Here is a 70,372-nt window from a genome sequence, read left to right on the forward strand (position 1 = left end):
GGGTACGGGTGAGGGTACTGCGTAGGGTATTGGTTAGGGTTAGGGTACGGCTTAGGTTACGGGTTAGGGTACGGGTTAGTGTACGGCGTAGGGTATGGGTTAGGGTTAGGGTTAGGGTTAGGGTTAGGGTTAGGGTACGGCTTAGGGTACGGGTGAGGGTACGGGTGAGGGTACGGCGTAGGGTATAGGTTAGGGTTAGGGTTAGGGTTAGGGTACGGCTTAGGATACGGGTTAGGGTACGGGTGAGGGTACGGCGTAGTGTGTGGCTGAGGGTTAGGGTTAGGGTTAAGGTACGGCTTAGGGTACGGGTTAGGGTACGGGTGAAGGTACGGCGTAGGGTATGGGTTAGGGTTAGGGTTAGGGTTAGGGTTAGTTTTAGGGTTAGGGATTGGTTTAGGGTACGGGTTAGGATTAGCGTACGTGTTAGGGTTAGGGTTTGGGTTAGGGTTAGGGTACGCGTTAGGGTTAGGGTATGGGTTAGGGTTAGGGTACACGTTAGGATTAGGGTATTTATTAAACCTATCCCACTCTCTAGATACCACTTAGCACGTAAAGGAATATTATTTGGGGTCCAGCCATGGAGAAGATTTTAGTCACTAGAATAAGATAAAGAATAAACACATTATAAAAAAATCACATTAGAATTTTCTTTTTAACCTGTTCCTTAAAACACTAGTGCTTAGGAAATCTAATGGAGGCAAAAGCAGTCAAGGGTAGTTTAGGGTTAGGGTTAGGGTTAGGGTTAGTGTTAGGGTTAGGGTACGGCTTAGGGTATGGGATAGGGTACGGGTGAGGGTACGGTGAAGGGTAGGGGTTAGGGTTAGGGTTAGGGTTAGGGTACGGCTTAGGATACGGGTTAGGGTACGGGTGAGGGTACGGTGTAGCGTGTGTGTTAGGGTTAGGGTTAGGGTTAGGGTACGGCTTAGGGTACGGGTTAGGGTACCGGTGAGGGTACGGCGTAGGGTATGGGTTAGGGTTAGGGTTACGGTTAGGGTTAGTTTTAGGGTTAGGGGTTGGTTTAGGGTACGGGTTAGGATTAGCGTATGTGTTAGGGTTAGGGTTTGGGTTAGGGTTAGGGTACGCGTTAGGGTTAGGGTATGGGTTAGGGTTAGGGTACACGTTAGGATTAGGGTATTTATTAAACCTATCCCACTCTCTAGATACCACTTAGCACGTAAAGGAATATTATTTGGGGTCCAGCCATGGAGAAGATTTTAGTCACTAGGATAAGATAAAGAATAAACACATTATAAAAAAATCACATTAGGATTTTCTTTTTAACCTGTTCCTTAAAACACTAGTGCTTAGGAAATCTAATGGAGGCAAAAGCAGTCAAGGGTAGTTTAGGGTTAGGGTTAGGGTTAGGGTTAGTGTTAGGGTTAGGGTACGGCTTAGGGTATGGGATAGGGTACAGGTGAGGGTACGGCGTAGGGTAGGGGTTAGGGTTAGGGTTAGGGTACGGCTTAGGGTACGGGTGAGGGTACGGGTGAGGGTACTGCGTAGGGTATTGGTTAGGGTTAGGGTAAGGCTTAGGATACGGGTTAGGGTACGGGTTAGGGTACGGCGTAGGGTATGGGTTAGGGTTAGGGTTAGGGTTAGGGTTCGGGTACGGCTTAGGGTACGGGTTAGGGTACGGGTGAGGGTACGGCGTAGGGTATAGGTTAGGGTTAGGGTTAGGGTTAGGGTACGGCTTAGGATACGGGTTAGGGTACGGGTGAGGGTACGGCGTAGCGTATGGGTTAGGGTTAGGGTTAGGGTTAGGGTACGGCTTAGGGTACGGGTTAGGGTACGGGTGAGGGTACGGCGTAGGGTATGGGTTAGGGTTAGGGTTAGGGTTAGTTTTAGGGTTAGGGATTGGTATAGGGTACGGGTTAGGATTAGCGTACGTGTTAGGGTTAGGGTTTGGGTTAGGGTTAGGGTACGCGTTAGGGTTAGGGTATGGGTTAGGGTTAGGGTACACGTTAGGATTAGGGTATTTATTAAACCTATCCCACTCTCTAGATACCACTTAGCACGTAAAGGAATATTATTTGGGGTCCAGCCATGGAGAAGATTTTAGTCACTAGGATAAGATAAAGAATAAACACATTATAAAAAAATCACATTAGGATTTTCTTTTTAACCTGTTCCTTAAAACACTAGTGCTTAGGAAATCTAATGGAGGCAAAAGCAGTCAAGGGTAGTTTAGTGTTAGGGTTAGGGTTAGGGTTAGTGTTAGGGTTAGGGTACGGCTTAGGGTATGGGATAGGGTACGGGTGAGGGTACGGCGTAGGGTAGGGGTTAGGGTTAGGGTTAGGGTTAGGGTTAGGGTTAGGGTTAGGGTACGGCTTAGGGTACGGGTGAGGGTACGGGTGAGGGTACTGCGTAGGGTATTGGTTAGGGTTAGGGTACGGCTTAGGATACGGGTTAGGGTACGGCGTAGGGTATGGGTTAGGGTTAGGGTTAGGGTTAGGGTACGGCTTAGGATACGGGTTAGGGTACGGGTGAGGGTACGGCGTAGCGTATGGGTTAGGGTTAGGGTTAGGGTTAGGGTACGGCTTAGGGTACGGGTTAGGGTACGGGTGAGGGTACGGCGTAGGGTATGGGTTAGGGTTAGGGTTAGGGTTAGGGTTAGTTTTAGGGTTAGGGATTGGTTTAGGGTACGGGTTAGGATTAGCGTACGTGTTAGGGTTAGGGTTTGGGTTAGGGTTAGGGTATGCGTTAGGGTTAGGGTATGGGTTAGGGTAGGGTACACGTTAGGATTAGGGTATTTATTAAACCTATCCCACTCTCTAGATACCACTTAGCACGTAAAGGAATATTATTTGGGGTCCAGCCATGGAGAAGATTTTAGTCACTAGGATAAGATAAAGAATAAACACATTATAAAAAAATCACATTAGGATTTTCTTTTTAACCTGTTCCTTAAAACACTAGTGCTTAGGAAATCTAATGGAGGCAAAAGCAGTCAAGGGTAGTTTAGGGTTAGGGTTAGGGTTAGGGTTAGGGTTAGGGTTAGGGTACGGCTTAGGATACGGGTTAGGGTACGGGTGAGGGTACGGCGTAGCGTATGGGTTAGGGTTAGGGTTAGGGTTAGGGTACGTCTTAGGGTTAGGGTTAGGGTACGGGTGAAGGTACGGCGTAGGGTATGGGTTAGGGTTAGGGTTAGTTTTAGGGTTAGGGATTGGTTTAGGGTACGGGTTAGGATTAGCGTACATGTTAGGGTTAGGGTTAGGGTTAGGGTTAGGGTACGGATTAGGGTACGGGTTAGGGTACGGGTGAGGGTACGGCGTAGGGTATGGGTTAGGGTTAGGGTTAGGGTTAGGGTTAGTTTTAGGGTTAGGGATTGGTTTAGGGTACGGGTTAGGATTAGCGTACGTGTTAGGGTTAGGGTTTGGGTTAGGGTTAGGGTACGCGTTAGGGTTAGGGTATGGGTTAGGGTTAGGGTACACGTTAGGATTAGGGTATTTATTAAACCTATCCCACTCTCTAGATACCACTTAGCACGTAAAGGAATATTATTTGGGGTCCAGCCATGGAGAAGATTTTAGTCACTAGGATAAGATAAAGAATAAACACATTATAAAAAAATCACATTAGGATTTTCTTTTTAACCTGTTCCTTAAAACACTAGTGCTTAGGAAATCTAATGGAGGCAAAAGCAGTCAAGGGTAGTTTAGGGTTAGGGTTAGGGTTAGGGTTAGTGTTAGGGTTAGGGTACGGCTTAGGGTATGGGATAGGGTACAGGTGAGGGTACGGCTTAGGGTAGGGGTTAGGGTTAGGGTTAGGGTACGGCTTAGGGTACGGGTGAGGGTACGGGTGAGGGTACTGCGTAGGGTATTGGTTAGGGTTAGGGTACGGCTTAGGATACGGGTTAGGGTACGGGTTACGGTACGGCGTAGGGTATGGGTTAGGGTTAGGGTTAGTGTTAGGGTTAGGGTTAGGGTACGGCTTAGGGTACGGGTGAGGGTACGGGTGAGGGTACGGCGTAGGGTATAGGTTAGGGTTACGGTTAGGGTTAGGGTACGTCTTAGGATATGGGTTAGGTTACGGGTGAGGGTACGGCGTAACGTATGGGTTAGGGTTAGGGTTAGGGTTAGGGTACGGATTAGGGTACGGGTTAGGGTACGGGTGAGGGTACGGCGTAGGGTATGTGTTAGGGTTAGGGTTAGGGTTAGTTTTAGGGTTAGGGATTGGTTTAGTGTACGGGTTAGGATTAGCGTACGTGTTACGGTTAGGGTTTGGGTTAGGGTTAGGGTACGCGTTAGGGTTAGGGTATGGGTTAGGGTTAGGGTACACGTTAGGATTAGGGTATTTATTAAACCTATCCCACTCTCTAGATACCACTTAGCACGTAAAGGAATATTATTTGGGGTCCAGCCATGGAGAAGAGTTTAGTCACTAGGATAAGATAAAGAATAAACACATTATAAAAAAATCACATTAGGATTTTCTTTTTAACCTGTTCCTTAAAACACTAGTGCTTAGGAAATCTAATGGAGGCAAAAGCAGTCAAGGGTAGTTTAGGGTTAGGGTTAGGGTTAGGGTTAGTGTTAGGGTTAGGGTACGGCTTAGGGTATGGGATAGGGTACGGGTGAGGGTACGGCGTAGGGTAGGTGTTAGGGTTAGGGTTAGGGTTAGGGTTAGGGTACGGCTTAGGGTACGGGTGAGGGTACGGGTGAGGGTACTGCGTAGGGTATTGGTTAGGGTTAGGGTACGGCTTAGGATACGGGTTAGGGTACGGGTTAGGGTACGGCGTAGGGTATGGGTTAGGGTTAGGGTTAGGGTTAGGGTTAGGGTTAGGGTACGGCTTAGGGTACGGGTGAGGGTACGGGTGAGGTTACGGCTTAGGGTATAGGTTAGTGTTAGGGTACGGCTTAAGATACGGGTTAGGGTACGGGTGAGGGTACGGCGTAGCCTATGGGTTAGGGTTAGGGTTAGGGTTAGGGTACGGCTTAGGGTACGGGTTAGGGTACGGGTGAGGGTACGGCGTAGGGTATGGGTTAGGGTTAGGGTTAGGGTTAGGGTTAGTTTTAGGGTTAGGGATTGGTTTAGTGTACGGGTTAGGATTAGCGTACGTGTTAGGGTTAGGGTTTGGGTTAGGGTTAGGGTACGAGTTAGGGTTAGGGTATGGGTTAGGGTTAGGGTACACGTTAGGATTAGGGTATTTATTAAACCTATCCCACTCTCTTGATACCACTTAGCACGTAAAGGAATATTATTTGGGGTCCAGCCATGGAGATTTTAGTCACTAGGATAAGATAAAGAATAAACACATTATAAAAAAATCACATTAGGATTTTCTTTTTAACCTGTTCCTTAAAACACTAGTGCTTAGGAAATCTAATGGAGGCAAAAGCAGTCAAGGGTAGTTTAGGGTTAGGGTTAGGGTTAGGGTTAGTGTTAGGGTTAGGGTACGGCTTAGGGTATGGGATAGGGTACGGGTGAGGGTACGGCGTAGGGTAGGTGTTAGGGTTAGGGTTAGGGTACGGCTTAGGGTATGGGTGAGGGTACGGGTGAGTGTACTGCGTAGGGTATTGGTTAGGGTTAGGGTACGGCTTAGGATATGGGTTAGGGTACGGGTTAGGGTACGGCGTAGGGTATGGGTTAGGGTTAGGGTTAGGGTTAGGGTTAGGGTACGGCTTAGGGTACGGGTTAGGGTACGGGTGAGGGTACGGCGTAGGGTATAGGTTAGGGTTAGGGTTAGGGTTAGGGTACGGCTTAGGATACGGGTTAGGGTACGGGTGAGGGTACGGCGTAGCGTATGTGTTAGGGTTAGGGTTAGGGTTAGGGTTAGGGTTAGGGTACGGCTTAGGGTTAGGGTTAGGGTTAGGGTTAGGGTACGGCTTAGGATACGGGTTAGGGTACGGGTGAGGGTACGGCGTAGGGTATGGGTTAGGGTTAGGGTTAGGGTTAGGGTTAGTTTTAGGGTTAGGGATTGGTTTAGGGTACGGGTTAGTATTAGCGTACATGTTAGGGTTAGGGTTTGGGTTAGGGTTAGGGTACGCGTTAGGGTTAGGGTATGGGTTAGGGTTAGGGTACACGTTAGGATTAAGGTATTTATTAAACCTATCCCACTCTCTAGATACCACTTAGCACGTAACGGAATATTATTTGGGGTCCAGCCATGGAGAAGAGTTTAGTCACTAGGATAAGATAAAGAATAAACACATTATAAAAAAATCACATTAGGATTTTCTTTTTAACCTGTTCCTTAAAACACTAGTGCTTAGGAAATCTAACAGAGGCAAAAGCAGTCAAGGGTAGTTTAGGGTTAGGGTTAGGGTTAGGGTTAGTGTTAGGGTTACGGTACGGCTTAGGGTATGGTATAGGGTACGGGTGAGGGTACGGCGTAGGGTAGGGGTTAGGATTAGGGTTAGGGTTAGGGTTAGGGTTAGGGTTAGGGTACGGCTTAGGGTACGGGTGAGGGTACGGGTGAGGGTACTGCGTAGGGTATTGGTTAGGGTTAGGGTACGGCTTAGGATACGGGTTAGGGTACGGGTTAGGGTACGGCGTAGGGTATGGGTTAGGGTTAGGGTTAGGGTTAGGGTTAGGGTTAGGGTACGGCTTAGGGTACGGGTTAGGGTACGGGTGAGGGTACGGCGTAGGGTATAGGTTAGGGTTAGGGTTAGGGTTAGGGTACGGCTTAGGATACGGGTTAGGGTACGGGTGAGGGTACTGCGTAGCATATGGGTTAGGGTTAGGGTTAGGGTTAGGGTACGGATTAGGGTACGGGTTAGGGTACGGGTGAGGGTACGGCGTAGGGTACGGGTTAGGGTTAGGGTTAGGGTTAGGGTTAGTTTTAGGGTTAGGGATTGGTTTAGGGTACGGGTTAGGATTAGCGTACGTGTTAGGGTTAGGGTTTGGGTTAGGGTTAGGGTACGCGTTAGGGTTAGGGTATTGGTTAGGGTTAGGGTACACGTTAGGATTAGGGTATTTATTAAACCTATCCCACTCTCTAGATACCACTTAGCACGTAAAGGAATATTATTTGGGGTCCAGCCATGGAGAAGATTTTAGTCACTAGGATAAGATAAAGAATAAACACATTATAAAAAAATCACATTAGGAATTTCTTTTTAACCTGTTCCTTAAAACACTAGTGCTTAGGAAATCTAATGGAGGCAAAAGCAGTCAAGGGTAGTTTAGGGTTAGGGTTAGGGTTAGGGTTAGTGTTAGGGTTAGGGTACGGCTTAGGGTATGGGATAGGGTACGGGTGAGGGTACGGCGTAGGGTAGGTGTTAGGGTTAGGGTTAGGGTTAGGGTTAGGGTACGGCTTAGGGTACGGGTGAGGGTACGGGTGAGTGTACTGCGTAGGGTATTGCTTAGGGTTACGGTACGGCTTAGGATACGGGTTAGGGTACGGGTTAGGGTACGGCGTAGGGTATGGGTTAGGGTTAGGGTTAGGGTTAGGGTTAGGGTACGGCTTAGGGTACGGGTTAGGGTACGGGTGAGGGTACGGCGTAGGGTATAGGTTAGGGTTAGGGTTAGGGTTAGGGTACGGCTTAGGATACGGGTTAGGGTACGGGTGAGGGTACGGCGTAGCGTATGGGTTAGGGTTAGGGTTAGGGTTAGGGTACGGCTTAGGGTACGGGTTAGGGTATGGGTGAGGGTACGGCGTAGGGTATGGGTTAGGGTTAGGGTTAGGGTTAGGGTTAGTTTTAGGGTTAGGGATTGGTTTAGAGTATGGGTTAGGATTAGCGTACGTGTTAGGGTTAGGGTTTGGGTTAGGGTTAGGGTACGCGTTAGGGTTAGGGTATGGGTTAGGGTTAGGGTACACGTTAGGATTAGGGTATTTATTAAACCTATCTCACTCTCTAGATACCACTTAGCACGTAAAGGAATATTATTTGGGGTCCAGCCATGGAGAAGATTTTAGTCACTAGGATAAGATAAAGAATAAACACATTATAAAAAAATCACATTAGGATTTTCTTTTTAACCTGTTCCTTAAAACACTAGTGCTTAGGAAATCTAATGGAGGCAAAAGCAGTCAAGGGTAGTTTAGGGTTAGGGTTAGGGTTAGGGTTAGTGTTAGGGTTAGGGTACGGCTTAGGGTATGGGATAGGGTACGGGTGAGGGTATGGCGTAGGGTAGGGTTTAGGGTTAGGGTTAGGGTTAGGGTTAGGGTACGGCTTAGGGTACGGGTGAGGGTACGGGTAAGGGTACTGCGTAGGGTATTGGTTAGGGTTAGGGTACGGCTTAGGATACGGGTTAGGGTACGGGTTAGGGTACGGCGTAGGGTATGGGTTAGGGTTAGGGTTAGGGTTAGGGTTAGGGTTAGGGTACGGCTTAGGGTACGGTTTAGGGTACGGGTGAGGGTACGGCGTAGGGTATGGGTTAGGGTTAGTGTTAGGGTTAGGGTACGTCTTAGGATACGTGTTAGGGTACGGGTGAGGGTACAGCGTAGCGTATGGGTTAGGGTTAGTGTTAGGGTTAGGGTACGTCTTAGGGTACGGGTTAGGGTACGGGTGAGGGTACGGCGTAGGGTATGGGTTAGGGTTAGGGTTAGGGTTAGGGTTAGGGTTAGGGTTAGGGTACGGCTTAGGGTACGGGTGAGGGTACGGGTGAGTGTACTGCGTAGGGTATTGGTTAGGGTTAGGGTACGGCTTAGGATACGGGTTAGGGTACGGGTTAGGGTACGGCGTAGGGTATGGGTTAGGCTTAGGGTATGGGTTAGGGTTAGGGTACACGTTAGGATTAGGGTATTTATTAAACCTATCCCACTCTCTAGATACCACTTAGCACGTAAAGGAATATTATTTGGGGTCCAGCCATGGAGAAGATTTTAGTCACTAGGATAAGATAAAGAATAAACACATTATAAAAAAATCACATTAGGATTTTCTTTTTAACCTGTTCCTTAAAACACTAGTGCTTAGGAAATCTAATGGAGGCAAAAGCAGTCAAGGGTAGTTTAGGGTTAGGGTTAGGGTTAGGGTTAGTGTTAGGGTTAGGGTACGGCTTAGGGCATGGGATAGGGTACGGGTGACGGTACGGCGTAGGGTAGGGGTTAGGGTTAGGGTTAGGGTTAGGGTTAGGGTTAGGGTTAGGGTACGGCTTAGGGTACGGGTGAGGGTACGGGTGAGGGTACTGCGTAGGGTATTGGTTAGGGTTAGGGTACGGCTTAGGATACGGGTTAGGGTACGGGTTAGGGTACGGCGTAGGGTATGGGTTAGGGTTAGGGTTAGGGTTAGGGTACGGCTTAGGGTACGGGTTAGGGTACGGGTGAGGGTACGGCGTAGGGTATAGGTTAGGGTTAGGGTTAGGGTTAGGGTACGGCTTAGGATACGGGTTAGGGTACGGGTGAGGGTACGGCGTAGCGTATGGGTTAGGGTTAGGGTTAGGGTTAGGGTACGGCTTAGGGTACGGGTTAGGGTACGGGTGAGGGTACGGCGTAGGGTATGGGTTAGGGTTAGGGTTAGGGTTAGGGTTAGTTTTAGGGTTAGGGATTGGTTTAGGGTACGGGTTAGGATTAGCGTACGTGTTAGGGTTAGGGTTTGGGTTAGGGTTAGGGTACGCGTTAGGGTTAGGGTATGGGTTAGGGTTAGGGTACACGTTAGGATTAGGGTATTTATTAAACCTATCCCACTCTCTAGATACCACTTAGCACGTAAAGGAATATTATTTGGGGTCCAGCCATGGAGAAGATTTTAGTCACTAGGATAAGATAAAGAATAAACACATTATAAAAAAATCACATTAGGATTTTCTTTTTAACCTGTTCCTTAAAACACTAGTGCTTAGGAAATCTAATGGAGGCAAAAGCAGTCAAGGGTAGTTTAGGGTTAGGGTTAGGGTTAGGGTTAGTGTTAGGGTTAGGGTACGGCTTAGGGTATGGGATAGGGTACGGGTGAGGGTACGGCGTAGGGTAGGGGTTAGGGTTAGGGTTAGGGTTAGGGTTAGGGTTAGGGTTAGGGTACGGCTTAGGGTACGGGTGAGGGTACGGGTGAGGGTACTGCGTAGGGTATTGGTTAGGGTTAGGGTACGGCTTAGCATACGGGTTAGGGTACGGGTTAGGGTACGGCGTAGGGTATGGGTTAGGGTTAGGGTTAGGGTTAGGGTTAGGGTTAGGGTACGGCTTAGGGTACGGGTTAGGGTACGGGTGAGGGTACGGCGTAGGGTATGGGTTAGGGTTAGGGTTAGGGTTAGGGTACGTCTTAGGATACGGGTTAGGGTACGGGTGAGGGTACGGCGTAGCGTATGTGTTAGGGTTAGGGTTAGGGTTAGGGTACGTCTTAGGGTACGGGTTAGGGTACGGGTGAGGGTACGGCGTAGGGTATGGGTTAGGGTTAGGGTTAGGGTTAGGGTTAGTTTTAGGGTTAGGGATTGGTTTAGGGTACGGGTTAGGATTAGCGTACATGTTAGGGTTAGGGTTTGGGTTAGGGTTAGGGTACGCGTTAGGGTTAGGGTATGGGTTAGGGTTAGGGTACACGTTAGGATTAGGGTATTTATTAAACCTATCCCACTCTCTAGATACCACTTAGCACGTAAAGGAATATTATTTGGGGTCCAGCCATGGAGAAGACTTTAGTCACTAGGATAAGATAAAGAATAAACACATTATAAAAAAATCACATTAGGATTTTCTTTTTAACCTTTTCCTTAAAACACTAGTGCTTAGGAAATCTAATGGAGGCAAAAGCAGTCAAGGGTAGTTTAGGGTTAGGGTTAGGGTTAGGGTTAGTGTTAGGGATAGGGTACGGCTTAGGGTATGGGATAGGGTACGGGTGAGGGTACGGCGTAGGGTAGGGGTTAGGGTTAGGGTTAGGGTTAGGGTTAGGGTTAGGGTTAGGGTACGGCTTAGGGTACGGGTGAGGGTACGGGTGAGTGTACTGCGTAGGGTTTTGGTTAGGGTTAGGGTACGGCTTAGGATACGGGTTAGGGTACGGTTTAGGGTACGGGTTAGGGTACGGCGTAGGGTATGGGTTAGGGTTAGGGTTAGGGTTAGGGTTAGGGTACGGCTTAGGGTACGGGTTAGGGTACGGGTGAGGGTACGGCGTAGGTTATAGGTTAGGGTTAGGGTTAGGGTTAGGGTACGGCTTAGGATACGGGTTAGGGTACGGGTGAGGGTACGGCGTAGCGTATGGGTTAGGGTTAGGGTTAGGGTTAGGGTACGGCTTAGGGTACGGGTTAGGGTACGGGTGAGGGTACGGCGTAGGGTATGGGTTAGGGATAGGGTTAGGGTTAGGTTTAGTTTTAGGGTTAGGATTGGTTTAGGGTACGGGTTAGGATTAGCGTACGTGTTAGGGTTAGGGTTTGGGTTAGGGTTAGGGTACGCGTTAGGGTTAGGGTATGGGTTAGGGTTAGGGTACACGTTAGGATTAGGGTATTTATTAAACCTATCCCACTCTCTAGATACCACTTAGCACGTAAAGGAATATTATTTGGGGTCCAGCCATGGAGAAGATTTTAGTCACTAGGATAAGATAAAGAATAAACACATTATAAAAAAATCACATTAGGATTTTCTTTTTAACCTGTTCCTTAAAACACTAGTGCTTAGGAAATCTAATGGAGGCAAAAGCAGTCAAGGGTAGTTTAGGGTTAGGGTTAGGGTTAGGGTTAGTGTTAGGGTTAGGGTACGGCTTAGGGTATGGGATAGGGTACGGGTGAGGGTACGGCGTAGGGTAGGGGTTAGGGTTAGGGTTAGGGTTAGGGTTAGGGTTAGGGTTAGGGTACGGCTTAGGGTACGGGTGAGGGTACGGGTGAGGGTACTGCGTAGGGTATTGGTTAGGGTTAGGGTACGGCTTAGGATACGGGTTAGGGTACGGGTTAGTGTACGGCGTAGGGTATGGGTTAGGGTTAGGGTTAGGGTTAGGGTTAGTGTTAGGGTTAGGGTACGGCTTAGGGTATGGGATAGGGTACGGGTGAGGGTACGGCGAAGGGTAGGGGTTAGGGTTAGGGTTAGGGTTAGGGTACGGCTTAGGATACGGGTTAGGGTACGGGTGAGGGTACGGTGTAGCGTGTGGGTTAGGGTTAGGTTTAGGGTTAGGGTACGGCTTAGGGTACGGGTTAGGGTACGGGTGAGGGTACGGCGTAGGGTATGGGTTAGGGTTAGTTTTAGGGTTAGGGGTTGGTTTAGGGTACGGGTTAGGATTAGCGTACGTGTTAGGGTTAGGGTTTGGGTTAGGGTTAGGGTACGCGTTAGGGTTAGGGTATGGGTTAGGGTTAGGGTACACGTTAGGATTAGGGTATTTATTAAACCTATCCCACTCTCTAGATACCACTTAGCACGTAAAGGAATATTATTTGGGGTCCAGCCATGGAGAAGATTTTAGTCACTAGGATAAGATAAAGAATAAACACATTATAAAAAAATCACATTAGGATTTTCTTTTTAACCTGTTCCTTAAAACACTAGTGCTTAGGAAATCTAATGGAGGCAAAAGCAGTCAAGGGTAGTTTAGGGTTAGGGTTAGGGTTAGGGTTAGTGTTAGGGTTAGGGTACGGCTTAGGGTATGGGATAGGGTACAGGTGAGGGTACGGCGTAGGGTAGGGGTTAGGGTTAGGGTTAGGGTACGGCTTAGGGTACGGGTGAGGGTACGGGTGAGGGTACTGCGTAGGGTATTGGTTAGGGTTAGGGTACGGCTTAGGATACGGGTTAGGGTACGGGTTAGGGTACGGCGTAGGGTATGGGTTAGGGTTAGGGTTAGGGTTAGGGTTAGGGTTAGGGTACGGCTTAGGGTACGGGTGAGGGTACGGGTGAGGGTACGGCGTAGGGTATAGGTTAGGGTTACGGTTAGGGTTAGGGTACGTCTTAGGATATGGGTTAGGGTACGGGTGAGGGTACGGCGTAACGTATGGGTTAGGGTTAGGGTTAGGGTTAGGGTACGGATTAGGGTACGGGTTAGGGTACGGGTGAGGGTACGGCGTAGGGTATGGGTTAGGGTTAGGGTTAGGGTTAGGGTTAGTTTTAGGGTTAGGGATTGGTTTAGGGTACGGGTTAGGATTAGCGTACGTGTTAGGGTTAGGGTTTGGGTTAGGGTTAGGGTACGCGTTAGGGTTAGGGTATGGGTTAGGGTTAGGGTACACGTTAGGATTAGGGTATTTATTAAACCTATCCCACTCTCTAGATACCACTTAGCACGTAAAGGAATATTATTTGGGGTCCAGCCATGGAGAAGATTTTAGTCACTAGGATAAGATAAAGAATAAACACATTATAAAAAAATCACATTAGGATTTTCTTTTTAACCTGTTCCTTACAACACTAGTGCTTAGGAAATCTAATGGAGGCAAAAGCAGTCAAGGGTAGTTTAGGGTTAGGGTTAGGGTTAGGGTTAGTGTTAGGGTTAGGGTACGGCTTAGGGTATGGGATAGGGTACGGGTGAGGGTACGGCGTAGGGTAGGGGTTAGGGTTAGGGTTAGGGTTAGGGTACGGGTGAGGGTACGGGTGAGGGTAATGCGTAGGGTATTGGTTAGGGTTAGGGTACGGCTTAGGATACGGGTTAGGGTACGGGTTAGGGTACGGCGTAGGGTATGGGTTAGGGTTAGGGTTAGGGTTAGGGTTAGGGTTAGGGTACGGCTTAGGGTACGGGTGAGGGTACGGGTGAGTGTACTGCGTAGGGTATTGCTTAGGGTTACGGTACGGCTTAGGATACGGGTTAGGGTACGGGTTAGGGTACGGCGTAGGGTATGGGTTAGGGTTAGGGTTAGGGTTAGGGTTAGGGTACGGCTTAGGGTACGGGTTAGGGTACGGGTGAGGGTACGGCGTAGGGTATAGGTTAGGGTTAGGGTTAGGGTTAGGGTACGGCTTAGGATACGGGTTAGGGTACGGGTGAGGGTACGGCGTAGCGTATGGGTTAGGGTTAGGGTTAGGGTTAGGGTACGGCTTAGGGTACGGGTTAGGGTATGGGTGAGGGTACGGCGTAGGGTATGGGTTAGGGTTAGGGTTAGGGTTAGGGTTAGTTTTAGGGTTAGGGATTGGTTTAGAGTATGGGTTAGGATTAGCGTACGTGTTAGGGTTAGGGTTTGGGTTAGGGTTAGGGTACGCGTTAGGGTTAGGGTATGGGTTAGGGTTAGGGTACACGTTAGGATTAGGGTATTTATTAAACCTATCCCACTCTCTAGATACCACTTAGCACGTAAAGGAATATTATTTGGGGTCCAGCCATGGAGAAGATTTTAGTCACTAGGATAAGATAAAGAATAAACACATTATAAAAAAATCACATTAGGATTTTCTTTTTAACCTGTTCCTTAAAACACTAGTGCTTAGGAAATCTAATGGAGGCAAAAGCAGTCAAGGGTAGTTTAGGGTTAGGGTTAGGGTTAGGGTTAGTGTTAGGGTTAGGGTACGGCTTAGGGTATGGGATAGGGTACGGGTGAGGGTATGGCGTAGGGTAGGGTTTAGGGTTAGGGTTAGGGTTAGGGTTAGGGTACGGCTTAGGGTACGGGTGAGGGTACGGGTAAGGGTAATGCGTAGGGTATTGGTTAGGGTTAGGGTACGGCTTAGGATACGGGTTAGGGTACGGGTTAGGGTACGGCGTAGGGTATGGGTTAGGGTTAGGGTTAGGGTTAGGGTTAGGGTTAGGGTACGGCTTAGGGTACGGTTTAGGGTACGGGTGAGGGTACGGCGTAGGGTATGGGTTAGGGTTAGTGTTAGGGTTAGGGTACGTCTTAGGATACGTGTTAGGGTACGGGTGAGGGTACAGCGTAGCGTATGGGTTAGGGTTAGTGTTAGGGTTAGGGTACGTCTTAGGGTACGGGTTAGGGTACGGGTGAGGGTACGGCGTAGGGTATGGGTTAGGGTTAGGGTTAGGGTTAGGGTTAGGGTTAGGGTTAGGGTACGGCTTAGGGTACGGGTGAGGGTACGGGTGAGTGTACTGCGTAGGGTATTGGTTAGGGTTAGGGTACGGCTTTGGATACGGGTTAGGGTACGGGTTAGGGTACGGCGTAGGGTATGGGTTAGGCTTAGGGTATGGGTTAGGGTTAGGGTACACGTTAGGATTAGGGTATTTATTAAACCTATCCCACTCTCTAGATACCACTTAGCACGTAAAGGAATATTATTTGGGGTCCAGCCATGGAGAAGATTTTAGTCACTAGGATAAGATAAAGAATAAACACATTATAAAAAAATCACATTAGGATTTTCTTTTTAACCTGTTCCTTAAAACACTAGTGCTTAGGAAATCTAATGGAGGCAAAAGCAGTCAAGGGTAGTTTAGGGTTAGGGTTAGGGTTAGGGTTAGTGTTAGGGTTAGGGTACGGCTTAGGGCATGGGATAGGGTACGGGTGACGGTACGGCGTAGGGTAGGGGTTAGGGTTAGGGTTAGGGTTAGGGTTAGGGTTAGGGTTAGGGTACGGCTTAGGGTACGGGTGAGGGTACGGGTGAGGGTACTGCGTAGGGTATTGGTTAGGGTTAGGGTACGGCTTAGGATACGGGTTAGGGTACGGGTTAGGGTACGGCGTAGGGTATGGGTTAGGGTTAGGGTTAGGGTTAGGGTTAGGGTACGGCTTAGGGTACGGGTTAGGGTACGGGTGAGGGTACGGCGTAGGGTATAGGTTAGGGTTAGGGTTAGGGTTAGGGTACGGCTTAGGATACGGGTTAGGGTACGGGTGAGGGTACGGCGTAGCGTATGGGTTAGGGTTAGGGTTAGGGTTAGGGTACGGCTTAGGGTACGGGTTAGGGTACGGGTGAGGGTACGGCGTAGGGTATGGGTTAGGGTTAGGGTTAGGGTTAGGGTTAGTTTTAGGGTTAGGGATTGGTTTAGGGTACGGGTTAGGATTAGCGTACGTGTTAGGGTTAGGGTTTGGGTTAGGGTTAGGGTACGCGTTAGGGTTAGGGTATGGGTTAGGGTTAGGGTACACGTTAGGATTAGGGTATTTATTAAACCTATCCCACTCTCTAGATACCACTTAGCACGTAAAGGAATATTATTTGGGGTCCAGCCATGGAGAAGATTTTAGTCACTAGGATAAGATAAAGAATAAACACATTATAAAAAAATCACATTAGGATTTTCTTTTTAACCTGTTCCTTAAAACACTAGTGCTTAGGAAATCTAATGGAGGCAAAAGCAGTCAAGGGTAGTTTAGGGTTAGGGTTAGGGTTAGGGTTAGTGTTAGGGTTAGGGTACGGCTTAGGGTATGGGATAGGGTACGGGTGAGGGTACGGCGTAGGGTAGGGGTTAGGGTTAGGGTTAGGGTTAGGGTTAGGGTTAGGGTTAGGGTACGGCTTAGGGTACGGGTGAGGGTACGGGTGAGGGTACTGCGTAGGGTATTGGTTAGGGTTAGGGTACGGCTTAGCATACGGGTTAGGGTACGGGTTAGGGTACGGCGTAGGGTATGGGTTAGGGTTAGGGTTAGGGTTAGGGTTAGGGTTAGGGTACGGCTTAGGGTACGGGTTAGGGTACGGGTGAGGGTACGGCGTAGGGTATGGGTTAGGGTTAGGGTTAGGGTTAGGGTACGTCTTAGGATACGGGTTAGGGTACGGGTGAGGGTACGGCGTAGCGTATGTGTTAGGGTTAGGGTTAGGGTTAGGGTACGTCTTAGGGTACGGGTTAGGGTACGGGTGAGGGTACGGCGTAGGGTATGGGTTAGGGTTAGGGTTAGGGTTAGGGTTAGTTTTAGGGTTAGGGATTGGTTTAGGGTACGGGTTAGGATTAGCGTACATGTTAGGGTTAGGGTTTGGGTTAGGGTTAGGGTACGCGTTAGGGTTAGGGTATGGGTTAGGGTTAGGGTACACGTTAGGATTAGGGTATTTATTAAACCTATCCCACTCTCTAGATACCACTTAGCACGTAAAGGAATATTATTTGGGGTCCAGCCATGGAGAAGACTTTAGTCACTAGGATAAGATAAAGAATAAACACATTATAAAAAAATCACATTAGGATTTTCTTTTTAACCTTTTCCTTAAAACACTAGTGCTTAGGAAATCTAATGGAGGCAAAAGCAGTCAAGGGTAGTTTAGGGTTAGGGTTAGGGTTAGGGTTAGTGTTAGGGATAGGGTACGGCTTAGGGTATGGGATAGGGTACGGGTGAGGGTACGGCGTAGGGTAGGGGTTAGGGTTAGGGTTAGGGTTAGGGTTAGGGTTAGGGTTAGGGTACGGCTTAGGGTACGGGTGAGGGTACGGGTGAGTGTACTGCGTAGGGTTTTGGTTAGGGTTAGGGTACGGCTTAGGATACGGGTTAGGGTACGGGTTAGGGTACGGGTTAGGGTACGGCGTAGGGTATGGGTTAGGGTTAGGGTTAGGGTTAACGTTAGGGTTAGTGTACGGCTTAGGGTACGGGTGAGGGTACGGGTGAGGGTACTGCGTAGGGTATTGGTTAGGGTTAGGGTACGGCTTAGGATACGGGTTAGGGTACGGGTTAGTGTACGGCGTAGGGTATGGGTTAGGGTTAGGGTTAGGGTTAGGGTTAACGTTAGGGTTAGTGTACGGCTTAGGGTACGGGTGAGGGTACGGGTGAGGGTACGGCGTAGCGTATAGGTTAGGGTTAGGGTTAGGGTTAGGGTTAGTGTTAGGGTTAGGGTACGGCTTAGGGTATGGGATAGGGTACGGGTGAGGGTACGGCGAAGGGTAGGGGTTAGGGTTAGGGTTAGGGTTAGGGTACGGCTTAGGATACGGGTTAGGGTACGGGTGAGGGTACGGTGTAGCGTGTGGGTTAGGGTTAGGTTTAGGGTTAGGGTACGGCTTAGGGTACGGGTTAGGGTACGGGTGAGGGTACGGCGTAGGGTATGGGTTAGGGTTAGTTTTAGGGTTAGGGGTTGGTTTAGGGTACGGGTTAGGATTAGCGTACGTGTTAGGGTTAGGGTTTGGGTTAGGGTTAGGGTACGCGTTAGGGTTAGGGTATGGGTTAGGGTTAGGGTACACGTTAGGATTAGGGTATTTATTAAACCTATCCCACTCTCTAGATACCACTTAGCACGTAAAGGAATATTATTTGGGGTCCAGCCATGGAGAAGATTTTAGTCACTAGGATAAGATAAAGAATAAACACATTATAAAAAAATCACATTAGGATTTTCTTTTTAACCTGTTCCTTAAAACACTAGTGCTTAGGAAATCTAATGGAGGCAAAAGCAGTCAAGGGTAGTTTAGGGTTAGGGTTAGGGTTAGGGTTAGTGTTAGGGTTAGGGTACGGCTTAGGGTATGGGATAGGGTACAGGTGAGGGTACGGCGTAGGGTAGGGGTTAGGGTTAGGGTTAGGGTACGGCTTAGGGTACGGGTGAGGGTACGGGTGAGGGTACTGCGTAGGGTATTGGTTAGGGTTAGGGTACGGCTTAGGATACGGGTTAGGGTACGGGTTAGGGTACGGCGTAGGGTATGGGTTAGGGTTAGGGTTAGGGTTAGGGTTAGGGTTAGGGTACGGCTTAGGGTACGGGTGAGGGTACGGGTGAGGGTACGGCGTAGGGTATAGGTTAGGGTTACGGTTAGGGTTAGGGTACGTCTTAGGATATGGGTTAGGGTACGGGTGAGGGTACGGCGTAACGTATGGGTTAGGGTTAGGGTTAGGGTTAGGGTACGGATTAGGGTACGGGTTAGGGTACGGGTGAGGGTACGGCGTAGGGTATGGGTTAGGGTTAGGGTTAGGGTTAGTTTTAGGGTTAGGGATTGGTTTAGTGTACGGGTTAGGATTAGCGTACGTGTTAGGGTTAGGGTTTGGGTTAGGGTTAGGGTACGCGTTAGGGTTAGGGTATGGGTTAGGGTTAGGGTACACGTTAGGATTAGGGTATTTATTAAACCTATCCCACTCTCCAGATACCACTTAGCACGTAAAGGAATATTATTTGGGGTCCAGCCATGGAGAAGAGTTTAGTCACTAGGATAAGATAAAGAATAAACACATTATAAAAAAATCACATTAGGATTTTCTTTTTAACCTGTTCCTTAAAACACTAGTGCTTAGGAAATCTAATGGAGGCAAAAGCAGTCAAGGGTAGTTTAGGGTTAGGGTTAGGGTTAGGGTTAGTGTTAGGGTTAGGGTACGGCTTAGGGTATGGGATAGGGTACGGGTGAAGGTACGGCGTAGGGTAGGTGTTCGGGTTAGGGTTAGGGTTAGGGTTAGGGTACGGCTTAGGGTACGGGTGAGGGTATGGGTGAGGGTACTGCGTAGGGTATTGGTTAGGGTTAGGGTACGGCTTAGGATACGGGTTAGGGTACGGCGTAGGGTATGGGTTAGGGTTAGGGTTAGGGTTAGGGTTAGGGTACGGCTTAGGGTACGGGTTAGGGTACGGGTGAGGGTACGGCGTAGGGTATGGGTTAGGGTTAGGGTTAGGGTTAGGGTTAGTTTTAGGGTTAGGGTACGGCTTAGGGTATGGGATAGGGTACGGGTGAGGGTACGGCGTAGGGTAGGGGTTAGGGTTAGGGTTAGGGTTAGGGTACGGGTGAGGGTACGGGTGAGGGTAATGCGTAGGGTATTGGTTAGGGTTAGGGTACGGCTTAGGATACGGGTTAGGGTACGGGTTAGGGTACGGCGTAGGGTATGGGTTAGGGTTAGGGTTAGGGTTAGGGTTAGGGTACGGCTTAGGGTACGGGTTAGGGTACGGGTGAGGGTACGGCGTAGGGTATAGGTTAGGGTTAGGGTTAGGGTTAGGGTACGGCTTAGGATACGGGTTAGGGTACGGGTGAGGGTACGGCGTAGCGTATGGGTTAGGGTTAGGGTTAGGGTTAGGGTACGGCTTAGGGTACGGGTTAGGGTACGGGTGAGGGTACGGCGTAGGGTATGGGTTAGGGTTAGGGTTAGGGTTAGGGTTAGGGTTAGTTTTAGGGTTAGGGATTGGTTTAGGGTATGGGTTAGGATTAGCGTACGTGTTAGGGTTAGGGTTTGGGTTAGGGTTAGGGTACGCGTTAGGGTTAGGGTATGGGTTAGGGTTAGGGTACACGTTAGGATTAGGGTATTTATTAAACCTATCCCACTCTCTAGATACCACTTAGCACGTAAAGGAATATTATTTGGGGTCCAGCCATGGAGAAGATTTTAGTCACTAGGATAAGATAAAGAATAAACACATTATAAAAAAATCACATTAGGATTTTCTTTTTAACCTGTTCCTTAAAACACTAGTGCTTAGGAAATCTAATGGAGGCAAAAGCAGTCAAGGGTAGTTTAGGGTTAGGGTTAGGGTTAGGGTTAGTGTTAGGGTTAGGGTACGGCTTAGGGTATGGGATAGGGTACGGGTGAGGGTACGGCGTAGGGTAGGGGTTAGGGTTAGGGTTAGGGTTAGGGTACGGCTTAGGGTACGGGTGAGGGTAATGCGTAGGGTATTGGTTAGGGTTAGGGTACGGCTTAGGATACGGGTTAGGGTACGGGTTAGGGTACGGCGTAGGGTATGGGTTAGGGTTAGGGTTAGGGTTAGGGTTAGGGTACGGCTTAGGGTACGGGTTAGGGTACGGGTGAGGGTACGGCGTAGGGTATAGGTTAGGGTTAGGGTTAGGGTTAGGGTACGGCTTAGGATACGGGTTAGGGTACGGGTGAGGGTACGGCGTAGCGTATGGGTTAGGGTTAGGGTTAGGGTTAGGGTACGGCTTAGGGTACGGGTTAGGGTACGGGTGAGGGTACGGCGTAGGGTATGGGTTAGGGTTAGGGTTAGGGTTAGGGTTAGTTTTAGGGTTAGGGATTGGTTTAGGGTATGGGTTAGGATTAGCGTACGTGTTAGGGTTAGGGTTTGGGTTAGGGTTAGGGTACGCGTTAGGGTTAGGTTATGGGTTAGGGTTAGGGTACACGTTAGGATTAGGGTATTTATTAAACCTATCCCACTCTCTAGATACCACTTAGCACGTAAAGGAATATTATTTGGGGTCCAGCCATGGAGAAGATTTTAGTCACTAGGATAAGATAAAGAATAAACACATTATAAAAAAATCACATTAGGATTTTCTTTTTAACCTGTTCCTTAAAACACTAGTGCTTAGGAAATCTAATGGAGGCAAAAGCAGTCAAGGGTAGTTTAGGGTTAGGGTTAGGGTTAGGGTTAGTGTTAGGGTTAGGGTACGGCTTAGGGTATGGGATAGGGTACGGGTGAGGGAACGGCGTAGGGTAGGGGTTAGGGTTAGGGTTAGGGTTAGGGTTAGGGTTAGGGTACGGCTTAGGGTACGGGTGAGGGTACGGGTGAGGGTACTGCGTAGGGTACTGGTTAGGGTTAGGGTACGGCTTAGGATACGGGTTAGGGTACGGGTTAGGGTACGGCGTAGGGTATGGGTTAGGGTTAGGGTTAGGGTTAGGGTTAGGGTTAGGGTACGGCTTAGGGTACGGGTTAGGGTACGGGTGAGGGTACGGCGTAGGGTATAGGTTAGGGTTAGGGTTAGGGTTAGGGTACGGCTTAGGATACGGGTTAGGGTACGGGTGAGGGTACTGCGTAGCATATGGGTTAGGGTTAGGGTTAGGGTTAGGGTACGGATTAGGGTACGGGTTAGGGTACGGGTGAGGGTACGGCGTAGGGTATGGGTTAGGGTTAGGTTTAGGGTTAGGGTTAGTTTTAGGGTTAGGGATTGGTTTAGGGTACGGGTTAGGATTAGCGTACGTGTTAGGGTTAGGGTTTGGGTTAGGGTTAGGGTACGCGTTAGGGTTAGGGTATGGGTTAGGGTTAGGGTACACGTTAGGATTAGGGTATTTATTAAACCTATCCCACTCTCTAGATACCACTTAGCACGTAAAGGAATATTATTTGGGGTCCAGCCATGGAGAAGATTTTAGTCACTAGGATAAGATAAAGAATAAACACATTATAAAAAAATCACATTAGGATTTTCTTTTTAACCTGTTCCTTACAACACTAGTGCTTAGGAAATCTAATGGAGGCAAAAGCAGTCAAGGGTAGTTTAGGGTTAGGGTTAGGGTTAGGGTTAGTGTTAGGGTTAGGGTACGGCTTAGGGTATGGGATAGGGTACGGGTGAGGGTACGGCGTAGGGTAGGGGTTAGGGTTAGGGTTAGGGTTAGGGTACGGGTGAGGGTACGGGTGAGGGTAATGCGTAGGGTATTGGTTAGGGTTAGGGTACGGCTTAGGATACGGGTTAGGGTACGGGTTAGGGTACGGCGTAGGGTATGGGTTAGGGTTAGGGTTAGGGTTAGGGTTAGGGTTAGGGTACGGCTTAGGGTACGGGTGAGGGTACGGGTGAGTGTACTGCGTAGGGTATTGCTTAGGGTTACGGTACGGCTTAGGATACGGGTTAGGGTACGGGTTAGGGTACGGCGTAGGGTATGGGTTAGGGTTAGGGTTAGGGTTAGGGTTAGGGTACGGCTTAGGGTACGGGTTAGGGTACGGGTGAGGGTACGGCGTAGGGTATAGGTTAGGGTTAGGGTTAGGGTTAGGGTACGGCTTAGGATACGGGTTAGGGTACGGGTGAGGGTACGGCGTAGCGTATGGGTTAGGGTTAGGGTTAGGGTTAGGGTACGGCTTAGGGTACGGGTTAGGGTATGGGTGAGGGTACGGCGTAGGGTATGGGTTAGGGTTAGGGTTAGGGTTAGGGTTAGTTTTAGGGTTAGGGATTGGTTTAGAGTATGGGTTAGGATTAGCGTACGTGTTAGGGTTAGGGTTTGGGTTAGGGTTAGGGTACGCGTTAGGGTTAGGGTATGGGTTAGGGTTAGGGTACACGTTAGGATTAGGGTATTTATTAAACCTATCCCACTCTCTAGATACCACTTAGCACGTAAAGGAATATTATTTGGGGTCCAGCCATGGAGAAGATTTTAGTCACTAGGATAAGATAAAGAATAAACACATTATAAAAAAATCACATTAGGATTTTCTTTTTAACCTGTTCCTTAAAACACTAGTGCTTAGGAAATCTAATGGAGGCAAAAGCAGTCAAGGGTAGTTTAGGGTTAGGGTTAGGGTTAGGGTTAGTGTTAGGGTTAGGGTACGGCTTAGGGTATGGGATAGGGTACGGGTGAGGGTATGGCGTAGGGTAGGGTTTAGGGTTAGGGTTAGGGTTAGGGTTAGGGTACGGCTTAGGGTACGGGTGAGGGTACGGGTAAGGGTACTGCGTAGGGTATTGGTTAGGGTTAGGGTACGGCTTAGGATACGGGTTAGGGTACGGGTTAGGGTACGGCGTAGGGTATGGGTTAGGGTTAGGGTTAGGGTTAGGGTTAGGGTTAGGGTACGGCTTAGGGTACGGTTTAGGGTACGGGTGAGGGTACGGCGTAGGGTATGGGTTAGGGTTAGTGTTAGGGTTAGGGTACGTCTTAGGATACGTGTTAGGGTACGGGTGAGGGTACAGCGTAGCGTATGGGTTAGGGTTAGTGTTAGGGTTAGGGTACGTCTTAGGGTACGGGTTAGGGTACGGGTGAGGGTACGGCGTAGGGTATGGGTTAGGGTTAGGGTTAGGGTTAGGGTTAGGGTTAGGGTTAGGGTACGGCTTAGGGTACGGGTGAGGGTACGGGTGAGTGTACTGCGTAGGGTATTGGTTAGGGTTAGGGTACGGCTTAGGATACGGGTTAGGGTACGGGTTAGGGTACGGCGTAGGGTATGGGTTAGGCTTAGGGTATGGGTTAGGGTTAGGGTACACGTTAGGATTAGGGTATTTATTAAACCTATCCCACTCTCTAGATACCACTTAGCACGTAAAGGAATATTATTTGGGGTCCAGCCATGGAGAAGATTTTAGTCACTAGGATAAGATAAAGAATAAACACATTATAAAAAAATCACATTAGGATTTTCTTTTTAACCTGTTCCTTAAAACACTAGTGCTTAGGAAATCTAATGGAGGCAAAAGCAGTCAAGGGTAGTTTAGGGTTAGGGTTAGGGTTAGGGTTAGTGTTAGGGTTAGGGTACGGCTTAGGGCATGGGATAGGGTACGGGTGAGGGTACGGCGTAGGGTAGGGGTTAGGGTTAGGGTTAGGGTTAGGGTTAGGGTTAGGGTTAGGGTACGGCTTAGGGTACGGGTGAGGGTACGGGTGAGGGTACTGCGTAGGGTATTGGTTAGGGTTAGGGTACGGCTTAGGATACGGGTTAGGGTACGGGTTAGGGTACGGCGTAGGGTATGGGTTAGGGTTAGGGTTAGGGTTAGGGTTAGGGTACGGCTTAGGGTACGGGTTAGGGTACGGGTGAGGGTACGGCGTAGGGTATAGGTTAGGGTTAGGGTTAGGGTTAGGGTACGGCTTAGGATACGGGTTAGGGTACGGGTGAGGGTACGGCGTAGCGTATGGGTTAGGGTTAGGGTTAGGGTTAGGGTACGGCTTAGGGTACGGGTTAGGGTACGGGTGAGGGTACGGCGTAGGGTATGGGTTAGGGTTAGGGTTAGGGTTAGGGTTAGTTTTAGGGTTAGGGATTGGTTTAGGGTACGGGTTAGGATTAGCGTACGTGTTAGGGTTAGGGTTTGGGTTAGGGTTAGGGTACGCGTTAGGGTTAGGGTATGGGTTAGGGTTAGGGTACACGTTAGGATTAGGGTATTTATTAAACCTATCCCACTCTCTAGATACCACTTAGCACGTAAAGGAATATTATTTGGGGTCCAGCCATGGAGAAGATTTTAGTCACTAGGATAAGATAAAGAATAAACACATTATAAAAAAATCACATTAGGATTTTCTTTTTAACCTGTTCCTTAAAACACTAGTGCTTAGGAAATCTAATGGAGGCAAAAGCAGTCAAGGGTAGTTTAGGGTTAGGGTTAGGGTTAGGGTTAGTGTTAGGGTTAGGGTACGGCTTAGGGTATGGGATAGGGTACGGGTGAGGGTACGGCGTAGGGTAGGGGTTAGGGTTAGGGTTAGGGTTAGGGTTAGGGTTAGGGTTAGGGTACGGCTTAGGGTACGGGTGAGGGTACGGGTGAGGGTACTGCGTAGGGTATTGGTTAGGGTTAGGGTACGGCTTAGCATACGGGTTAGGGTACGGGTTAGGGTACGGCGTAGGGTATGGGTTAGGGTTAGGGTTAGGGTTAGGGTTAGGGTTAGGGTACGGCTTAGGGTACGGGTTAGGGTACGGGTGAGGGTACGGCGTAGGGTATGGGTTAGGGTTAGGGTTAGGGTTAGGGTACGTCTTAGGATACGGGTTAGGGTACGGGTGAGGGTACGGCGTAGCGTATGTGTTAGGGTTAGGGTTAGGGTTAGGGTACGTCTTAGGGTACGGGTTAGGGTACGGGTGAGGGTACGGCGTAGGGTATGGGTTAGGGTTAGGGTTAGGGTTAGGGTTAGTTTTAGGGTTAGGGATTGGTTTAGGGTACGGGTTAGGATTAGCGTACATGTTAGGGTTAGGGTTTGGGTTAGGGTTAGGGTACGCGTTAGGGTTAGGGTATGGGTTAGGGTTAGGGTACACGTTAGGATTAGGGTATTTATTAAACCTATCCCACTCTCTAGATACCACTTAGCACGTAAAGGAATATTATTTGGGGTCCAGCCATGGAGAAGACTTTAGTCACTAGGATAAGATAAAGAATAAACACATTATAAAAAAATCACATTAGGATTTTCTTTTTAACCTTTTCCTTAAAACACTAGTGCTTAGGAAATCTAATGGAGGCAAAAGCAGTCAAGGGTAGTTTAGGGTTAGGGTTAGGGTTAGGGTTAGTGTTAGGGATAGGGTACGGCTTAGGGTATGGGATAGGGTACGGGTGAGGGTACGGCGTAGGGTAGGGGTTAGGGTTAGGGTTAGGGTTAGGGTTAGGGTTAGGGTTAGGGTACGGCTTAGGGTACGGGTGAGGGTACGGGTGAGTGTACTGCGTAGGGTTTTGGTTAGGGTTAGGGTACGGCTTAGGATACGGGTTAGGGTACGGGTTAGGGTACGGGTTAGGGTACGGCGTAGGGTATGGGTTAGGGTTAGGGTTAGGGTTAACGTTAGGGTTAGTGTACGGCTTAGGGTACGGGTGAGGGTACGGGTGAGGGTACTGCGTAGGGTATTGGTTAGGGTTAGGGTACGGCTTAGGATACGGGTTAGGGTACGGGTTAGTGTACGGCGTAGGGTATGGGTTAGGGTTAGGGTTAGGGTTAGGGTTAACGTTAGGGTTAGTGTACGGCTTAGGGTACGGGTGAGGGTACGGGTGAGGGTACGGCGTAGCGTATAGGTTAGGGTTAGGGTTAGGGTTAGGGTTAGTGTTAGGGTTAGGGTACGGCTTAGGGTATGGGATAGGGTACGGGTGAGGGTACGGCGAAGGGTAGGGGTTAGGGTTAGGGTTAGGGTTAGGGTACGGCTTAGGATACGGGTTAGGGTACGGGTGAGGGTACGGTGTAGCGTGTGGGTTAGGGTTAGGTTTAGGGTTAGGGTACGGCTTAGGGTACGGGTTAGGGTACGGGTGAGGGTACGGCGTAGGGTATGGGTTAGGGTTAGTTTTAGGGTTAGGGGTTGGTTTAGGGTACGGGTTAGGATTAGCGTACGTGTTAGGGTTAGGGTTTGGGTTAGGGTTAGGGTACGCGTTAGGGTTAGGGTATGGGTTAGGGTTAGGGTACACGTTAGGATTAGGGTATTTATTAAACCTATCCCACTCTCTAGATACCACTTAGCACGTAAAGGAATATTATTTGGGGTCCAGCCATGGAGAAGATTTTAGTCACTAGGATAAGATAAAGAATAAACACATTATAAAAAAATCACATTAGGATTTTCTTTTTAACCTGTTCCTTAAAACACTAGTGCTTAGGAAATCTAATGGAGGCAAAAGCAGTCAAGGGTAGTTTAGGGTTAGGGTTAGGGTTAGGGTTAGTGTTAGGGTTAGGGTACGGCTTAGGGTATGGGATAGGGTACAGGTGAGGGTACGGCGTAGGGTAGGGGTTAGGGTTAGGGTTAGGGTACGGCTTAGGGTACGGGTGAGGGTACGGGTGAGGGTACTGCGTAGGGTATTGGTTAGGGTTAGGGTACGGCTTAGGATACGGGTTAGGGTACGGGTTAGGGTACGGCGTAGGGTATGGGTTAGGGTTAGGGTTAGGGTTAGGGTTAGGGTTAGGGTACGGCTTAGGGTACGGGTGAGGGTACGGGTGAGGGTACGGCGTAGGGTATAGGTTAGGGTTACGGTTAGGGTTAGGGTACGTCTTAGGATATGGGTTAGGGTACGGGTGAGGGTACGGCGTAACGTATGGGTTAGGGTTAGGGTTAGGGTTAGGGTACGGATTAGGGTACGGGTTAGGGTACGGGTGAGGGTACGGCGTAGGGTATGGGTTAGGGTTAGGGTTAGGGTTAGTTTTAGGGTTAGGGATTGGTTTAGTGTACGGGTTAGGATTAGCGTACGTGTTAGGGTTAGGGTTTGGGTTAGGGTTAGGGTACGCGTTAGGGTTAGGGTATGGGTTAGGGTTAGGGTACACGTTAGGATTAGGGTATTTATTAAACCTATCCCACTCTCCAGATACCACTTAGCACGTAAAGGAATATTATTTGGGGTCCAGCCATGGAGAAGAGTTTAGTCACTAGGATAAGATAAAGAATAAACACATTATAAAAAAATCACATTAGGATTTTCTTTTTAACCTGTTCCTTAAAACACTAGTGCTTAGGAAATCTAATGGAGGCAAAAGCAGTCAAGGGTAGTTTAGGGTTAGGGTTAGGGTTAGGGTTAGTGTTAGGGTTAGGGTACGGCTTAGGGTATGGGATAGGGTACGGGTGAAGGTACGGCGTAGGGTAGGTGTTCGGGTTAGGGTTAGGGTTAGGGTTAGGGTACGGCTTAGGGTACGGGTGAGGGTATGGGTGAGGGTACTGCGTAGGGTATTGGTTAGGGTTAGGGTACGGCTTAGGATACGGGTTAGGGTACGGCGTAGGGTATGGGTTAGGGTTAGGGTTAGGGTTAGGGTTAGGGTACGGCTTAGGGTACGGGTTAGGGTACGGGTGAGGGTACGGCGTAGGGTATGGGTTAGGGTTAGGGTTAGGGTTAGGGTTAGTTTTAGGGTTAGGGTACGGCTTAGGGTATGGGATAGGGTACGGGTGAGGGTACGGCGTAGGGTAGGGGTTAGGGTTAGGGTTAGGGTTAGGGTACGGGTGAGGGTACGGGTGAGGGTAATGCGTAGGGTATTGGTTAGGGTTAGGGTACGGCTTAGGATACGGGTTAGGGTACGGGTTAGGGTACGGCGTAGGGTATGGGTTAGGGTTAGGGTTAGGGTTAGGGTTAGGGTACGGCTTAGGGTACGGGTTAGGGTACGGGTGAGGGTACGGCGTAGGGTATAGGTTAGGGTTAGGGTTAGGGTTAGGGTACGGCTTAGGATACGGGTTAGGGTACGGGTGAGGGTACGGCGTAGCGTATGGGTTAGGGTTAGGGTTAGGGTTAGGGTACGGCTTAGGGTACGGGTTAGGGTACGGGTGAGGGTACGGCGTAGGGTATGGGTTAGGGTTAGGGTTAGGGTTAGGGTTAGGGTTAGTTTTAGGGTTAGGGATTGGTTTAGGGTATGGGTTAGGATTAGCGTACGTGTTAGGGTTAGGGTTTGGGTTAGGGTTAGGGTACGCGTTAGGGTTAGGGTATGGGTTAGGGTTAGGGTACACGTTAGGATTAGGGTATTTATTAAACCTATCCCACTCTCTAGATACCACTTAGCACGTAAAGGAATATTATTTGGGGTCCAGCCATGGAGAAGATTTTAGTCACTAGGATAAGATAAAGAATAAACACATTATAAAAAAATCACATTAGGATTTTCTTTTTAACCTGTTCCTTAAAACACTAGTGCTTAGGAAATCTAATGGAGGCAAAAGCAGTCAAGGGTAGTTTAGGGTTAGGGTTAGGGTTAGGGTTAGTGTTAGGGTTAGGGTACGGCTTAGGGTATGGGATAGGGTACGGGTGAGGGTACGGCGTAGGGTAGGGGTTAGGGTTAGGGTTAGGGTTAGGGTACGGCTTAGGGTACGGGTGAGGGTAATGCGTAGGGTATTGGTTAGGGTTAGGGTACGGCTTAGGATACGGGTTAGGGTACGGGTTAGGGTACGGCGTAGGGTATGGGTTAGGGTTAGGGTTAGGGTTAGGGTTAGGGTACGGCTTAGGGTACGGGTTAGGGTACGGGTGAGGGTACGGCGTAGGGTATAGGTTAGGGTTAGGGTTAGGGTTAGGGTACGGCTTAGGATACGGGTTAGGGTACGGGTGAGGGTACGGCGTAGCGTATGGGTTAGGGTTAGGGTTAGGGTTAGGGTACGGCTTAGGGTACGGGTTAGGGTACGGGTGAGGGTACGGCGTAGGGTATGGGTTAGGGTTAGGGTTAGGGTTAGGGTTAGTTTTAGGGTTAGGGATTGGTTTAGGGTAAGGGTTAGGATTAGCGTACGTGTTAGGGTTAGGGTTTGGGTTAGGGTTAGGGTACGCGTTAGGGTTAGGTTATGGGTTAGGGTTAGGGTACACGTTAGGATTAGGGTATTTATTAAACCTATCCCACTCTCTAGATACCACTTAGCACGTAAAGGAATATTATTTGGGGTCCAGCCATGGAGAAGATTTTAGTCACTAGGATAAGATAAAGAATAAACACATTATAAAAAAATCACATTAGGATTTTCTTTTTAACCTGTTCCTTAAAACACTAGTGCTTAGGAAATCTAATGGAGGCAAAAGCAGTCAAGGGTAGTTTAGGGTTAGGGTTAGGGTTAGGGTTAGTGTTAGGGTTAGGGTACGGCTTAGGGTATGGGATAGGGTACGGGTGAGGGAACGGCGTAGGGTAGGGGTTAGGGTTAGGGTTAGGGTTAGGGTTAGGGTTAGGGTACGGCTTAGGGTACGGGTGAGGGTACGGGTGAGGGTACTGCGTAGGGTACTGGTTAGGGTTAGGGTACGGCTTAGGATACGGGTTAGGGTACGGGTTAGGGTACGGCGTAGGGTATGGGTTAGGGTTAGGGTTAGGGTTAGGGTTAGGGTTAGGGTACGGCTTAGGGTACGGGTTAGGGTACGGGTGAGGGTACGGCGTAGGGTATAGGTTAGGGTTAGGGTTAGGGTTAGGGTACGGCTTAGGATACGGGTTAGGGTACGGGTGAGGGTACTGCGTAGCATATGGGTTAGGGTTAGGGTTAGGGTTAGGGTACGGATTAGGGTACGGGTTAGGGTACGGGTGAGGGTACGGCGTAGGGTATGGGTTAGGGTTAGGTTTAGGGTTAGGGTTAGTTTTAGGGTTAGGGATTGGTTTAGGGTACGGGTTAGGATTAGCGTACGTGTTAGGGTTAGGGTTTGGGTTAGGGTTAGGGTACGCGTTAGGGTTAGGGTATGGGTTAGGGTTAGGGTACACGTTAGGATTAGGGTATTTATTAAACCTATCCCACTCTCTAGATACCACTTAGCACGTAAAGGAATATTATTTGGGGTCCAGCCATGGAGAAGATTTTAGTCACTAGGATAAGATAAAGAATAAACACATTATAAAAAAATCACATTAGGATTTTCTTTTTAACCTGTTCCTTAAAACACTAGTGCTTAGGAAATCTAATGGAGGCAAAAGCAGTCAAGGGTAGTTTAGGGTTAGGGTTAGGGTTAGGGTTAGTGTTAGGGTTAGGGTACGGCTTAGGGTATGGGATAGGGTACGGGTGAGGGTACGGCGTAGGGTAGGTGTTAGGGTTAGGGTTAGGGTTAGGGTTAGGGTTAGGGTTAGGGTACGGCTTAGGGTACGGGTGAGGGTACGGGTGAGTGTACTGCGTAGGGTATTGGTTAGGGTTAGGGTACGGCTTAGGATACGGGTTAGGGTACGGGTTAGGGTACGGCGTACGGTATGGGTTAGGGTTAGGGTTAGGGTTAGGGTTAGGGTACGGCTTAGGGTACGGGTTAGGGTATGGGTGAGGGTACGGCGTAGGGTATAGGTTAGGGTTAGGGTTAGGGTTAGGGTACGGCTTAGGATACGGGTTAGGGTACGGGTGAGGGTACGGCGTAGCGTATGGGTTAGGGTTAGGGTTAGGGTTAGGGTACGGCTTAGGGTACGGGTTAGGGTACGGGTGAGGGTACGGCGTAGGGTATGGGTTAGGGTTAGGGTTAGGGTTAGGGTTAGTTTTAGGGTTAGGGATTGGTTTAGGGTATGGGATAGGATTAGCGTACGTGTTAGGGTTAGGGTTTGGGTTAGGGTTAGGGTACGCGTTAGGGTTAGGTTATGGGTTAGGGTTAGGGTACACGTTAGGATTAGGGTATTTATTAAACCTATCCCACTCTCTAGATACCACTTAGCATGTAAAGGAATATTATTTGGGGTCCAGCCATGGAGAAGATTTTAGTCACTAGGATAAGATAAAGAATAAACACATTATAAAAAAATCACATTAGGATTTTCTTTTTCACCTGTTCCTTAAAACACTAGTGCTTAGGAAATCTAATGGAGGCAAAAGCAGTCAAGGGTAGTTTAGGGTTAGGGTTAGGGTTAGGGTTAGTGTTAGGGTTAGGGTACGGCTTAGGGTATGGGATAGGGTACGGGTGAGGGTACGGCGTAGGGTAGGGGTTAGGGTTAGGGTTAGGGTTAGGGTTAGGGTACGGCTTAGGGTACGGGTGAGGGTACGGGTGAGGGTACTGCGTAGGGTATTGGTTAGGGTTAGGGTACGGCTTAGGATACGGGTTAGGGTACGGGTTAGTGTACGGCGTAGGGTATGGGTTAGGGTTAGGGTTAGGGTTAGGGTTAACGTTAGGGTTAGTGTACGGCTTAGGGTACGGGTGAGGGTACGGGTGAGGGTACGGCGTAGCGTATAGGTTAGGGTTAGGGTTAGGGTTAGGGTTAGTGTTAGGGTTAGGGTACGGCTTAGGGTATGGGATAGGGTACGGGTGAGGGTACGGCGAAGGGTAGGGGTTAGGGTTAGGGTTAGGGTTAGGGTACGGCTTAGGATACGGGTTAGGGTACGGGTGAGGGTACGGTGTAGCGTGTGGGTTAGGGTTAGGTTTAGGGTTAGGGTACGGCTTAGGGTACGGGTTAGGGTACGGGTGAGGGTACGGCGTAGGGTATGGGTTAGGGTTAGTTTTAGGGTTAGGGGTTGGTTTAGGGTACGGGTTAGGATTAGCGTACGTGTTAGGGTTAGGGTTTGGGTTAGGGTTAGGGTACGCGTTAGGGTTAGGGTATGGGTTAGGGTTAGGGTACACGTTAGGATTAGGGTATTTATTAAACCTATCCCACTCTCTAGATACCACTTAGCACGTAAAGGAATATTATTTGGGGTCCAGCCATGGAGAAGATTTTAGTCACTAGGATAAGATAAAGAATAAACACATTATAAAAAAATCACATTAGGATTTTCTTTTTAACCTGTTCCTTAAAACACTAGTGCTTAGGAAATCTAATGGAGGCAAAAGCAGTCAAGGGTAGTTTAGGGTTAGGGTTAGGGTTAGGGTTAGTGTTAGGGTTAGGGTACGGCTTAGGGTATGGGATAGGGTACAGGTGAGGGTACGGCGTAGGGTAGGGGTTAGGGTTAGGGTTAGGGTACGGCTTAGGGTACGGGTGAGGGTACGGGTGAGGGTACTGCGTAGGGTATTGGTTAGGGTTAGGGTACGGCTTAGGATACGGGTTAGGGTACGGGTTAGGGTACGGCGTAGGGTATGGGTTAGGGTTAGGGTTAGGGTTAGGGTTAGGGTTAGGGTACGGCTTAGGGTACGGGTGAGGGTACGGGTGAGGGTACGGCGTAGGGTATAGGTTAGGGTTACGGTTAGGGTTAGGGTACGTCTTAGGATATGGGTTAGGGTACGGGTGAGGGTACGGCGTAACGTATGGGTTAGGGTTATGGTTAGGGTTAGGGTACGGATTAGGGTACGGGTTAGGGTACGGGTGAGGGTACGGCGTAGGGTATGGGTTAGGGTTAGGGTTAGGGTTAGTTTTAGGGTTAGGGATTGGTTTAGTGTACGGGTTAGGATTAGCGTACGTGTTAGGGTTAGGGTTTGGGTTAGGGTTAGGGTACGCGTTAGGGTTAGGGTATGGGTTAGGGTTAGGGTACACGTTAGGATTAGGGTATTTATTAAACCTATCCCACTCTCCAGATACCACTTAGCACGTAAAGGAATATTATTTGGGGTCCAGCCATGGAGAAGAGTTTAGTCACTAGGATACGATAAAGAATAAACACATTATAAAAAAATCACATTAGGATTTTCTTTTTAACCTGTTCCTTAAAACACTAGTGCTTAGGAAATCTAATGGAGGCAAAAGCAGTCAAGGGTAGTTTAGGGTTAGGGTTAGGGTTAGGGTTAGTGTTAGGGTTAGGGTACGGCTTAGGGTATGGGATAGGGTACGGGTGAAGGTACGGCGTAGGGTAGGTGTTCGGGTTAGGGTTAGGGTTAGGGTTAGGGTACGGCTTAGGGTACGGGTGAGGGTATGGGTGAGGGTACTGCGTAGGGTATTGGTTAGGGTTAGGGTACGGCTTAGGATACGGGTTAGGGTACGGCGTAGGGTATGGGTTAGGGTTAGGGTTAGGGTTAGGGTTAGGGTACGGCTTAGGGTACGGGTTAGGGTACGGGTGAGGGTACGGCGTAGGGTATGGGTTAGGGTTAGGGTTAGGGTTAGGGTTAGTTTTAGGGTTAGGGATTGGTTTAGGGTACGGGTTAGGATTAGCGTACGTGTTAGGGTTAGGGTTTGGGTTAGGGTTAGGGTACGCGTTAGGGTTAGGGTATGGGTTAGGGTTAGGGTACACGTTAGGATTAGGGTATTTATTAAACCTATCCCACTCTCTAGATACCACTTAGCACGTAAAGGAATATTATTTGGGGTCCAGCCATGGAGAAGATTTTAGTCACTAGGATAAGATAAAGAATAAACACATTATAAAAAAATCACATTAGGATTTTCTTTTTAACCTGTTCCTTACAACACTAGTGCTTAGGAAATCTAATGGAGGCAAAAGCAGTCAAGGGTAGTTTAGGGTTAGGGTTAGGGTTAGGGTTAGTGTTAGGGTTAGGGTACGGCTTAGGGTATGGGATAGGGTACGGGTGAGGGTACGGCGTAGGGTAGGGGTTAGGGTTAGGGTTAGGGTTAGGGTACGGCTTAGGGTACGGGTGAGGGTAATGCGTAGGGTATTGGTTAGGGTTAGGGTACGGCTTAGGATACGGGTTAGGGTACGGGTTAGGGTACGGCGTAGGGTATGGGTTAGGGTTAGGGTTAGGGTTAGGGTTAGGGTACGGCTTAGGGTACGGGTTAGGGTACGGGTGAGGGTACGGCGTAGGGTATAGGTTAGGGTTAGGGTTAGGGTTAGGGTACGGCTTAGGATACGGGTTAGGGTACGGGTGAGGGTACGGCGTAGCGTATGGGTTAGGGTTAGGGTTAGGGTTAGGGTACGGCTTAGGGTACGGGTTAGGGTACGGGTGAGGGTACGGCGTAGGGTATGGGTTAGGGTTAGGGTTAGGGTTAGGGTTAGTTTTAGGGTTAGGGATTGGTTTAGGGTATGGGTTAGGATTAGCGTACGTGTTAGGGTTAGGGTTTGGGTTAGGGTTAGGGTACGCGTTAGGGTTAGGGTATGGGTTAGGGTTAGGGTACACGTTAGGATTAGGGTATTTATTAAACCTATCCCACTCTCTAGATACCACTTAGCACGTAAAGGAATATTATTTGGGGTCCAGCCATGGAGAAGATTTTAGTCACTAGGATAAGATAAAGAATAAACACATTATAAAAAAATCACATTAGGATTTTCTTTTTAACCTGTTCCTTAAAACACTAGTGCTTAGGAAATCTAATGGAGGCAAAAGCAGTCAAGGGTAGTTTAGGGTTAGGGTTAGGGTTAGGGTTAGTGTTAGGGTTAGGGTACGGCTTAGGGTATGGGATAGGGTACGGGTGAGGGTACGGCGTAGGGTAGGGGTTAGGGTTAGGGTTAGGGTTAGGGTACGGCTTAGGGTACGGGTGAGGGTAATGCGTAGGGTATTGGTTAGGGTTAGGGTACGGCTTAGGATACGGGTTAGGGTACGGGTTAGGGTACGGCGTAGGGTATGGGTTAGGGTTAGGGTTAGGGTTAGGGTTAGGGTACGGCTTAGGGTACGGGTTAGGGTACGGGTGAGGGTACGGCGTAGGGTATAGGTTAGGGTTAGGGTTAGGGTTAGGGTACGGCTTAGGATACGGGTTAGGGTACGGGTGAGGGTACGGCGTAGCGTATGGGTTAGGGTTAGGGTTAGGGTTAGGGTACGGCTTAGGGTACGGGTTAGGGTACGGGTGAGGGTACGGCGTAGGGTATGGGTTAGGGTTAGGGTTAGGGTTAGGGTTAGTTTTAGGGTTAGGGATTGGTTTAGGGTATGGGTTAGGATTAGCGTACGTGTTAGGGTTAGGGTTTGGGTTAGGGTTAGGGTACGCGTTAGGGTTAGGTTATGGGTTAGGGTTAGGGTACACGTTAGGATTAGGGTATTTATTAAACCTATCCCACTCTCTAGATACCACTTAGCACGTAAAGGAATATTATTTGGGGTCCAGCCATGGAGAAGATTTTAGTCACTAGGATAAGATAAAGAATAAACACATTATAAAAAAATCACATTAGGATTTTCTTTTTAACCTGTTCCTTAAAACACTAGTGCTTAGGAAATCTAATGGAGGCAAAAGCAGTCAAGGGTAGTTTAGGGTTAGGGTTAGGGTTAGGGTTAGTGTTAGGGTTAGGGTACGGCTTAGGGTATGGGATAGGGTACGGGTGAGGGAACGGCGTAGGGTAGGGGTTAGGGTTAGGGTTAGGGTTAGGGTTAGGGTTAGGGTACGGCTTAGGGTACGGGTGAGGGTACGGGTGAGGGTACTGCGTAGGGTACTGGTTAGGGTTAGGGTACGGCTTAGGATACGGGTTAGGGTACGGGTTAGGGTACGGCGTAGGGTATGGGTTAGGGTTAGGGTTAGGGTTAGGGTTAGGGTTAGGGTACGGCTTAGGGTACGGGTTAGGGTACGGGTGAGGGTACGGCGTAGGGTATAGGTTAGGGTTAGGGTTAGGGTTAGGGTACGGCTTAGGATACGGGTTAGGGTACGGGTGAGGGTACTGCGTAGCATATGGGTTAGGGTTAGGGTTAGGGTTAGGGTACGGATTAGGGTACGGGTTAGGGTACGGGTGAGGGTACGGCGTAGGGTATGGGTTAGGGTTAGGGTTAGGGTTAGGGTTAGTTTTAGGGTTAGGGATTGGTTTAGGGTACGGGTTAGGATTAGCGTACGTGTTAGGGTTAGGGTTTGGGTTAGGGTTAGGGTACGCGTTAGGGTTAGGGTATGGGTTAGGGTTAGGGTACACGTTAGGATTAGGGTATTTATTAAACCTATCCCACTCTCTAGATACCACTTAGCACGTAAAGGAATATTATTTGGGGTCCAGCCATGGAGAAGATTTTAGTCACTAGGATAAGATAAAGAATAAACACATTATAAAAAAATCACATTAGGATTTTCTTTTTAACCTGTTCCTTAAAACACTAGTGCTTAGGAAATCTAATGGAGGCAAAAGCAGTCAAGGGTAGTTTAGGGTTAGGGTTAGGGTTAGGGTTAGTGTTAGGGTTAGGGTACGGCTTAGGGTATGGGATAGGGTACGGGTGAGGGTACGGCGTAGGGTAGGTGTTAGGGTTAGGGTTAGGGTTAGGGTTAGGGTTAGGGTTAGGGTACGGCTTAGGGTACGGGTGAGGGTACGGGTGAGTGTACTGCGTAGGGTATTGGTTAGGGTTAGGGTACGGCTTAGGATACGGGTTAGGGTACGGGTTAGGGTACGGCGTACGGTATGGGTTAGGGTTAGGGTTAGGGTTAGGGTTAGGGTACGGCTTAGGGTACGGGTTAGGGTATGGGTGAGGGTACGGCGTAGGGTATAGGTTAGGGTTAGGGTGAGGGTTAGGGTACGGCTTAGGATACGGGTTAGGGTACGGGTGAGGGTACGGCGTAGCGTATGGGTTAGGGTTAGGGTTAGGGTTAGGGTACGGCTTAGGGTACGGGTTAGGGTACGGGTGAGGGTACGGCGTAGGGTATGGGTTAGGGTTAGGGTTAGGGTTAGGGTTAGTTTTAGGGTTAGGGATTGGTTTAGGGTATGGGATAGGATTAGCGTACGTGTTAGGGTTAGGGTTTGGGTTAGGGTTAGGGTACGCGTTAGGGTTAGGTTATGGGTTAGGGTTAGGGTACACGTTAGGATTAGGGTATTTATTAAACCTATCCCACTCTCTAGATACCACTTAGCATGTAAAGGAATATTATTTGGGGTCCAGCCATGGAGAAGATTTTAGTCACTAGGATAAGATAAAGAATAAACACATTATAAAAAAATCACATTAGGATTTTCTTTTTCACCTGTTCCTTAAAACACTAGTGCTTAGGAAATCTAATGGAGGCAAAAGCAGTCAAGGGTAGTTTAGGGTTAGGGTTAGGGTTAGGGTTAGTGTTAGGGTTAGGGTACGGCTTAGGGTATGGGATAGGGTACGGGTGAGGGAACGGCGTAGGGTAGGGGTTAGGGTTAGGGTTAGGGTTAGGGTTAGGGTTAGGGTACGGCTTAGGGTACGGGTGAGGGTACGGGTGAGGGTACTGCGTAGGGTACTGGTTAGGGTTAGGGTACGGCTTAGGATACGGGTTAGGGTACGGGTTAGGGTACGGCGTAGGGTATGGGTTAGGGTTAGGGTTAGGGTTAGGGTTAGGGTTAGGGTACGGCTTAGGGTACGGGTTAGGGTACGGGTGAGGGTACGGCGTAGGGTATAGGTTAGGGTTAGGGTTAGGGTTAGGGTACGGCTTAGGATACGGGTTAGGGTACGGGTGAGGGTACTGCGTAGCATATGGGTTAGGGTTAGGGTTAGGGTTAGGGTACGGATTAGGGTACGGGTTAGGGTACGGGTGAGGGTACGGCGTAGGGTATGGGTTAGGGTTAGGGTTAGGGTTAGGGTTAGTTTTAGGGTTAGGGATTGGTTTAGGGTACGGGTTAGGATTAGCGTACGTGTTAGGGTTAGGGTTTGGGTTAGGGTTAGGGTACGCGTTAGGGTTAGGGTATGGGTTAGGGTTAGGGTACACGTTAGGATTAGGGTATTTATTAAACCTATCCCACTCTCTAGATACCACTTAGCACGTAAAGGAATATTATTTGGGGTCCAGCCATGGAGAAGATTTTAGTCACTAGGATAAGATAAAGAATAAACACATTATAAAAAAATCACATTAGGATTTTCTTTTTAACCTGTTCCTTAAAACACTAGTGCTTAGGAAATCTAATGGAGGCAAAAGCAGTCAAGGGTAGTTTAGGGTTAGGGTTAGGGTTAGGGTTAGTGTTAGGGTTAGGGTACGGCTTAGGGTATGGGATAGGGTACGGGTGAGGGTACGGCGTAGGGTAGGTGTTAGGGTTAGGGTTAGGGTTAGGGTTAGGGTTAGGGTTAGGGTACGGCTTAGGGTACGGGTGAGGGTACGGGTGAGTGTACTGCGTAGGGTATTGGTTAGGGTTAGGGTACGGCTTAGGATACGGGTTAGGGTACGGGTTAGGGTACGGCGTACGGTATGGGTTAGGGTTAGGGTTAGGGTTAGGGTTAGGGTACGGCTTAGGGTACGGGTTAGGGTATGGGTGAGGGTACGGCGTAGGGTATAGGTTAGGGTTAGGGTTAGGGTTAGGGTTAGGGTACGGCTTAGGATACGGGTTAGGGTACGGGTGAGGGTACGGCGTAGCGTATGGGTTAGGGTTAGGGTTAGGGTTAGGGTACGGCTTAGGGTACGGGTTAGGGTACGGGTGAGGGTACGGCGTAGGGTATGGGTTAGGGTTAGGGTTAGGGTTAGGGTTAGTTTTAGGGTTAGGGATTGGTTTAGGGTATGGGATAGGATTAGCGTACGTGTTAGGGTTAGGGTTTGGGTTAGGGTTAGGGTACGCGTTAGGGTTAGGTTATGGGTTAGGGTTAGGGTACACGTTAGGATTAGGGTATTTATTAAACCTATCCCACTCTCTAGATACCACTTAGCATGTAAAGGAATATTATTTGGGGTCCAGCCATGGAGAAGATTTTAGTCACTAGGATAAGATAAAGAATAAACACATTATAAAAAAATCACATTAGGATTTTCTTTTTCACCTGTTCCTTAAAACACTAGTGCTTAGGAAATCTAATGGAGGCAAAAGCAGTCAAGGGTAGTTTAGGGTTAGGGTTAGGGTTAGGGTTAGTGTTAGGGTTAGGGTACGGCTTAGGGTATGGGATAGGGTACGGGTGAGGGTACGGCGTAGGGTAGGGGTTAGGGTTAGGGTTAGGGTTAGGGTTAGGGTTAGGGTTAGGGTTAGGGTACGGCTTAGGGTACGGGTGAGGGTACGGGTGAGTGTACTGCGTAGGGTATTGCTTAGGGTTAGGGTACGGCTTAGGATACGGGTTAGGGTACGGGTTAGGGTACGGCGTAGGGTATGGGTTAGGGTTAGGGTTAGGGTTAGGGTTAGGGTACGGCTTAGGGTACGGGTTAGGGTACGGGTGAGGGTACGGCGTAGGGTATAGGTTAGGCTTAGGGTTAGGGTTAGGGTACGGCTTAGGATACGGGTTAGGGTACGGGTGAGGGTACGGCGTAGCGTATGGGTTAGGGTTAGGGTTAGGGTTAGGGTACGGCTTAGGGTACGGGTTAGGGTACGGGTGAGGGTACGGCGTAGGGTATGGGTTAGGGTTAGGGTTAGGGTTAGGGTTAGTTTTAGGGTTAGGGATTGGTTTAGGGTATGGGTTAGGATTAGCTTACGTGTTAGGGTTAGGGTTTGGGTTAGGGTTAGGGTACGCGTTAGGGTTAGGTTATGGGTTAGGGTTAGGGTACACGTTAGGATTAGGGTATTTATTAAACCTATCCCACTCTCTAGATACCACTTAGCACGTAAAGGAATATTATTTGGGGTCCAGCCATGGAGAAGATTTTAGTCACTAGGAAAAGATAAAGAATAAACACATTATAAAAAAATCACATTAGGAATTTCTTTTTAACCTGTTCCATAAAACACTAGTGCTTAGGAAATCTAATGGAGGCAAAAGCAGTCAAGGGTAGTTTAGGGTTAGGGTTAGGGTTAGGGTTAGTGTTAGGGTTAGGGTACGGCTTAGGGTATGGGATAGGGTACGGGTGAGGGTACGGCGTAGGGTAGGTGTTAGGGTTAGGGTTAGGGTTAGGGTTAGGGTTAGGGTTAGGGTACGGCTTAGGGTACGGGTGAGGGTACGGGTGAGTGTACTGCGTAGGGTATTGCTTAGGGTTAGGGTACGGCTTAGGATACGGGTTAGGGTACGGGTTAGGGTACGGCGTAGGGTATGGGTTAGGGTTAGGGTTAGGGTTAGGGTTAGGGTACGACTTAGGGTACGGGTTAGGGTACGGGTGAGGGTACGGCGTAGGGTATAGGTTAGGGTTAGGGTTAGGGTTAGGGTACGGCTTAGGATACGGGTTAGGGTACGGGTGAGGGTACGGCGTAGCGTATGGGTTAGGGTTAGGGTTAGGGTTAGGGTACGGCTTAGGGTACGGGTTAGGGTACGGGTGAGGGTACGGCGTAGGGTATGGGTTAGGGTTAGGGTTAGTTTTAGGGTTAGGAATTGGTTTAGAGTATGGGTTAGGATTAGCGTACGTGTTAGGGTTAGGGTTTGGGTTAGGGTTAGGGTACGCGTTAGGGTTAGGTTATCGGTTAGGGTTAGGGTACACTTTAGGATTAGGGTATTTATTAAACCTATCCCACTCTCTAGATACCACTTAGCACGTAAAGGAATATTATTTGGGGTCCAGCCATGGAGAAGATTTTAGTCACTAGGATAAGATAAAGAATAAACACATTATAAAAAAATCACATTAGGATTTTCTTTTTAACCTGTTCCTTAAAACACTAGTGCTTAGGAAATCTAATGGAGGCAAAAGCAGTCAAGGGTAGTTTAGGGTTAGGGTTAGGGTTAGGGTTAGTGTTAGGGTTAGGGTACGGCTTAGGGTATGGGATAGGGTACGGGTGAGGGTACGGCGTAGGGTAGGGGTTAGGGTTAGGGTTAGGGTTAGGGTTAGGGTACGGCTTAGGGTACGGGTGAGGGTACGGGTGAGGGTACTACGTAGGGTATTGGTTAGGGTTAGGGCACGGCTTAGGATACGGGTTAGGGTACGGGTTAGGGTACGGCGTAGGGTATGGATTAGGGCTAGGGTTAGGGTTAGGGTTAGGGTTAGGGTACGGCTTAGGGTACGGGTTAGGGTACGGGTGAGGGTACGGCGTAGGGTATGGGTTAGGGTTAGGGTTAGGGTTAGGGTACGTCTTAGGATACGTGTTAGGGTACGGGTGAGGGTACAGCGTAGCGTATGGGTTAGGGTTAGGGTTAGGGTTAGGGTACGTCTTAGGGTACGGGTTAGGGTACGGGTGAGGGTACGGCGTAGGGTAGGGGTTAGGGTTAGGGTTAGGGTTAGGGTTAGGGTTAGGGTTAGGGTTAGGGTACGGCTTAGGGTACGGGTGAGTGGACGGGTGAGTGTACTGCGTAGGGTATTGCTTAGGGTTAGGGTACGGCTTAGGATACGGGTTAGGGTACGGGTTAGGGTACGGCGTAGGTTATGGGTTAGGGTTAGGGTTAGGGTTAGGGTTAGGGTACGGCTTAGGGTACGGGTTAGGGTACGGGTGAGGGTACGGCGTAGGGTATAGGTTAGGCTTAGGGTTAGGGTTAGGGTACGGCTTAGGATACGGGTTAGGGTACGGGTGAGGGTACGGCGTAGCGTATGGGTTAGGGTTAGGGTTAGGGTTAGGGTACGGCTTAGGGTACGGGTTAGGGTACGGGTGAGGGTACGGCGTAGGGTATGGGTTAGGGTTAGGGTTAGGATTAGGGTTAGTTTTAGGGTTAGGGATTGGTTTAGGGTATGGGTTAGGATTAGCTTACGTGTTAGGGTTAGGGTTTGGGTTAGGGTTAGGGTACGCGTTAGGGTTAGGTTATGGGTTAGGGTTAGGGTACACGTTAGGATTAGGGTATTTATTAAACCTATCCCACTCTCTAGATACCACTTAGCACGTAAAGGAATATTATTTGGGGTCCAGCCATGGAGAAGATTTTAGTCACTAGGAAAAGATAAAGAATAAACACATTATAAAAAAATCACATTAGGAATTTCTTTTTAACCTGTTCCTTAAAACACTAGTGCTTAGGAAATCTAATGGAGGCAAAAGCAGTCAAGGGTAGTTTAGGGTTAGGGCTAGGGTTAGGGTTAGTGTTAGGGTTAGGGTACGGCTTAGGGTATGGGATAGGGTACGGGTGAGGGTACGGCGTAGGGTAGGTGTTAGGGTTAGGGTTAGGGTTAGGGTTAGGGTTAGGGTTAGGGTACGGCTTAGGGTACGGGTGAGGGTACGGGTGAGTGTACTGCGCAGGGTATTGCTTAGGGTTAGGGTACGGCTTAGGATACGGGTTAGGGTACGGGTTAGGGTACGGCGTAGGGTATGGGTTAGGGTTAGGGTTAGGGTTAGGGTACGGCTTAGGGTACGGGTTAGGGTACGGGTGAGGGTACGGCGTAGGGTATAGGTTAGGGTTAGGGTTAGGGTTAGGGTACGGCTTAGGATATGGGTTAGGGTACGGGTGAGGGTACGGCGTAGCGTATGGGTTAGGGTTAGGGTTAGGGTTAGGGTACGGCTTAGGGTACGGCTTAGGGTACGGGTGAGGGTACGGCGTAGGGTATGGGTTAGGGTTAGGGTTAGGGTTAGGGTTAGTTTTAGGGTTAGGAATTGGTTTAGAGTATGGGTTAGGATTAGCGTACGTGTTAGGGTTAGGGTTTGGGTTAGGGTTAGGGTACGCGTTAGGGTTAGGTTATCGGTTAGGGTTAGGGTACACGTTAGGATTAGGGTATTTATTAAACCTATCCCACTCTCTAGATACCACTTAGCACGTAAAGGAATATTATTTGGGGTCCAGCCATGGAGAAGATTTTAGTCACTAGGATAAGATATAGAATAAACACATTATAAAAAAATCACATTAGGATTTTCTTTTTAACCTGTTCCTTAAAACACTAGTGCTTAGGAAATCTAATGGAGGCAAAAGCAGTCAAGGGTAGTTTAGGGTTAGGGTTAGGGTTAGGGTTAGTGTTAGGGTTAGGGTACGGCTTAGGGTATGGGATAGGGTACGGGTGAGGGTACGGCGTAGGGTAGGGGTTAGGGTTAGGGTTAGGGTTAGGGTTAGGGTACGGCTTAGGGTACGGGTGAGGGTACGGGTGAGGGTACTACGTAGGGTATTGGTTAGGGTTAGGGCACGGCTTAGGATACGGGTTAGGGTACGGGTTAGGGTACGGCGTAGGGTATGGATTAGGGCTAGGGTTAGGGTTAGGGTTAGGGTTAGGGTACGGCTTAGGGTACGGGTTAGGGTACGGGTGAGGGTACGGCGTAGGGTATGGGTTAGGGTTAGGGTTAGGGTTAGGGTACGTCTTAGGATACGTGTTAGGGTACGGGTGAGGGTACAGCGTAGCGTATGGGTTAGGGTTAGGGTTAGGGTTAGGGTACGTCTTAGGGTACGGGTTAGGGTACGGGTGAGGGTACGGCGTAGGGTATGGGTTAGGGTTAGGGTTAGGGTTAGGGTTAGGGTTAGGGTTAGGGTACGGCTTAGGGTACGGGTGAGGGTACGGGTGAGTGTACTGCGTAGGGTATTGGTTAGGGTTAGGGTACGGCTTAGGATACGGGTTAGGGAACGTGTTAGGGTACGGCGTAGGGTATGGGTTAGGGTTAGGGTATGGGTTAGTGTTAGGGTACACGTTAGGATTAGGGTATTTATTAAAACTATCCCACTCTCTAGATACCACTTAGCACGTAAAGGAATATTATTTGGGGTCCAGCCATGGAGAAGATTTTAGTCACTAGGATAAGATAAAGAATAAACACATTATAAAAAAATCACATTAGGATTTTCTTTTTAACCTGTTCCTTATAACACTAGTGCTTAGGAAATCTAATGGAGGCAAAAGCAGTCAAGGGTAGTTTAGGGTTAGGGTTAGGGTTAGGGTTAGTGTTAGGGATAGGGTACGGCTTAGGGTATGGGATAGGGTACGGGTGAGGGTACGGCGTAGGGTAGGGGTTAGGGTTAGGGTTAGGGTTAGGGTTAGGGTTAGGGTTAGGGTACGGCTTAGGGTACGGGTGAGGGTACGGGTGAGTGTACTGCGTAGGGTTTTGGTTAGGGTTAGGGTACGGCTTAGGATACGGGTTAGGGTACGGGTTAGGGTACGGCGTAGGGTATGGGTTAGGGTTAGGGTTAGGGTTAGGGTTAGGGTACGGCTTAGGGTACGGGTGAGGGTACGGGTGAGGGTACGGCGTAGGGTATAGGTTAGGGTTAGGGTTAGGGTTAGGGTACGGCTTAGGAAACGGGTTAGGGTACGGGTGAGGGTACGGCGTAGCGTATGGGTTAGGGTTAGGGTTAGGGTTAGGGTACGGCTTAGGGTACGGGTTAGGGTACGGGTGAGGGTACGGCGTAGGGTATGGGTTAGGGTTAGGGTTAGGGTTAGGGTACGGCTTAGGATACGGGTTAGGGTACGGATGAGGGTACGGCGTAGCGTATGGGTTAGGATTAGGGTTAGGGTTAGGGTACGGCTTAGGGTACGGGTTAGGGTACGGGTGAGGGTACGGCGTAGGGTATGGGTTAGGGTTAGGGTTAGTTTTAGGGTTAGGGATTGGTTTAGGGTACGGGTTAGGATTAGCGTACGTGTTAGGGTTAGGTTTTGGGTTAGGGTTAGGGTACGCGTTAGGGTTAGGGTATGGGTTAGGGTTAGGGTACACATTAGGATTAGGGTATTTATTAAACCTATCCCACTCTCTAGATACCACTTAGCACGTAAAGGAATATTATTTGGGGTCCAGCCATGGAGAAGATTTTAGTCACTAGGATAAGATAAAGAATAAACACATTATAAAAAAATCACATTAGGATTTTCTATTTAACCTGTTCCTTAAAACACTAGTGCTTAGGAAATCTAATGGAGGCAAAAGCAGGCAAGGGTAGTTTAGGGTTAGGGTTAGGGTTAGGGTTAGTGTTAGGGTTAGGGTACGGCTTAGGGTATGGGATAGGGTACGGGTGAGGGTACGGCGTAGGGTAGGGGTTAGGGTTAGGGTTAGGGTTAGGGTACAGCTTAGGATATGGGTTAGGGTACGGGTGAGGGTACGGCGTAGCGTGTGGGTTAGGGTTAGGGTTAGGGTTAGGGTACGGCTTAGGGTACGGGTTAGGGTACGGGTGAGGGTACGGCGTAGCCTATGGGTTATGGTTAGGGTACGGCTTAGGGTACGGGTTAGGGTACGGGTGAGGGCACGGCGTAGGGTATGGGTTAGGGTTAGGGTTAGGGTTAGGGTTAGTTTTAGGGTTAGGGATTGGTTTAGGGTACGGGTTAGTATTAGCGTACGTGTTAGGGTTAGGGTTTAGGTTAGGGTTAGGGTACGCGTTAGGGTTAGGGTATGGGTTAGGGTTAGGGTACACGTTAGGATTAGGGTATTTATTAAACCTATCCCACTCTCTAGATACCACTTAGCACGTAAAGGAATATTATTTCGGGTCCAGGCATGGAGAAGATTTTAGTCACTAGGATAAGATAAAGAATAAACACATTATAAAAAAATCACATTAGGATTTTCTTTTTAACCTGTTCCTTAAAACACTAGTGCTTAGGAAATCTAATGGAGGCAAAAGCAGTCAAGGGTAGTTTAGGGTTAGGGTTAGGGTTAGGGTTAGTGTTAGGGTTAGGGTACGGCTTAGGGTATGGGATAGGGTACGGATGAGGGTACGGCGTAGGGTAGGGGTTAGGGTTAGGGTTAGGGTTAGGGTTAGGGTACGGCTTAGGATACGGGTTAGGGTACGGGTGAGGGTACGGCGTAGCGTGTGGGTTAGGGTTAGGGTTAGGGTTAGGGTACGGCTTAGGGTACGGGTTAGGGTACGGGTGAGGTTACGGCGTAGGGTATGGGTTAGGGTTAGGGTTAGGGTTAGGGTTAGTTTTAGGGTTAGGGATTGGTTTAGGGTACGGGTTAGGATTAGCGTACGTGTTAGGGTTAGGGTTTGGGTTAGGGTTAGGGTACGCTTTAGGGTTAGGGTATGGGTTAGGGTTAGGGTACACGTTAGGATTAGGGTATTTATTAAACCTATCCCACTCTCTAGATACCACTTAGCACGTAAAGGAATATTATTTGGGGTCCAGCCATGGAGAAGAGTTTAGTCACTAGGATAAGATAAAGAATAAACACATTATAAAAAAATCACATTAGGATTTTCTTTTTAACCTGTTCCTTAAAACACTAGTGCTTAGGAAATCTAATGGAGGCAAAAGCAGTCAAGGGTAGTTTAGGGTTAGGGTTAGGGTTAGGGTTAGTGTTAGGGTTAGGGTACGGCTTAGGGTATGGGATAGGGTACAGGTGAGGGTACGGCGTAGGGTAGGGGTTAGGGTTAGGGTTAGGGTTAGGGTACGGCTTAGGGTACGGGTGAGGGTACGGGTGAGGGTACTGCGTAGGGTACTGGTTAGGGTTAGGGTACGGCTTAGGATACGGGTTAGGGTACGGGTTAGGGTACGGCGTAGGGTATGGGTTAGGGTTAGGGTTAGGGTTAGGGTTAGGGTACGGCTTAGGGGACGGGTGAGGGTACGGGTGAGGGTACGGCGTAGGGTATAGGTTAGGGTTAGGGTTAGGGTTGGGGTACGGCTTAGGATACGGTTTAGGGTACGGGTGAGGGTACGGCGTAGCGTATGGTTTAGGGTTAGGATTAGGGTTAGTGTACGGCTTAGGGTACGGGTTAGGGTACGGGTGAGGGTACGGCGTAGGGTATGGGTTAGGGTTAGGGTTAGGGTTAGGGTTAGGGTTAGTTTTAGGGTTAGGGATTGGTTTAGGGTACGGGTTAGGATTAGCGTACGTGTTAGGGTTAGGGTTTGGGTTAGGGTTAGGGTACGCGTTAGGGTTAGGGTATGGGTTAGGGTTAGGGTACACGTTAGAATTAGGGTATTTATTAAACCTATCCCACTCTCTAGATACCACTTAGCACGTAAAGGAATATTATTTGGGGTCCAGCCATGGAGAAGAGTTTAGTCACTAGGATAAGATAAAGAATAAACACATTATAAAAAAATCACATTAGGATTTTCTTTTTAACCTGTTCCTTAAAACACTAGTGCTTAGGAAATCTAATGGAGGCAAAAGCAGTCAAGGGTAGTTTAGGGTTAGGATTAGGGTTAGGGTTAGTGTTAGGGTTAGGGTACGGCTTAGGGTATGGGATAGGGTACGGGTGAGGGTACGGCGTAGGGTAGGGGTTAGGGTTAGGGTTAGGGTTAGGGTTAGGGTACGGGTGAGGGTACGGGTGAGGGTACGGGTGAGGGTACTACGTAGGGTATTGGTTAGGGTTAGGGTACGGCTTAGGATACGGGTTAGGGTACGGGTTAGGGTACGGCACAGGGTATGGGTTAGGGTTAGTGTTAGGGTTAGGGTTAGGGTTAGGGTACGGCTTAGGGTACGGGTTAGGGTACGGGTGAGGGTACGGCGTAGGGTATAGGTTAGGGTTAGGGTTAGGGTTAGGGTACGGCTTAGGATACGGGTTAGGGTACGGGTGAGGGTACGGCGTAGCGTATGGGTTAGGGTTAGGATTAGGGTTAGGGTACGGCTTAGGGTACGGGTTAGGGTACGGGTGAGGGTACGGCGTAGGGTATGGGTTAGGGTTAGGGTTAGGGTTAGTTTTAGGGTTAGGGATTGGTTTAGGGTACGCGTTAGGATTAGCGTACGTGTTGGGGTTAGGGTTTGGGTTAGGGTTAGGGTACGCGTTAGGGTTAGGGTATGGGTTAGGGTTAGGGTACACGTTAGGATTAGGGTATTTATTAAACCTATCCCACTCTCTAGATACCACCTAGCACGTAAAGGAATATTATTTGGGGTCCAGCCATGGAGAAGATTTTAGTCACTAGGATAAGATAAAGAATAAACACATTATAAAAAAATCACATTAGGATTTTCTATTTAACCTGTTCCTTAAAACACTAGTGCTTAGGAAATCTAATGGAGGCAAAAGCAGTCAAGGGTAGTTTAGGGTTAGGGTTAGGGTTAGGGTTAGTGTTAGGGTTAGGGTACGGCTTAGGGTATGGGATAGGGTACGGATGAGGGTACGGCGTAGGGTAGGGGTTAGGGTTAGGGTTAGGGTTAGGGTACGGCTTAGGGTACGGGTTAGGGTACGGGTGAGGGTACGGCGTAGCGTGTGGGTTAGGGTTAGGGTTAGGGTTAGGGTACGGCTTAGGGTACGGGTTAGGGTACGGGTGAGGGTACGGCGTAGGGTATGGGTTAGGGTTAGGGTTAGGGTTAGGGTTAGGGTTAGGGTTAGGGTACGGCTTAGGGTACGGGTGAGGGTACGGGTGAGTGTACTGCGTAGGGTATTGGTTAGGGTTAGGGTACGGCTTAGGATACGGGTTAGGGAACGTGTTAGGGTACGGCGTAGGGTATGGGTTAGGGTTAGGGTATGGGTTAGTGTTAGGGTACACGTTAGGATTAGGGTATTTATTAAAACTATCCCACTCTCTAGATACCACTTAGCACGTAAAGGAATATTATTTGGGGTCCAGCCATGGAGAAGATTTTAGTCACTAGGATAAGATAAAGAATAAACACATTATAAAAAAATCACATTAGGATTTTCTTTTTAACCTGTTCCTTATAACACTAGTGCTTAGGAAATCTAATGGAGGCAAAAGCAGTCAAGGGTAGTTTAGGGTTAGGGTTAGGGTTAGGGTTAGTGTTAGGGATAGGGTACGGCTTAGGGTATGGGATAGGGTACGGGTGAGGGTACGGCGTAGGGTAGGGGTTAGGGTTAGGGTTAGGGTTAGGGTTAGGGTTAGGGTTAGGGTACGGCTTAGGGTACGGGTGAGGGTACGGGTGAGTGTACTGCGTAGGGTTTTGGTTAGGGTTAGGGTACGGCTTAGGATACGGGTTAGGGTACGGGTTAGGGTACGGCGTAGGGTATGGGTTAGGGTTAGGGTTAGGGTTAGGGTTAGGGTACGGCTTAGGGTACGGGTGAGGGTACGGGTGAGGGTACGGCGTAGGGTATAGGTTAGGGTTAGGGTTAGGGTTAGGGTACGGCTTAGGAAACGGGTTAGGGTACGGGTGAGGGTACGGCGTAGCGTATGGGTTAGGGTTAGGGTTAGGGTTAGGGTACGGCTTAGGGTACGGGTTAGGGTACGGGTGAGGGTACGGCGTAGGGTATGGGTTAGGGTTAGGGTTAGGGTTAGGGTACGGCTTAGGATACGGGTTAGGGTACGGATGAGGGTACGGCGTAGCGTATGGGTTAGGATTAGGGTTAGGGTTAGGGTACGGCTTAGGGTACGGGTTAGGGTACGGGTGAGGGTACGGCGTAGGGTATGGGTTAGGGTTAGGGTTAGTTTTAGGGTTAGGGATTGGTTTAGGGTACGGGTTAGGATTAGCGTACGTGTTAGGGTTAGGTTTTGGGTTAGGGTTAGGGTACGCGTTAGGGTTAGGGTATGGGTTAGGGTTAGGGTACACATTAGGATTAGGGTATTTATTAAACCTATCCCACTCTCTAGATACCACTTAGCACGTAAAGGAATATTATTTGGGGTCCAGCCATGGAGAAGATTTTAGTCACTAGGATAAGATAAAGAATAAACACATTATAAAAAAATCACATTAGGATTTTCTATTTAACCTGTTCCTTAAAACACTAGTGCTTAGGAAATCTAATGGAGGCAAAAGCAGGCAAGGGTAGTTTAGGGTTAGGGTTAGGGTTAGGGTTAGTGTTAGGGTTAGGGTACGGCTTAGGGTATGGGATAGGGTACGGGTGAGGGTACGGCGTAGGGTAGGGGTTAGGGTTAGGGTTAGGGTTAGGGTACAGCTTAGGATATGGGTTAGGGTACGGGTGAGGGTACGGCGTAGCGTGTGGGTTAGGGTTAGGGTTAGGGTTAGGGTACGGCTTAGGGTACGGGTTAGGGTACGGGTGAGGGTACGGCGTAGCCTATGGGTTATGGTTAGGGTACGGCTTAGGGTACGGGTTAGGGTACGGGTGAGGGTACGGCGTAGGGTATGGGTTAGGGTTAGGGTTAGGGTTAGGGTTAGTTTTAGGGTTAGGGATTGGTTTAGGGTACGGGTTAGTATTAGCGTACGTGTTAGGGTTAGGGTTTAGGTTAGGGTTAGGGTACGCGTTAGGGTTAGGGTATGGGTTAGGGTTAGGGTACACGTTAGGATTAGGGTATTTATTAAACCTATCCCACTCTCTAGATACCACTTAGCACGTAAAGGAATATTATTTCGGGTCCAGGCATGGAGAAGATTTTAGTCACTAGGATAAGATAAAGAATAAACACATTATAAAAAAATCACATTAGGATTTTCTTTTTAACCTGTTCCTTAAAACACTAGTGCTTAGGAAATCTAATGGAGGCAAAAGCAGTCAAGGGTAGTTTAGGGTTAGGGTTAGGGTTAGGGTTAGTGTTAGGGTTAGGGTACGGCTTAGGGTATGGGATAGGGTACGGATGAGGGTACGGCGTAGGGTAGGGGTTAGGGTTAGGGTTAGGGTTAGGGTTAGGGTACGGCTTAGGATACGGGTTAGGGTACGGGTGAGGGTACGGCGTAGCGTGTGGGTTAGGGTTAGGGTTAGGGTTAGGGTACGGCTTAGGGTACGGGTTAGGGTACGGGTGAGGTTACGGCGTAGGGTATGGGTTAGGGTTAGGGTTAGGGTTAGGGTTAGTTTTAGGGTTAGGGATTGGTTTAGGGTACGGGTTAGGATTAGCGTACGTGTTAGGGTTAGGGTTTGGGTTAGGGTTAGGGTACGCTTTAGGGTTAGGGTATGGGTTAGGGTTAGGGTACACGTTAGGATTAGGGTATTTATTAAACCTATCCCACTCTCTAGATACCACTTAGCACGTAAAGGAATATTATTTGGGGTCCAGCCATGGAGAAGAGTTTAGTCACTAGGATAAGATAAAGAATAAACACATTATAAAAAAATCACATTAGGATTTTCTTTTTAACCTGTTCCTTAAAACACTAGTGCTTAGGAAATCTAATGGAGGCAAAAGCAGTCAAGGGTAGTTTAGGGTTAGGGTTAGGGTTAGGGTTAGTGTTAGGGTTAGGGTACGGCTTAGGGTATGGGATAGGGTACAGGTGAGGGTACGGCGTAGGGTAGGGGTTAGGGTTAGGGTTAGGGTTAGGGTACGGCTTAGGGTACGGGTGAGGGTACGGGTGAGGGTACTGCGTAGGGTACTGGTTAGGGTTAGGGTACGGCTTAGGATACGGGTTAGGGTACGGGTTAGGGTACGGCGTAGGGTATGGGTTAGGGTTAGGGTTAGGGTTAGGGTTAGGGTACGGCTTAGGGGACGGGTGAGGGTACGGGTGAGGGTACGGCGTAGGGTATAGGTTAGGGTTAGGGTTAGGGTTGGGGTACGGCTTAGGATACGGTTTAGGGTACGGGTGAGGGTACGGCGTAGCGTATGGTTTAGGGTTAGGATTAGGGTTAGTGTACGGCTTAGGGTACGGGTTAGGGTACGGGTGAGGGTACGGCGTAGGGTATGGGTTAGGGTTAGGGTTAGGGTTAGGGTTAGGGTTAGTTTTAGGGTTAGGGATTGGTTTAGGGTACGGGTTAGGATTAGCGTACGTGTTAGGGTTAGGGTTTGGGTTAGGGTTAGGGTACGCGTTAGGGTTAGGGTATGGGTTAGGGTTAGGGTACACGTTAGAATTAGGGTATTTATTAAACCTATCCCACTCTCTAGATACCACTTAGCACGTAAAGGAATATTATTTGGGGTCCAGCCATGGAGAAGAGTTTAGTCACTAGGATAAGAAAAAGAATAAACACATTATAAAAAAATCACATTAGGATTTTCTTTTTAACCTGTTCCTTAAAACACTAGTGCTTAGGAAATCTAATGGAGGCAAAAGCAGTCAAGGGTAGTTTAGGGTTAGGATTAGGGTTAGGGTTAGTGTTAGGGTTAGGGTACGGCTTAGGGTATGGGATAGGGTACGGGTGAGGGTACGGCGTAGGGTAGGGGTTAGGGTTAGGGTTAGGGTTAGGGTTAGGGTACGGGTGAGGGTACGGGTGAGGGTACGGGTGAGGGTACTACGTAGGGTATTGGTTAGGGTTAGGGTACGGCTTAGGATACGGGTTAGGGTACGGGTTAGGGTACGGCACAGGGTATGGGTTAGGGTTAGTGTTAGGGTTAGGGTTAGGGTTAGGGTACGGCTTAGGGTACGGGTTAGGGTACGGGTGAGGGTACGGCGTAGGGTATAGGTTAGGGTTAGGGTTAGGGTTAGGGTACGGCTTAGGATACGGGTTAGGGTACGGGTGAGGGTACGGCGTAGCGTATGGGTTAGGGTTAGGATTAGGGTTAGGGTACGGCTTAGGGTACGGGTTAGGGTACGGGTGAGGGTACGGCGTAGGGTATGGGTTAGGGTTAGGGTTAGGGTTAGTTTTAGGGTTAGGGATTGGTTTAGGGTACGCGTTAGGATTAGCGTACGTGTTGGGGTTAGGGTTTGGGTTAGGGTTAGGGTACGCGTTAGGGTTAGGGTATGGGTTAGGGTTAGGGTACACGTTAGGATTAGGGTATTTATTAAACCTATCCCACTCTCTAGATACCACCTAGCACGTAAAGGAATATTATTTGGGGTCCAGCCATGGAGAAGATTTTAGTCACTAGGATAAGATAAAGAATAAACACATTATAAAAAAATCACATTAGGATTTTCTATTTAACCTGTTCCTTAAAACACTAGTGCTTAGGAAATCTAATGGAGGCAAAAGCAGTCAAGGGTAGTTTAGGGTTAGGGTTAGGGTTAGGGTTAGTGTTAGGGTTAGGGTACGGCTTAGGGTATGGGATAGGGTACGGATGAGGGTACGGCGTAGGGTAGGGGTTAGGGTTAGGGTTAGGGTTAGGGTACGGCTTAGGATACGGGTTAGGGTACGGGTGAGGGTACGGCGTAGCGTGTGGGTTAGGGTTAGGGTTAGGGTTAGGGTACGGCTTAGGGTACGGGTTAGGGTACGGGTGAGGGTACGGCGTAGGATATGGGTTAGGGTTAGGGTTAGGGTTAGGGTTAGTTTTAGGGTTAGGGATTGCTTTAGGGTACGGGTTAGGATTAGCGTACGTGTTAGGGTTAGGGTTTGGGTTAGGGTTAGGGTACGCGTTAGGGTTAGGGTACGGGTTAGGGTTAGGGTACACGTTAGGATTAGGGTATTTATTAAACCTATCCCACTCTCTAGATACCACTTAGCACGTAAAGGAATATTATTTGGGGTCCAGCCATGGAGAAGAGTTTAGTCACTAGGATAAGATAAAGAATAAACACATTATAAAAAAATCACATTAGGATTTTGTTTTTAACCTGTTCCTTAAAACACTAGTGCTTAGGAAATCTAATGGAGGCAAAAGCAGTCAAGGGTAGTTTAGGGTTAGGGTTAGGGTTAGGGTTAGTGTTAGGGTTAGGGTACGGCTTAGGGTATGGGATAGGGTACAGGTGAGGGTACGGCGTAGGGTAGGGGTTAGGGTTAGGGTTAGGGTTAGGGTACGGCTTAGGGTACGGGTGAGGGTACGGGTGAGGGTACTGCGTAGGGTACTGGTTAGGGTTAGGGTACGGCTTAGGATACGGGTTAGGGTACGGGTTAGGGTACGGCGTAGGGTATGGGTTAGGGTTAGGGTTAGGGTTAGGGTTAGGGTACGGCTTAGGGTACGGGTGAGGGTACGGGTGAGGGTACGGCGTAGGGTATAGGTTAGGGTTAGGGTTAGGGTTAGGGTACGGCTTAGGATACGGGTTAGGGTACGGGTGAGGGTACGGCGTAGCGTATGGTTTAGGGTTAGGATTAGGGTTAGTGTACGGCTTAGGGTACGGGTTAGGGTTCGGGTGAGGGTACGGCGTAGGGTATGGGTTAGGGTTAGGGTTAGGGTTAGGGTTAGTTTTAGGGTTAGGGATTGGTTTAGGGTACGGGTTAGGATTAGCGTACGTGTTAGGGTTAGGGTTTGGGTTAGGGTTAGGGTACGCGTTAGGGTTAGGGTATGGGTTAGGGTTAGGGTACACGTTAGGATTAGGGTATTTATTAAACCTATCCCACTCTCTAGATACCACTTAGCATGTAAAGGAATATTATTTGGGGTCCAGCTATGAAGAAGATTTTAGTCACTAGGATAAGATAAAGAATAAACACATTATAAAAAAATCACATTAGGATTTTCTTTTTAACCTGTTCCTTAAAACACTAGTGCTTAGGAAATCTAATGGAGGCAAAAGCAGTCAAGGGTAGTTTAGGGTTAGGGTTAGGGTTAGGGTTAGTGTTAGGGTTAGGGTACGGCTTAGGGTATGGGATAGGGTACAGGTGAGGGTACGGCGTAGGGTAGGGGTTAGGGTTAGGGTTAGGGTTAGGGTTAGGGTATGGCTTAGGGTACGGGTGAGGGTACGGGTGAGGGTACTACGTAGGGTATTGGTTAGGGTTAGGGCACGGCTTAGGATACGGGTTAGGTTACGGGTTAGGGTACGGCGTAGGGTATGGATTAGGGCTAGGGTTAGGGTTAGGGTTAGGGTTAGGGTACGGCTTAGGGTACGGGTTAGGGTACGGGTGAGGGTACGGCGTAGGGTATGGGTTAGGGTTAGGGTTAGGGTTAGGGTACGTCTTAGGATACGTGTTAGGTTACGGGTGAGGGTATAGCGTAGCGTATGGGTTAGGGTTAGGGTTAGGGTTAGGGTACGTCTTAGGGTACGGGTTAGGGTACGGGTGAGGGTACGGCGTAGGGTAGGGGTTAGGGTTAGGGTTAGGGTTAGGGTTAGGGTTAGGGTTAGGGTTAGGGTACGGCTTAGGGTACGGGTGAGGGTACGGGTGAGTGTACTGCGTAGGGTATTGCTTAGGGTTAGGGTACGGCTTAGGATACGGGTTAGGGTACGGGTGAGGGTACGGCGTAGGGTATGGGTTAGGGTTAGGGTTAGGGTTAGGGTACGTCTTAGGATACGTGTTAGGGTACGGGTGAGGGTACAGCGTAGCGTATGGGTTAGGGTTAGGGTTAGGGTTAGGGTACGTCTTAGGGTACGGGTTAGGGTACGGGTGAGGGTACGGCGTAGGGTATGGGTTAGGGTTAGGGTTAGGTTTAGGGTTAGGGTTAGGGTTAGGGTACGGCTTAGGGTACGGGTGAGGGTACGGGTGAGTGTACTGCGTAGGGTATTGGTTAGGGTTAGGGTACGGCTTAGGATACGGGTTAGGGAACGGGTTAGGGTACGGCGTAGGGTATGGGTTAGGGTTAGGGTATGGGTTAGGGTTAGGGTACACGTTAGGATTAGGGTATTTATTAAAACTATCCCACTCTCTAGATACCACTTAGCACGTAAAGGAATATTATTTGGGGTCCAGCCATGGAGAAGATTTTAGTCACTAGGATAAGATAAAGAATAAACACATTATAAAAAAATCACATTAGGATTTTCTTTTTAACCTGTTCCTTAAAACACTAGTGCTTAGGAAATCTAATGGAGGCAAAAGCAGTCAAGGGTAGTTTAGGGTTAGGGTTAGGGTTAGGGTTAGTGTTAGGGATAGGGTACGGCTTAGGGTATGGGATAGGGTACGGGTGAGGGTACGGCGTAGGGTAGGGGTTAGGGTTAGGGTTAGGGTTAGGGTTAGGGTTAGGGTTAGGGTACGGCTTAGGGTACGGGTGAGGGTACGGGTGAGTGTACTGCGTAGGGTTTTGGTTAGGGTTAGGGTACGGCTTAGGATACGGGTTAGGGTACGGGTTAGGGTACGGCGTAGGGTATGGGTTAGGGTTAGGGTTAGGGTTAGGGTTAGGGTACGGCTTAGGGTACGGGTGAGGGTACGGGTGAGGGTACGGCGTAGGGTATAGGTTAGGGTTAGGGTTAGGGTTAGGGTACGGCTTAGGAAACGGGTTAGGGTACGGGTGAGGGTACGGCGTAGCGTATGGGTTAGGGTTAGGGTTAGGGTTAGGGTACGGCTTAGGGTACGGGTTAGGGTACGGGTGAGGGTACGGCGTAGGGTATGGGTTAGGGTTAGGGTTAGGGTTAGGGTTAGTTTTAGGGTTAGGGATTGGTTTAGGGTACGGGTTAGGATTAGCGTACGTGTTAGGGTTAGGGTTTGGGTTAGGGTTAGGGTACGCGTTAGGGTTAGGGTATGGGTTAGGGTTAGGGTACACGTTAGGATTAGGGTATTTATTAAACCTATCCCACTCTCTAGATACCACTTAGCACGTAAAGGAATATTATTTGGGGTCCAGCCATGGAGAAGATTTTAGTCACTAGGATAAGATAAAGAATAAACACATTATAAAAAAATCACATTAGGATTTTCTTTTTAACCTGTTCCTTAAAACACTAGTGCTTAGGAAATCTAATGGAGGCAAAAGCAGTCAAGGGTAGTTTAGGGTTAGGGTTAGGGTTAGGGTTAGTGTTAGGGTTAGGGTACGGCTTAGGGTATGGGATAGGGTACGGGTGAGGGTACGGCGTAGGGTAGGGGTTAGGGTTAGGGTTAGGGTTAGGGTTAGGGTACGGCTTAGGGTATGGGTGAGGGTACGGGTGAGGGTACTGCGTAGGGTATTGGTTAGGGTTAGGGTACGGCTTAGGATACGGGTTAGGGTACGGGTTAGGGTACGGCGTAGGGTATGGGTTAGGGTTAGTGTTAGGGTTAGGGTTAGGGTTAGGGTACGGCTTAGGGTACGGGTTAGGGTACGGGTGAGGGTACGGCGTAGGGTATGGGTTAGGGTTAGGGTTAGGGTTAGGGTACGTCTTAGGATACGGGTTAGGGTACGGGTGAGGGTACGGCGTAGCGTATGTGTTAGGGTTAGGGTTAGGGTTAGGGTACGTCTTAGGGTACGGGTTAGGGTACGGGTGAAGGTACGGCGTAGGGTATGGGTTAGGGTTAGGGTTAGGGTTAGGGTTAGTTTTAGGGTTAGGGATTGGTTTAGGGTACGGGTTAGGATTAGCGTACATGTTAGGGTTAGGGTTTGGGTTAGGGTTAGGGTACGCGTTAGGGTTAGGGTATGGGTTAGGGTTAGGGTACACGTTAGGATTAGGGTATTTATTAAACCTATCCCACTCTCTAGATACCACTTAGCACGTAAAGGAATATTATTTGGGGTCCAGCCATGGAGAAGATTTTAGTCACTAGGATAAGATAAAGAATAAACACATTATAAAAAAATCACATTAGGATTTTCTTTTTAACCTATTCCTTAAAACACTAGTGCTTAGGAAATCTAATGGAGGCAAAAGCAGTCAAGGGTAGTTTAGGGTTAGGGTTAGGGTTAGGGTTAGTGTTAGGGTTAGGGTACGGCTTAGGGTATGGGATAGGGTACGGGTGAGGGTACGGCGTAGGGTAGGGGTTAGGGTTAGGGTTAGGGTTAGGGTTAGGGTACGGCTTAGGGTATGGGTGAGGGTACGGGTGAGGGTACTGCGTAGGGTATTGGTTAGGGTTAGGGTACGGCTTAGGATACGGGTTAGGGTACGGGTTAGGGTACGGCGTAGGGTATGGGTTAGGGTTAGTGTTAGGGTTAGGGTTAGGGTTAGGGTACGGCTTAGGGTACGGGTTAGGGTACGGGTGAGGGTACGGCGTAGGGTATGGGTTAGGGTTAGGGTTAGGGTTAGGGTACGTCTTAGGATACGGGTTAGGGTACGGGTGAGGGTACGGCGTAGCGTATGTGTTAGGGTTAGGGTTAGGGTTAGGGTACGTCTTAGGGTACGGGTTAGGGTACGGGTGAAGGTACGGCGTAGGGTATGGGTTAGGGTTAGGGTTAGGGTTAGGGTTAGTTTTAGGGTTAGGGATTGGTTTAGGGTACGGGTTAGGATTAGCGTACATGTTAGGGTTAGGGTTTGGGTTAGGGTTAGGGTACGCGTTAGGGTTAGGGTATGGGTTAGGGTTAGGGTACACGTTAGGATTAGGGTATTTATTAAACCTATCCCACTCTCTAGATACCACTTAGCACGTAAAGGAATATTATTTGGGGTCCAGCCATGGAGAAGATTTTAGTCACTAGGATAAGATAAAGAATAAACACATTATAAAAAAATCACATTAGGATTTTCTTTTTAACCTATTCCTTAAAACACTAGTGCTTAGGAAATCTAATGGAGGCAAAAGCAGTCAAGGGTAGTTTAGGGTTAGGGTTAGGGTTAGGGTTAGTGTTAGGGATAGGGTACGGCTTAGGGTATGGGATAGGGTACGGCTGAGGGTACGGTGTAGGGTAGGGGTTAGGGTTAGGGTTAGGGTTAGGGTAGGGGTTAGGGTTAGGGTTAGGGTTAGGGTTAGGGTTAGGGTTAGGGTACGGCTTAGGGTATGGGTGAGGGTACGGGTGAGTGTACTGCGTAGGGTTTTGGTTAGGGTTAGGGTACGGCTTCGGATACGGTTTAGGGTACGGGTTAGGGTACGGCGTAGGCTATGGGTTAGGGTTAGGGTTAGGGTTAGGGTTAGGGTTAGGGTACGGCTTAGGATACGGGTTAGGGTACGGGTGAGGGTACGGCGTAGCGTATGGGTTAGGGTTAGGGTTAGGGTTAGGGTACGGCTTAGGGTACGGGTTAGGGTACGGTGAGGGTACGGCGTAGGGTATGGGTTAGGGTTAGGGTTAGGGTTAGGGTTAGTTTTAGGGTTAGGGATTGGTTTAGGGTACGGGTTAGGATTAGCGTACGTGTTAGGGTTAGGGTTTGGGTTAGGGTTAGGGTATGCGTTAGGGTTAGGGTATGGGTTAGGGTTAGGGTTAGGGTACACGTTAGGATTAGGGTATTTATTAAACCTATCCCACTCTCTAGATACCACTTAGCACGTAAAGGAATATTATTTGGGGTCCAGCCATGGAGAAGATTTTAGTCACTAGGATAAGATAAAGAATAAACACATTATAAAAAAATCACATTAGGATTTTCTTTTTAACCTGTTCCTTAAAACACTAGTGCTTAGGAAATCTAATGGAGGCAAAAGCAGTCAAGGGTAGTTTAGGGTTAGGGTTAGGGTTAGGGTTAGTGTTAGGGTTAGGGTACGGCTTAGGGTATGGGATAGGGTACGGGTGAGGGTACGGCGTAGGGTACGGGTTAGGGTTAGGGTTAGGGTTAGGGTGAGGGTTAGGGTACGGCTTAGGGTACGGGTGAGGGTACGGGTGAGGGTACTGTGTAGGGTATTGGTTAGGGTTAGGGTACGGCTTAGGATACGGGTTAGGGTAAGGGTTAGGGTACGGCGTAGGGTATGGGTTAGGGTTAGGGTTAGGGTTAGGGTAGGGGTTAGGGTTAGGGTTAGGGTTAGGGTTAGGGTTAGGGTTAGGGTACGGCTTAGGGTATGGGTGAGGGTACGGGTGAGTGTACTGCGTAGGGTTTTGGTTAGGGTTAGGGTACGGCTTCGGATACGGTTTAGGGTACGGGTTAGGGTACGGCGTAGGCTATGGGTTAGGGTTAGGGTTAGGGTTAGGGTTAGGGTTAGGGTACGGCTTAGGATACGGGTTAGGGTACGGGTGAGGGTACGGCGTAGCGTATGGGTTAGGGTTAGGGTTAGGGTTAGGGTACGGCTTAGGGTACGGGTTAGGGTACGGTGAGGGTACGGCGTAGGGTATGGGTTAGGGTTAGGGTTAGGGTTAGGGTTAGTTTTAGGGTTAGGGATTGGTTTAGGGTACGGGTTAGGATTAGCGTACGTGTTAGGGTTAGGGTTTGGGTTAGGGTTAGGGTATGCGTTAGGGTTAGGGTATGGGTTAGGGTTAGGGTTAGGGTACACGTTAGGATTAGGGTATTTATTAAACCTATCCCACTCTCTAGATACCACTTAGCACGTAAAGGAATATTATTTGGGGTCCAGCCATGGAGAAGATTTTAGTCACTAGGATAAGATAAAGAATAAACACATTATAAAAAAATCACATTAGGATTTTCTTTTTAACCTGTTCCTTAAAACACTAGTGCTTAGGAAATCTAATGGAGGCAAAAGCAGTCAAGGGTAGTTTAGGGTTAGGGTTAGGGTTAGGGTTAGTGTTAGGGTTAGGGTACGGCTTAGGGTATGGGATAGGGTACGGGTGAGGGTACGGCGTAGGGTACGGGTTAGGGTTAGGGTTAGGGTTAGGGTGAGGGTTAGGGTACGGCTTAGGGTACGGGTGAGGGTACGGGTGAGGGTACTGTGTAGGGTATTGGTTAGGGTTAGGGTACGGCTTAGGATACGGGTTAGGGTAAGGGTTAGGGTACGGCGTAGGGTATGGGTTAGGGTTAGGGTTAGGGTTAGGGTTAGGGTTAGGGTTAGGCTACGGCTTAGGGTACGGGTTAGGGTACGGGTGTGGGTACGGCGTAGGGTATAGGTTAGGGTTAGGGTTAGGGTTAGGGTTAGTTTTAGGGTTAGGGATTGGTTTAGGGTACGGGTTAGGATTAGCGTACGTGTTAGGTTTAGGGTTTGGGTTAGGGTTAGGGTACGCATTAGGGTTAGGGTATGGGTTAGGGTTAGGGTACACGTTAGGATTAGGGTATTTATTAAACCTATCCCACTCTCTAGATACCACTTAGCAGGTAAAGGAATATTATTTGGGGTCCAGCCATGGAGAAGATTTTAGTCACTAGGATAAGATAAAGAATAAACACATTATAAAAAAATCACATTAGGATTTTCTTTTTAACCTGTTCCTTAAAACACTAGTGCTTAGGAAATCTAATGGAGGCAAAAGCAGTCAAGGGTAGTTTAGGGTTAGGGTTAGGGTTAGGGTTAGTGTCAGGGTTAGGGTACGGCTTAGGGTATGGGATAGGGTACGGGTGAGGGTACGGCGTAGGGTAGGTGTTAGGGTTAGGGTTAGGGTTAGGGTTAGGGTTAGGGTTAGGGTACGGCTTAGGGTACGGGTGAGGGTACGGGTGAGTGTACTGCGTAGGGTATTGGTTAGGGTTAGGGTACGGCTTAGGATACGGGTTAGGGTACGGGTTAGGGTACGGCGTAGGGTATGGGTTAGGGTTAGGGTTAGGGTTAGGTTTAGGGTACGGCTTAGGGTACAGGTTAGGGTACGGGTGAGGGTACGGCGTAGGGTATAGGTTAGGGTTAGGGTTAGGGTTAGGGTACGGCTTAGGATAAGGGTTAGGGTACGGGTGAGGGTACCGCGTAGCGTATGTGTTAGGGTTAGGGTTAGGGTTAGGGTACGGCTTAGGGTACGGGTTAGGGTACTGGTGAGGGTACGGCGTAGGGTATGGGTTAGGGTTAAGGTTAGGGTTAGGGTTAGTTTTAGGGTTAGGGATTGGTTTAGGGTATGGGTTAGGATTAGCGTACGTGTTAGGGTTAGGGTTTGGGTTAGGGTTAGGGTACGCGTTAGGGTTAGGATATGGGGTAGGGTTAGGGTACACGTTAGGATTAGGGTATTTATTAAACCTATCCCACTCTCTAGATACCACTTAGCACGTAAAGGAATATTATTTGGGGTCCAGCCATGGAGAAGATTTTAGTCACTAGGATAAGATAAAGAATAAACACATTATAAAAAAATCACATTAGGATTTTCTTTTTAACCTGTTCCTTAAAACACTAGTGCTTAGGAAATCTAATGGAGGCAAAAGCAGTCAAGGGTAGTTTAGGGTTAGGGTTAGGGTTAGGGTTAGTGTTAGGGTTAGGGTACGGCTTAGGGTATGGGATAGGGTACGGGTGAGGGTACGGCGTAGGGTACGGGTTAGGGTTAGGGTTAGGGTTAGGGTTAGGGTTAGGGTACGGCTTAGGGTACGGGTGAGGGTACGGGTGAGGGTACTGTGTAGGGTATTGGTTAGGGTTAGGGTACGGCTTAGGATACGGGTTAGGGTAAGGGTTAGGGTACGGCGTAGGGTATGGGTTAGGGTTAGGGTTAGGGTTAGGGTTAGGGTTAGGGTACGGCTTAGGGTACGGGTTAGGGTACGGGTGAGGGTACGGCGTAGGGTATAGGTTAGGGTTAGGGTTAGGGTTAGGGTTAGTTTTAGGGTTAGGGATTGGTTTAGGGTACGGGTTAGGATTAGCGTACGTGTTAGGGTTAGGGTTTGGGTTAGGGTTAGGGTACGCATTAGGGTTAGGGTATGGGTTAGGGTTAGGGTACACGTTAGGATTAGGGTATTTATTAAACCTATCCCACTCTCTAGATACCACTTAGCACGTAAAGGAATATTATTTGGGGTCCAGCCATGGAGAAGATTTTAGTCACTAGGATAAGATAAAGAATAAACACATTATAAAAAAATCACATTAGGATTTTCTTTTTAACCTGTTCCTTAAAACACTAGTGCTTAGGAAATCTAATGGAGGCAAAAGCAGTCAAGGGTAGTTTAGGGTTAGGGTTAGGGTTAGGGTTAGTGTCAGGGTTAGGGTACGGCTTAGGGTATGGGATAGGGTACGGGTGAGGGTACGGCGTAGGGTAGGTGTTAGGGTTAGGGTTAGGGTTAGGGTTAGGGTTAGGGTTAGGGTACGGCTTAGGGTACGGGTGAGGGTACGGGTGAGTGTACTGCGTAGGGTATTGGTTAGGGTTAGGGTACGGCTTAGGATACGGGTTAGGGTACGGGTTAGGGTACGGCGTAGGGTATGGGTTAGGGTTAGGGTTAGGGTTAGGTTTAGGGTACGGCTTAGGGTACGGGTTAGGGTACGGGTGAGAGTACGGCGTAGGGTATAGGTTAGGGTTAGGGTTAGGGTTAGGGTACGGCTTAGGATAAGGGTTAGGTTACGGGTGAGGGTACAGCGTAGCGTATGGGTTAGGGTTAGGGTTAGGTTTAGGGTACGGCTTAGGGTACGGGTTAGGGTACTGGTGAGGGTACGGCGTAGGGTATGGGTTAGGGTTAAGGTTAGGGTTAGGGTTAGTTTTAGGTTTAGGGATTGGTTTAGGGTATGGGTTAGGATTAGCGTACGTGTTAGGGTTAGGGTACGCGTTAGGGTTAGGGTATGGGGTAGGGTTAGGGTACACGTTAGGATTAGGGTATTTATTAAACCTATCCCACTCTCTAGATACCACTTAGCACGTAAAGGAATATTATTTGGGGTCCAGCCATGGAGAAGATTTTAGTCACTAGGATAAGATAAAGAATAAACACATTATAAAAAAATCACATTAGGATTTTCTTTTTAACCTGTTCCTTAAAACACTAGTGCTTAGGAAATCTAATGGAGGCAAAAGCAGTCAAGGGTAGTTTAGGGTTAGGGTTAGGGTTAGGGTTAGTGTTAGGGTTAGGGTACGGCTTAGGGTATGGGATAGGGTACGGGTGAGGGTACGGCGTAGGGTAGGGGTTAGGGTTAGGGTTAGGGTTAGGGTTAGGGTTAGGGTTAGGGTACGGCTTAGGGTACGGGTGAGGGTACGGGTGAGGGTACTGCGTAGGGTATTGGTTAGGGTTAGGGTACGGCTTAGGATACGGGTTAGGGTACGGGTTAGGGTACGGCGTAGGGTATGGGTTAGGGTTAGGGTTAGGGTACGGCTTAGGGTACGGGTTAGGGTACGGGTGAGGGTACGGCGTAGTGTATGGTTTAGGGTTAGGGTTAGGGTTAGGGTACGTCTTAGGATACGGGTTAGGGTACGGGTGAGGGTACAGCGTAGCGTATGGGTTAGGGTTAGGGTTAGGGTTAGGGTACGTCTTAGGGTACGGGTTAGGGTACGGGTGAGGGTACGGCGTAGGGTATGGGTTAGGGTTAGGGTTAGGGTTAGGGTTAGGGTTAGGGTACGGCTTAGGGTACGGGTGAGGGTACGGGTGAGTGTACTGCGTAGGGTATTGGTTAGGGTTAGGGTACGGCTTAGGATACGGGTTAGGGTACGGGTTAGGGTACGGCGTAGGGTATGGGTTAGGGTTAGGGTTAGGGTTAGGGTTAGGGTTAGGGTTAGGCTTAGGGTACGGGTTAGGGTACGGGTGAGGGTACGGCGTAGGGTATAGGTTAGGGTTAGGGTTAGGGTTAGGGTACGGCTTAGGATACGGGTTAGGGTACGGGTGAGGGTACGGCGTAGCGTATGGGTTAGGGTTAGGGTTAGGGTTAGGGTACGGCTTAGGGTACGGGTTAGGGTACGGGTGAGGGTACGGTGTAGGGTATGGGTTAGGGTTAGGGTTAGGGTTAGGGTTAGTTTTAGGGTTAGGGATTGGTTTAGGGTACGGGTTAGGATTAGCGTACGTGTTAGGGTTAGGGTTTGGGTTAGGGTTAGGGTACGCGTTAGGGTTAGGGTATGGGTTAGGGTTAGGGTACACGTTAGGATTAGGGTATTTATTAAACCTATCCCACTCTCTAGATACCACTTAGCACGTAAAGGAATATTATTTGGGGTCCAGCCATGGAGAAGATTTTAGTCACTAGGATAAGATAAAGAATAAACACATTATAAAAAAATCACATTAGGATTTTCTTTTTAACCTGTTCCTTAAAACACTAGTGCTTAGGAAATCTAATGGAGGCAAAAGCAGTCAAGGGTAGTTTAGGGTTAGGGTTAGGGTTAGGGTGAGTGTTAGGGTTAGGGTACGGCTTAGGGTATGGGATAGGGTACGGGTGAGGGTACGGCGTAGGGTATTGGTTAGGGTTAGGGTTAGGGTTAGGGTTAGGGTTAGGGTACGGCTTAGGGTATGGGATAGGGTATGGGTGAGGGTACGGCGTAGGGTAGTGTTTAGGGTTAGGGTTAGGGTTAGGGTACGGCTTAGGATACGGGGTAGTGTACGGGTGAGGGTACGGCGTAGCGTGTGGGTTAGTGTTAGGGTTAGGGTTAGGGTACGGCTTAGGGTACGGGTTAGGGTACGGGTGAGGGTACGGCGTAGGGTATGGGTTAGGGTTAGTGTTAGGTTTAGGGTTAGTTTTAGGGTTAGGGATTGGTTTAGAGTATGGGTTAGGATTAGCGTACGTGTTAGGGTTAGGGTTTGGGTTAGGGTTAGGGTACGCGTTAGGGTTAGGTTATCGGTTAGGGTTAGGGTACACGTTAGGATTAGGGTATTTATTAAACCTATCCCACTCTCTAGATACCACTTAGCACGTAAAGGAATATTATTTGGGGTCCAGCCATGGAGAAGATTTTAGTCACTAGGATAAGATAAAGAATAAACACATTATAAAAAAATCACATTAGGATTTTCTTTTTAACCTGTTCCTTAAAACACTAGTGCTTAGGAAATCTAATGGAGGCAAAAGCAGTCAAGGGTAGTTTAGGGTTAGGGTTAGGGTTAGGGTTAGTGTTAGGGTTAGGGTACAGCTTAGGGTATGGGATAGGGTACGGGTGAGGGTACGGCGTAGGGTAGGGGTTAGGGTTAGGGTTAGGGTTAGGGTTAGGGTACGGCTTAGGGTACGGGTGAGGGTACGGGTGAGGGTACTACGTAGGGTATTGGTTAGGGTTAGGGTACGGCTTAGGATACGGGTTAGGGTACGGGTTAGGGTACGGCGTAGGGTATGGATTAGGGTTAGGGTTAGGGTTAGGGTTAGGGTTAGGGTACGGCTTAGGGTACGGGTTAGGGTACGGGTGAGGTTACGGCGTAGGGTATGGGTTAGGGTTAGGGTTAGGGTTAGGGTACGTCTTAGGATACGTGTTAGGGTACGGGTGAGGGTACAGCGTAGCGTATGGGTTAGGGTTAGGGTTAGGGTTAGGGTACGTCTTAGGGTACGGGTTAGGGTACGGGTGAGGGTTCGGCGTAGGGTATGGGTTAGGGTTAGGGTTAGGGTTAGGGTTAGGGTTAGGGTTAGGGTACGGCTTAGGGTACGGGTGAGGGTACGGGTGAGTGTACTGCGTAGGGTATTGGTTAGGGTTAGGGTACGGCTTAGGATACGGGTTAGGGAACGGGTTAGGGTACGGCGTAGGGTATGGGTTAGGGTTAGGGTATGGGTTAGGGTTAGGGTACACGTTAGGATTAGGGTATTTATTAAAACTATCCCACTCTCTAGATACCACTTAGCACGTAAAGGAATATTATTTGGGGTCCAGCCATGGAGAAGATTTTAGTCACTAGGATAAGATAAAGAATAAACACATTATAAAAAAATCACATTAGGATTTTCTTTTTAACCTGTTCCTTAAAACACTAGTGCTTAGGAAATCTAATGGAGGCAAAAGCAGTCAAGGGTAGTTTAGGGTTAGGGTTAGGGTTAGGGTTAGTGTTAGGGATAGGGTACGGCTTAGGGTATGGGATAGGGTACGGGTGAGGGTACGGCGTAGGGTAGGGGTTAGGGTTAGGGTTAGGGTTACGGTTAGGGTTAGCGTTAGGGTACGGCTTAGGGTACGGGTGAGGGTACGGGTGAGTGTACTGCGTAGGGTTTTGGTTAGGGTTAGGGTACGGCTTAGGATACGGGTTAGGGTACGGGTTAGGGTACGGCGTAGGGTATGGGTTAGGGTTAGGGTTAGGGTTAGGGTTAGGGTACGGCTTAGGGTACGGGTTAGGGTACGGGTGAGGGTACGGCGTAGGGTATAGGTTAGGGTTAGGTTTAGGGTTAGGGTTAGGGTTAGGGTACGGCTTAGGATACGGGTTAGGGTACGGGTGAGGGTACGGCGTAGCGTATGGGTTAGGGTTAGGGTTAGGGTTAGGGTACGGCTTAGGGTACGGGTTAGGGTACGGTGAGGGTACGGCGTAGGGTATGGGTTAGGGTTAGGGTTAGGGTTAGGGTTAGTTTTAGGGTTAGGGATTGGTTTAGGGTACGGGTTAGGATTAGCGTACGTGTTAGGGTTAGGGTTTGGGTTAGGGTTAGGGTACGCGTTAGGGTTAGGGTATGGGTTAGGGTTAGGGTACACGTTAGGATTAGGGTATTTATTAAACCTATCCCACTCTCTAGATACCACTTAGCACGTAAAGGAATATTATTTGGGGTCCAGCCATGGAGAAGATTTTAGTCACTAGGATAAGATAAAGAATAAACACATTATAAAAAAATCACATTAGGATTTTCTTTTTAACCTGTTCCTTAAAACACTAGTGCTTAGGAAATCTAATGGAGGCAAAAGCAGTCAAGGGTAGTTTAGGGTTAGGGTTAGGGTTAGGGTTAGTGTTAGGGTTAGGGTACGGCTTAGGGTATGGGATAGGGTACGGGTGAGGGTACGGCGTAGGGTAGGGGTTAGGGTTAGGGTTAGGGTTAGGGTTAGGGTACGGCTTAGGGTACGGGTGAGGGTACGGGTGAGGGTACGGGTGAGGGTACTGCGTAGGGTATTGGTTAGGGTTAGGGTACGGCTTAGGATACGGGTTAGGGTACGGGTTAGGGTACGGCGTAGGGTATGGGTTAGGGTTAGGGTTAGGGTTAGGGTTAGGGTTAGGGTACGGCTTAGGGTACGGGTTAGGGTACGGGTGAGGGTACGGCGTAGGGTATGGGTTAGGGTTAGGGTTAGGTTTAGGGTACGTCTTAGGATACGTGTTAGGGTATGGGTGAGGGTACAGCGTAGCGTATGGGTTAGGGTTAGGGTTAGGGTTAGGGTACGTCTTAGGGTACGGGTTAGGGTACGGGTGAGGGTACGGCGTAGGGTATGGGTTAGGGTTAGGGTTAGGGTTAGGGTTAGGGTTAGGGTTAGGGTACGGCTTAGGGTACGGGTGAGGGTACGGGTGAGTGTACTGCGTAGGGTATTGGTTAGGGTTAGGGTACGGCTTAGGATACGGGTTAGGGAACGGGTTAGGGTACGGCGTAGGGTATGGGTTAGGGTTAGGGTATGGGTTAGGGTTAGGGTACACGTTAGGATTAGGGTATTTATTAAAACTATCCCACTCTCTAGATACCACTTAGCACGTAAAGGAATATTATTTGGGGTCCAGCCATGGAGAAGATTTTAGTCACTAGGATAAGATAAATAATAAACACATTATAAAAAAATCACATTAGGATTTTCTTTTTAACCTGTTCCTTAAAACACTAGTGCTTAGGAAATCTAATGGAGGCAAAAGCAGTCAAGGGTAGTTTAGGGTTAGGGTTAGGGTTAGGGTTAGTGTTAGGGTTAGGGTACGGCTTAGGGTATGGGATAGGGTACGGGTGAGGGTACGGCGTAGGGTAGGGGTTAGGGTTAGGGTTAGGGTACGGCTTAGGGTACGGGTGAGGGTACGGGTGAGGGTACGGGTGAGGGTACTGCGTAGGGTATTGGTTAGGGTTAGGGTACGGCTTAGGATACGGGTTAGGGTACGGGTTAGGGTACGGCGTAGGGTATGGGTTAGGGTTAGGGTTAGGGTTAGGGTTAGGGTTAGGGTACGGCTTAGGGTACGGGTTAGGGTACGGGTGAGGGTACGGCGTAGGGTATGGGTTAGGGTTAGGGTTAGGGTTAGGGTACGTCTTAGGATATGTGTTAGGGTACGGGTGAGGGTACAGCGTAGCGTATGGGTTAGGGTTAGGGTTAGGGTTAGGGTACGTCTTAGGGTACGGGTTAGGGTACGGGTGAGGGTACGGCGTAGGGTATGGGTTAGGGTTAGGGTTAGGGTTAGGGTTAGGGTTAGGGTTAGGGTACGGCTTAGGGTACGGGTGAGGGTACGGGTGAGTGTACTGCGTAGGGTATTGGTTAGGGTTAGGGTACGGCTTAGGATACGGGTTAGGGAACGGGTTAGGGTACGGCGTAGGGTATGGGTTAGGGTTAGGGTATGGGTTAGGGTTAGGGTACACGTTAGGATTAGGGTATTTATTAAAACTATCCCACTCTCTAGATACCACTTAGCATGTAAAGGAATATTATTTGGGGTCCAGCCATGGAGAAGATTTTAGTCACTAGGATAAGATAAAGAATAAACACATTATAAAAAAATCACATTAGGATTTTCTTTTTAACCTGTTCCTTAAAACACTAGTGCTTAGGAAATCTAATGGAGGCAAAAGCAGTCAAGGGTAGTTTAGGGTTAGGGTTAGGGTTAGGGTTAGTGTTAGGGATAGGGTACGGCTTAGGGTATGGGATAGGGTACGGGTGAGGGTACGGCGTAGGGTAGGGGTTAGGGTTAGGGTTAGGGTTAGGGTTAGGGTTAGGGTTAGGGTACGGCTTAGGGTACGGTTTAGGGTACGGGTGAGTGTACTGCGTAGGGTTTTGGTTAGGGTTAGGGTACGGCTTAGGATACGGGTTAGGGTACGGGTTAGGGTACGGCGTAGGGTATGGGTTAGGGTTAGGGTTAGGGTTAGGGTTAGGGTACGGCTTAGGGTACGGGATAGGGTACGGGTGAGGGTACGGCGTAGGGTATAGGTTAGGGTTAGGGTTAGGGTTAGGGTACGGCTTAGGAAACGGGTTAGGGTACGGGTGAGGGTACGGCGTAGCGTATGGGTTAGGGTTAGGGTTAGGGTTAGGGTACGGCTTAGGGTACGGGTTAGGGTACGGGTGAGGGTACGGCGTAGGGTATGGGTTAGGGTTAGGGTTAGGGTTAGGGTTAGTTTTAGGGTTAGGGATTGGTTTAGGGTACGGGTTAGGATTAGCGTACGTGTTAGGGTTAGGGTTTGGGTTAGGGTTAGGGTACGCGTTAGGGTTAGGGTATGGGTTAGGGTTAGGGTACACGTTAGGATTAGGGTATTTATTAAACCTATCCCACTCTCTAGATACCACTTAGCACGTAAAGGAATATTATTTGGGGTCCAGCCATGGAGAAGATTTTAGTCACTAGGATAAGATAAAGAATAAACACATTATAAAAAAATCACATTAGGATTTTCTTTTTAACCTGTTCCTTAAAACACTAGTGCTTAGGAAATCTAATGGAGGCAAAAGCAGTCAAGGGTAGTTTAGGGTTAGGGTTAGGGTTAGGGTTAGTGTTAGGGTTAGGGTACGGCTTAGGGTATGGGATAGGGTACGGGTGAGGGTACGGCTTAGGGTAGGGGTTAGGGTTAGGGTTAGGGTTAGGGTTAGGGTTAGGGTACGGCTTAGGGTACGGGTGAGGGTACGGGTGAGGGTACTGCGTAGGGTATTGGTTAGGGTTAGGGTACGGCTTAGGATACGGGTTAGGGTACGGGTTAGGGTACGGCGTAGGGTATGGGTTAGGGTTAGTGTTAGGGTTAGGGTTAGGGTTAGGGTACGGCTTAGGGTACGGGTTAGGGTACGGGTGAGGGTACGGCGTAGGGTATGGGTTAGGGTTAGGGTTAGGGTTAGGGTAGGTCTTAGGATACGGGTTAGGGTACGGGTGAGGGTACGGTGTAGCGTATGTGTTAGGGTAAGGGTTAGGGTTAGGGTACGTCTTAGGGTACGGGTTAGGGTACGGGTGAAGGTACGGCGTAGGGTATGGGTTAGGGTTAGGGTTAGGGTTAGGGTTAGTTTTAGGGTTAGGGATTGGTTTAGGGTACGGGTTAGGATTAGCGTACATGTTAGGGTTAGGGTTTGGGTTAGGGTTAGGGTACGCGTTAGGGTTAGGGTATGGGTTAGGGTTAGGGTACACGTTAGGATTAGGGTATTTATTAAACCTATCCCACTCTCTAGATACCACTTAGCACGTAAAGGAATATTATTTGGGGTCCAGCCATGGAGAAGATTTTAGTCACTAGGATAAGATAAAGAATAAACACAATATAAAAAAATCACATTAGGATTTTCTTTTTAACCTGTTCCTTAAAACACTAGTGCTTAGGAAATCTAATGGAGGCAAAAGCAGTCAAGGGTAGTTTAGGGTTAGGGTTAGGGTTAGGGTTAGTGTTAGGGATAGGGTACGGCTTAGGGTATGGGATAGGGTACGGCTGAGGGTTCGGTGTAGGGTAGGGGTTAGGGTTAGGGTTAGGGTTAGGGTAGGGGTTAGGGTTAGGGTTAGGGTTAGGGTTAGGGTTAGGGTTAGGGTACGGCTTAGGGTATGGGTGAGGGTACGAGTGAGTGTACTGCGTAGGGTTTTGGTTAGGGTTAGGGTACGGCTTCGGATACCGTTTAGGGTACGGGTTAGGGTACGGCGTAGGCTATGGTTTAGGGTTAGGGTTAGGGTTAGGGTTAGGGTTAGGGTACGGCTTAGGATACGGGTTAGGGTACGGGTGAGGGT

This window comes from Eubalaena glacialis, chromosome 16 (genome assembly GCF_028564815.1).
Source record: "Eubalaena glacialis isolate mEubGla1 chromosome 16, mEubGla1.1.hap2.+ XY, whole genome shotgun sequence".
NCBI classification, from domain to species: domain Eukaryota; kingdom Metazoa; phylum Chordata; class Mammalia; order Artiodactyla; family Balaenidae; genus Eubalaena; species Eubalaena glacialis.